General features: G+C 45.5%; 1 protein-coding gene across 1 annotated transcript; it reads right to left on the reverse strand.

Annotated features, from left to right (window-relative positions):
* Window positions 1–23,973: 23,973 nt before the first annotated feature.
* On the reverse strand, window positions 23,974–57,135 carry LOC116977410 (calcium-activated chloride channel regulator 1-like). Its single transcript, XM_033027838.1, has 16 exons — window positions 57,129–57,135; window positions 55,036–55,088; window positions 49,849–50,019; window positions 49,163–49,303; window positions 47,019–47,169; window positions 42,929–43,034; window positions 41,628–41,793; window positions 37,935–38,156; window positions 36,524–36,748; window positions 36,258–36,435; window positions 33,919–34,025; window positions 33,609–33,830; window positions 31,069–31,339; window positions 28,579–28,746; window positions 25,069–25,305; window positions 23,974–24,421 (listed from the first exon to the last, which is right to left on the reverse strand). Exons 1-16 carry the CDS (start codon window positions 57,133–57,135, stop codon window positions 24,048–24,050), a joined length of 2,799 nt encoding a protein of 932 aa, XP_032883729.1. The 3' UTR covers window positions 23,974–24,047.
* Between the last annotated feature and the right edge of the window lie 14,954 nt (window positions 57,136–72,089).

Here is a 72,089-nt window from a genome sequence, read left to right on the forward strand (position 1 = left end):
TATGTCAGCGAATAAATAAGAAAATCATGAGAGCAGTCCCAGGAGGAGGACAACCATTAGCAGTTAGGCCCTTCCAAAGAATACAGATAGATTTTACCGAGCTGCCCCGGGTACGAACATGGAAGTACCTGTTAGTGGTAGTGGACCATTTCACCAGATGGGTAGAGGCATTCCCCACGGCAACTGCCACCTCACGGGCGGTAGCCAAGATATTATTAGAACAAATTATACCCAGATATGGGATTGTGGAAACAATAGACTCAGATAGAGGGACCCATTTTGCCTCCAAAACACATGAAATGATATGTGAAGCACTGGGAATAGAATGGAAATTGCATACACCATGGCATCCCCAGAGCTCAGGAAAGGTGGAAAGAATGAATGGCACCTTAAAGACCCAAATCACCAAGTTGATAGAGGAAACGGGACTCCCCTGGACTAAGTGCCTCCCGATAGCCCTGTTGAGAATCCGAACGGCACCTCGAAAAGACATAGGGATATCACCATATGAAATGTTATTCGGGCTCCCATACTTAGGGAAGATAGAAGGAGTCCCAACAATACAAGGAAACGATGTGTTCCTGAGGAACTATTTACTGGCAGTGTCCCAATCTCTTGCAGAACTAAAAATTAAAGGATTGCTGGCCCAGAGCCCACCACTGGACTTTCCGATTCACTCAGTCAAGGCTGGAGACTGGGTATTAATAAAAACGTGGAAAGAAGAAAAGCTGCAACCTAAGTGGACTGGACCCTACCTGGTGTTACTAATCACGGAGACAGCAGTATGAACAAAAGAGAAAGGGTGGACACACGCAAGTCGAGTTAAGGGTCCTGTGGAGGCCCCACCAGACAATATCAGCCCGTGGACTGTGCGCAAAGGAGAAGAACCATTGACTTTAATATTTACCAAGAACCCGCAGGAAAAATGAAGATTTCGTGTTGGTGGGTCGTGTGTTGGGTGGTTACCCAACTTGTAAGTAATGTAACATGCATAAAAATCACAATACCACAGAATAGAAGGTCCACCACCATCCCATTTAATGTATGTAAAGGAAAATGGTGGTGCGGCTATAGAATGTATGTATGCACCCATCCCTGTAAAGATTGGCACGCGGCGTTTACTTCATCAAAATATGGGTGGCATCGGACCACCTATCAGTTTGAGATACACCGAGAGTATATCAAAACCCGAACGAGAAATTGCCAGGACGCGTATATGTGAGCATACAGAGTGTCCAAATACAGGAAAGTGGTAGGTATTGGATATGTGCAGATAAAACAGGGAAGGACACATGTCTGAAGTTTGAGATAGAAGTAAAGCAAGATGGGAAGATGGTAATATACGAGGATAGGGGAGAGGTGTTCAAGATAGATGACAGTCAGAATAGGGATCCCGGGGCAACACCAGCACCACCGGGGCAACACCAGCAACATCAGCAATGTCACCAGGGAAGATGAGTCTAAGGATCTGAAGATAATGATAGTAGCAGGAGAAACAGGATTAAGGCAGTTATATAAGAAAGGAATACCAACAGGGGGAAAAGGAGCCAACACCTGGCTTGCCTGGATGATGTACACAGCCAGAAGTATGCAACAAACCTATTGTTACGCCTGCGCTGGAGCTAGGCCTCAGCTGGTCCCAGTACCATTTCCCCTGAATTGGGATAGAACACCTAGGGCTATGACATGTATACTACAGCTATTCACGAATTCCCTCTTACCAAAGAATGTGATATGCCAGAGTTATCATTACCTATTTCCGGCCAGCAACAACAATACGAAGGGCCGAAGGGAAGACCCTCGACCTCCTCCATTTACCATTCCTTTTGGGGAGGAGGGGTTTGAGTGCTATACAAGAAATAACCCAGAGGGACAGGACATGGGGGAGGTGCTCAACTGCAATAAGACGTATAATATAACGGCTGAGGAACAGGGGCCACTGTTCAATAGCTCCTGGCTAAAAAAGCAGATAGTCAGTAGAGCCGATGTCTGGTGGTGGTGCGGGGAGAATACCCTGTGGCCCCGGTTACCAGGGTCATGGACGGGAACCTGTACCCTCATACAACTGATGATGCCCTTCACCATAGCAGTAGAACATGCTGTAGAACTCGATAAAGGAAGCCGACGACAAAAGAGAAAGGTGAGAGGATCATTCGACACACACATCTATATAGATGCGATAGGGGTGCCAAGAGGGGTACCGGATGAATTTAAAGTCAGAAATCAGATAGCTGCGGGCTTTGAGTCCATACTCTTCTGGTGGTCCACAATTAATAAAAATGTGGACTGGATCAACTACTTATACTACAATCAACAACGCGTTATAAATTACACTCGAGATGCAGTTGAAGGATTAGCGGAACAACTGACAGCTACCAGCCAAATGGCCTGGCAAAATCGCATGGCCTTGGACATGCTACTGGCTGAGAAGGGAGGGGTGTGTGTAATGTTTGGCGAACAATGTTGCACATTCATCCCCAACAACACTGCTCCGGATGGGTCAGTGTCAAGAGCCCTAGCAGGTCTCACCTCTCTGTCTATCGAATTGGCTGAGAACTCTGGAGTAGACACCTCCTGGACCGGGTTTCTAGATTCCTGGTTTGGGAAATGGAAACACATCTTTACATCAGCCCTAACATCAGTAATAGTCATGGCAGGGTTATTGTGTTTGTTCGGACGTTGTATCATTCCCTGCGTACGGGGATTGGCTCAGCTATTGATAGAAACAGCCCTGACGAAGAACAGTGCTGCCACCATAATGGCCTTCAGAACACAGTATGACCAACGAGAGGAGGATAGGGAGGTGAAGAATCTTCTGCTAGCATTAGAAAAGGAGGAGATAGTGTAAATCAAGGGTGCGTAGCAAAAGAGAAAAGGATGGATTGTGAGGAAAGAGTTAACAGACATGGTTGATTTAGACTAGGGATAGAAATAAAACTTAGAAAGAAATAAGGTGTCAGCAGAAGCCAGACTGCTAGTAGAATAGAAAGTAACGATATACAGAACAGAGAGAAATTCTAGATAAAAAGTAGCAATAGAAATACTTCAGCAGGAATTTTGAAAAAAGTAAGTGAAAGGGGAGAGGGACACGAAGTCACGCTCGACTACGCATGCTTGATGAGATTCCATGAATATGTACACACACCCACTATGACAAGATGCCTAATTTAAATGCACATGCGATGCATGATAGGGGAGGTGCCTTTGACGTTGGGTGGGCGTTCCACGACGTTCTCGTGGGAATCTGGGTTTTATGTTATGATTGGAAGAAGCTCAATGGGGAGAGATGAGAATGTGATAATAATGAATAGAAATGTATAAAGATAGAAGACATCCCGATCCTCGGGGTGCCTCGAGGAGACATCAGTGGAGAGGCACCTATTCTGCAGAATATGAAATTAATAAAAACACTTCTTTGTATGAATTTGTCTCAAGAGCATTTGTGATTTTTGAATCTCACACCGATGTTGGGGAAGTCCAGGACAAGGGGTCACAGCTTAAGGATAAGGGGGAAATCCTTTAAAACCGAGATGAGAAAAACTTTTTTCACACAGAGAGTGGTGAATCTCTGGAACTCTCTGCCACAGAGGGTAGTTGAGGCCAGTTCATTGGCTATATTTAAGAGGGAGTTAGATGTGGCCCTTGTGGCTAAAGGGATCAGAGGGTATGGAGAGAAGGCAGGTACGGGATACTGAGTTGGATGATCAGCCATGATCATATTGAATGGCGGTGCAGGCTCGAAGGGCCGAATGGCCTACTCCTGCACCTAATTTCTATGTTTCTAACGGTGTTTGCGGGGGGGGGGGGTGGTGAGAAGAGGGGAGGGAGGGGAGAGGAGGAGGAGGAAACTGGATAGATTTGGGAGGGAAAGGAGAGCGGGGTAGGGGGTGAGAGATGGGGAGAGAGATGTGGGGGAGGGGGGATGGGGAAGATGGGGAGGAGGGAGGGAGAGGGGGAAAGTGGGGAGGGAGAGTGGAGGGGAAGGGGGAGAGAAGTGGAAGAATGGGGAGGGAGGGAGGGGTAGGGGGAGTGATGTACCTGCCTTCTCTCCATACCCCCTGATCCCTTTAGCCAACGCAGCCGTACCCTACCCGTAGCCCCCACTGGGGGGGGGGGGGCGGCATCACACACACTAACCACCCCCACACACAGAGTTGGAAAAGTGTATAAAGACCGTTCCCTACCTGTAGCCCCCAGGGGAGACGTGGTCGTCGAAGTCGGGTCCCGGCCGTCTTAAAATAGCGTATCTTGAAGTCGTCGAAGTCGGGTCCCGGCCGTCTTAAAATAGCGTATCTTGAAGTCGTCGAAGTCGGGTCCATCTCGGCAACGCGGGGGGGGGGGGTGGCGGGGCGGCATCACACACACGAAGCATCCCCACACACAGAGCCTTAAAAGTGTAATGCCCCAACGCAGCCATTGCCTACCCGTAGCCCCCACGGGAGACGTGGTCCTCGAAGTAGAGCCGTTCCCGAAAGGCCGTTTTTAAATGGCGTCGCTTGAGGTTGTGATGCGGGCGCCAGCAGCCATTATGGTCGCTGGCCAGCAGGAGGCGACAAAATGAGTGAGTGGGGGGGGGGGGTGGGAGAAGGTTTTAATGAAAAAAATGGACATAAACATAACAAAACGTAATGAGGAGTGGATAGCTGGAAGGGAAAGTGAAATGTCTACCGAAATGGCTGCTTGTATGAGTGAGAAGCCAGTTTTTTTTTTGAAAAACTGGGGGGTGGGGGGGAGAAGGAATTGATTAAAAACGTGTACTTAAACACGACGAAATGTAATGAGGAGCGGATACTTTTGTGAGATTCAAAATCAATCACAAACTCTTCAGAGACAAAATCAAAGAAACAAGTTTTCCTTTATTACATTTCTGCGCAGAAAAGGGTGTCCCTCCTCTATCATCCTCTAGAGACACACAAAAATGGAGGTTGTATCTATCTTTTATACCTTTCTTCACTATGGTCACTACCTCATGTCTCCCCATCGAGCTTCGTCCAATCATAACATAAAGCCCACATTCCCACGAGAACGTCCAGAAACGTCTCGGAACATCTCCTGACGTCAAAGGCTTCTGCTGGAGTTTTTATCTGTTACTTCTTTATCTAGAAGTTCCCTCTGTCCTGTATATTGTTACTTTCTTCGACCAGCAGTCTGGCTTCTGCTGACACCTTATTTCTTTCTAAGTTATAATTTTCAGAGTTCTAGTATAAATCAACCATCCCTATTAACCCTTCTCTCACAATCCACCATTTTTCTTTTTGCTACGTCACTCTTGATTTATACTATATCTTCCTTTTCAAGTGCTAGCAGCAGATTCTTCGCCTCCCTATCCTCCTCTCGCTAGTCATACTGTGTTCTGAAGGCCATCATGACGGTGCTGTTCTTTGTCAGGGCTGTCTCTATCAATCGCTGAGCCAGACCCCGTGTGCAGGGAATGATACAACATCCGATAGGCACAAAGTCAATGGTTCCTTCCCTTCACGCACAGTCCATGGGCTGATATTGTTCGGTGTGGCCTCCACAGGACCCTTAAATCGGCTTGCGTGTGTCCACCCTTTTTCTTTTTGTTCGTACTGCTGTCTCGGTGATTAATAACACAAGGTAGGGTCCAGTCCACCCAGGTTACAGCTTTTCTTCCTTCCATGATTTTACAAGATCCCAGTTCTCTGCTTTCACAGAATGGAGTGGCAAGTCGAGATCGGGACTCTGTGCCAGCAGCCCCTTGGTTTTTAATTCTGTAATAGAACGAGATACTGCCAGTAAATAGTTCCTTAAGAAAACATCACTACCCTCTATGGTGGGTATTCCTTCTCTCTTTCCCCAAATATCTAACTCGTTCAACCTTTCTCTTATAATTATGCCTACCAAAATTATACACCATACTCCACAATTGACCTCACCAATACCTTGTATAATTTAACATTACAACCCAACTTCTATAAACAATGCTCTGATTTCAACTTCATTCCTCAATTCACAATCATTTACCATGTACGTCTAATTTGAATTGTCCTGCCAAGATGTATCACACTTATCAACATTAAATCCATCTGTCATGTTTCAACCCACTCTTCCAAATGACCTAAATCTCTCTGTACACTTTTAAAATCTACTTCATTATTCACAACACCACCTATCTTAGTATCATCTACATACTTCTTAATCTATCTTACCACACCAACATCCATATTATTGATTCACATGACAAACAACAGTGGACCCAGCACACATCCCCGAGGTACCCCTCTAGTCATTGACCTCCAACCTGACAAACATCCATCCACCATTACTCTCCCTCATTTCCCATACAGCCACTTTTTAATCCATCTTGCTATTCCTTACTAACCTCTTCTTAACCAACCTTATTTCCTTATTGAACCTTGTCAAATGCCTTACTGAAGTTCACCACTTTAACCTCATCAATTTCCCTAATAACCTCTTTTTTAAGGAAAAAAATCAAGATTAGTCAAATATCACAATCTCAAATCCATGCTAATTCTTCCTAATCCTACCCTATTTATCCAAATCCCTATAATATTGCCTTTAGTATCCTTTCCATTATTTCCCACCACTGATGTCAAACAACGTTCTTGTTAAAACTCTACTCTTCTTTGTCCTCTTGTTCACTTACCTCAGGGCTATTATCTATTCGTACCTGCAGGACAGCCCTCATGTAATTATTGAAATTGTACTAGGTATCTCAACCTTCTAAACGAACATCGGTCGGTGATTTAGAAAACTCATACATACACCTTGTCTTCAGGTTTAAAGGGTCCTTCCTCCTGGTCCATCTCCGACAGCTTTTACTTTACCTGTTCATAAATAGACTTGTATATCATTATTAACTGTTTCATATACTTTTTTTTTTTTTTTTTCGATCTGTAACTGTTCCAAACTCGGTCCCCTGCAGTGACTTCTCCATTGTGCCATCCACGGCTGGTTAGTTTGCATGCAACATTTCTTCAGTGCCATTGGAAGAGCATTACACAAATGTTCCATTTATTCTTTTCATCAAATGAAAACAATCCGTTGTCAAAGCTGATTTCTGTAGGTTTACCAAACCTCTTAATTACCTTATTCATCATAAACGACACTCTAGTGTTTATACCTAAATTGATTCAGACTTACCCTGGACATCTCTTCCAGATGCTGTTTCAGCTGCTTTGTCTGCATTTTAATTTAACTTCTTTGACATGTACTTTTTCCGTTTCACCATACAATTTCAACATATTTTCCGACCTAGTCTGAACTATATCCTGCCTTTCCCAAGGTCATCATCTGCTGTCTTATATTCTGAAGTATTTCTCTCTCTCTCTCTCTTTACTTGTGGAACAAACCAACAAATTGTCCACATCAGCAAATACTTTCTAAGGGTATAACCATATAACCATATAACCATTACAGCACGGAAACAGGCCATCTCGATCCTTCTAGTCCGTACCGCACACGTATTCTCCCCTAGTCCCATATACCTGCGCTGAGACCATAACCCTCCATTCCTTTCCCGTCCATATAACTATCCAATTTATTTTTAAATGATAAAATCGAACCTGCCTCCACCACCTTCACTGGAAGCTCATTCCACACAGCTACCACTCTCTGAGTAAAGAAGTTCCCCCTCAACTTTCAACTCTGCCTTTCCCATCTAATTTAAAAAAACCTACCTCATCCTAGCCTTTCTTGACATCCTTCCTTAAATCCCTTCCTCTCTCTTGGGGACCCCAGTCCTGTTAGGGCTTATCATCTCCAGATTAATTTCACTCCTGATAGGACTTTTCGAGGAAAAGTTCCCCAAGACATGTATTATTGGCATGTAATTCTCTGGCCCCGCTTGGTTCGGTCATAGGACTCACTTGTGTCAGTTCATCACTTATTTCAGTCTTTTCAACCAGGGGCTTTGTTCATTGACATTGACCGCAGAGACCAACTGTTTACTGATTCTGCTTGACTTTAAGAAGAATGGCTTCCACCACAATAGTTCATAATATAATGTTCATCAACTGGTTGCCTTCTATTTCTTGTTCATTTTCAACTCTCCACCTTTTCATTCCCCTATGTTCCTTGGGGTTCACCTTAAGTGGGTAACATTTGCTGGGGGGCCTGCATACCCTCGGTCATGACGTCATCCAACCAGAAGATGGCGCTGTGGCCGGTAGTCAGGCTGCAGTGACGGCATCCAACCAGAAGATGGCGCTGTAGCCGGTAGTCAGGCTGCAGTAACAGCAGCTGACCTAACGGTGGCGCTGTTGCTGGTATGTTTGTGAGCGGCGGCCATGATTGTAGTCTATTGCCGGTCATTGTAACAATTTACATAGTGGTTCCCACCACTTCACCAATGGCGCCTTCAAATCTTCCATGGCCAACAATCGTCCCACGTTCTTCTCCTCCAAAGCCCTAATCCATTTTTTTATTTTTTTTTTTATTTTTAATTTTAGCCCTCCCAGTTCATGGGTGCTCCAAGGGATAATCTGTCGTCTCTTACTTCTGTTTCTCTGTCTGTCTGTCTCTCTCTCTCTCTTTCTGTCTGTGTCTGTCTCTCTCTCTCTCTCTCTCTCTCTCTCTCTCTTTCTCGACGCTGAATAGATTCAGGACGACATGGCCCCTGCTTGGCCAGCCTTCACAAATGGGGCAGCAGCCCAACCCCACGTGTGCTTGTGGCACTCCCTTACAACACATCATTGAAGCATGCCTTCAACAAAGACTCAAAGGAGTACTTGTCACCCTTCATACAGCAGATCAAGAGGCAACTGCTTTGCTAAAGGACTTTGCATTCGCTAAATAAATAAAATCTCTCTCTCTCTGTCTGGCTGTCTCTGTGTCTCTGTGTCTGTCTCTCTCTCTCTCTCTCTGTCTGTGTTTCTCAACTTGTATGTCTACCATAAAACAACATAAAAGCTGGTCATGTTTCATCAATTAACTTATTTCCAGTTAACTTTACTGACAAGAAATCTAAAAGAACAAGAAACGATTTTTACAACTTCTCTTTTTCAGGTTACCAGGATACAAAGAGTTAATTTTTGCAGCTTGTTCGCAATCCCCCACGGCCCAAACACAGTGGGAATTCCCACCTCCGCCACGGGGCGTCTGTGTTCAATTTTACAACTTGCTCATTTCAACCATTTGTTCCAAACCGGTTTTCAAACAAATCACTTTGTTTCATTCTTACTTCAAATAGATTATTCAATTTATATTTTCTCCCTGCCTGCACTGTTGTCCCCGGCCTTTGCCGTCTTCTATCACATCCCCCTTTCGCGGCCTCTGCCGTCTTCTTATCTGCTACTTTCGGGTTAACTCCCTTATCATCCTGTCTCAGGAATTTTCCTGTCTCTCAGGAATTGATCTAACTGTTCTCGTCAGACCTAATGAATCTTCAAGGAGGCAAACTCCCTTCCCCCTCAGGGTCCTCTCCTAGGTACCTCCCTCGGGTCTAATTTCTACCGAACTTCTTGTCTTCCCCTTCTGCCCTTTGACTCCCCGTCTTGTTGGCCGGGTGATCTTCGTCCACCCCGGACCCTGTCTTCTCTTTCCCTTGGGTATTTTGGCCCCCTCCGGCTCTGCATTTTCCGTGGACATCTCCTGCCCATATGCAGCTCTGCATTTTCCGTGGACATCTCCTGCCCATATGCAGCTCTGCATTTTCCGTGGACATCTCCTGCCCATATGCAGCTCTGCATTTTCCGTGGACATCTCCTGCCCATATGCAGCTCTGCATTTTCCGTGGACATCTCCTGCCCATATGCAGCTCTGCATTTTCCCCAACTGACTATACCTTATCATTGTTGGCTTCTCCAAACCCTGGGTATTTCCTGCCCTCCAGGGTCCAGCATTTGCCCCAATTGGGCAGAATGCGGGGATTTGGCCCACATCCTTTTCCCCTCCCTTCTGGGTTTGCCTTGCAGCCCCCTGAATCCTTCAGGGTGTTAACCACAAGGTCTTTACAATCGCCCAGGAAGTACTTTATTAGTCATTGTTCCTACCTGGGTCTGTGCACAGAAATTTCTCGATTGACTTTTCGCGATTTCCAACCACTCCCACACTATCACTTGTTTCTCGTGTCTCTCTGTGTGGTCCTGGATACTACTGCTCAAACAGCTGGCGGCAAGCAAGGAGTCTGAGACTGCTGAACTCAGCAGGGTGCACCTTCCCTTCGTCCGTCTACTCCCGTCAGCTGGCTGGAGTAATTGATCCCGGACGAGCCCCCATCTGTGAGATTCAAAATCAATCACAAACTCTTCAGAGACAAAATGAAAGAAACAAGTTTTCCTTTATTACATTTCTGCGCAGAAAAAGGTGTCCCTCCTCTATCATCCTCTAGAGACACACAAAAATGGAGGTTGTATCTATCTTTTATACCTTTCTTCACTATGGTCACTACCTCATGTCTCCCCATCGAGCTTCGTCCAATCATAACATAAAGCCCACATTCCCACGAGAACGTCCAGAAACGTCTCGGAACATCTCCTGACGTCAAAGGCTTCTGCTGGAGTTTTTATCTGTTACTTCTTTATCTAGAAGTTCCCTCTGTCCTGTATATTGTTACTTTCTTCGACCAGCAGTCTGGCTTCTGCTGACACCTTATTTCTTTCTAAGTTATAATTTTCAGAGTTCTAGTATAAATCAACCATCCCTATTAACCCTACTCTCACACTTTGAAAAAAAAGTGAAATCTCTACCGAAATGGAAAAGATGTCGGCGATTCTGCTTTCCCCCTTATCCTTAAACTTTGACCCCTTGTTCGGGTCTTCCCCAACATCCGGAACAATCTTTCTGCATCTAGCCTGTACAACCACTTAAGAATTTTATACGTTTCTATAAGATACCCCCTTAATCTTCTAAAATCTAGCGAGTACATGGCGAGTCTATCCAGTTTTTCTTCATATGAAAGTTCTGACATCCCAGGAATCAGTCTGGTGAACCTTCTCTGTACTCCCTCTCTATGGCAAGAGATGTCTTTGAGCATTGGGCATGGTGACATCACACGATGGAACGTTCATCATTGGCTGGGGCTCCTGCATAGGCATATGTAAATGAATCCATTCCGATTGGACATATGTGAACATTGGGCATTGTGACATCACACGATGGAACGTTCAGCAGGGGCTGGGGCTGGTGAAGCTTCTGTGGGTGAGAAGCCAGTTTAGTTTTGAAATATTGGGGGGGGGGGGGGGTAAGGATTTGATTAAAAACGTGTACTTAAACACGACGAAATGTAATGAGGAGCGGATACTTAGAAAGAAAAGTGAAATCTCTACCGAAATGGAAAAGACGTCGGCGATTCTGCGTCCGGTTTCGGAGTTGCAGGGAATCAAAGGAAGAAATGCGACCGGAAGCCGTACATGTAAATGGATCCGTTCCGATTGGACGTCTGCGAGCGTCGGGCATCGTGATTGGACGTCTGCGAGCATCGGGCATTGTGACATCGCACGGCGGGAACGAATCGAAAGGCAGGAAGGGATCCGGACGCCAGCCGGACGGATGGGGCTAGAGTTTTATATAATATAGACTAGACCAAGTGCAGACCCGTTGGGTCTGTTTCCCCAACGGCGTTTGCGGGGGGGGGGGGGGGTGTGAGAAGAGGGGAGGGAGGGGAGAGGAGGAAGAGGAAACGGGATAGATTTGGGAGGGAAAAGAGAGCGGGGTAGGGGGTGAGAGATGGGGAGAGAGATGTGGGGGAAGGGGGATGGGGAAGATGGGGTGGAGAGAGGGAGAGGGGTTGGGGGAGAGAGGGGAAAGAGTGGGGAGGAAGAGCGGAGGGGAAGGGGGAGAGAAGTGGAAGAGTGGGGAGGGAGGGAGGGGTAGGGGGAGTGATGTACCTGCCTTCTCTCCATACCCCCTGATCCCTTTAGCCAACGCAGCCGTTCCCTCCCTACCCGTAGCCCCCACGGGAGACGTGGTCCTCGAAGTAGAGCCGTTCCCGAAAGGCCGTTTTTAAATGGCGTCGCTTGAGGTTGTGATGCGGGCGCCAGCAGCCGTTATGTTCGCTGGCCAGCAGGAGGCGACAAAATGAGTGAGTGTGGGGGGGAGGGGGGGGGGGGGGAGAAGGTTTTAATGAAAAAAAGGGACATAAACATAACGAAATGTAATGAGGAGTGGATAGCTGGAAGGGAAAGTGAAATGTCTACCGAAATGGCTGCTTGTATGGGTGAGAAGCCAGTTTTATTTTTGAAAAACTGGGGGGTGGGGGGGAGAAGGAATTGATTAAAAACGTGTACTTAAACACGACGAAATGTAATGAGGAGCGGATACTGTACGGGCATCGCGATTGCACGTCTGCGAGCATCGGGCATTGTGACATCGCTCGGCGGGAATGAATCGAAAGGCAGAAAGGGATCCGGACGCCAGCCGGACGGATGGGGCGAGAGTTTTATATATATTCTAAGTCCTGTAAACGGTAAATTAATTAATGTGTTTGGCGGTAGTGGGAGACCAAGGTTGAACAGGCTAGTGTAGTAACAAGGAACTGCAGATGCTGGTTTAAAAAAAGAAAACACACAAAGTGCTGGAAGAACTCAGCAGGCCAGGCAGCATCTCTGGAGAAAATGGATAGGTGATGTTTTGAGTCGGGAACCTTCTTGAGTCGAAAGAAGTAATTGGACTGATACTTGAATCTGTACAGCATGAAAGTCTTGAGGCAAGTTGTGGTACACTGGGTTAGTGTTGATAGCAAGCATGGACGTAGTAGGTCGAGGGATCTATTTCTGTGCTAAATTATTATATAATCCATGGTACTGTCCAATATATGTTTCATGTTAAACTTTGATTTATCGTAAGAAGGAACTACAAGTCTTGTCGTACTTAAATGGTCACTATAGGTGTTAAGTTACACTGGTCAAGAAAGGTTTAGCTGTCGATGACGTCATAAGGTCATAAGTTGTAGGGTCATAAGTAATAGGAGCAGAATTAGGCTATTTGGCACATCAAGTTTACTCCGAATTCAAGTGCAGTTTCCAACCACTTCAAGCAGGGTGCAAGGCCACCGAATTCAAGTGCAGTTTCATACCACTTCAAGCTGGGTCCATGGCCACCAAATTCAAGTGCAGTTTCATACCACTTTCAGCAGGGTGCAAGGCCACCAAATTCAGTGCAGTTTCATACCACTTCAAGCAGGGTCGAAGGCCACCAAATTCAAATGCAGCTTCATACCACTTTCAGCAGGGTGAAACCACCATAAACCCACACAAAACACCAAACTCACAGTTCAGTAGACATTCAGTGTGTTCAGTTGATTCACAGCTCAGACAGAGTCATGACCTCTTCCTCCCCCATCATGCAGAGACTGAGCCACACCCACACTTCCAGGTTTTATAACCCCTTCCCCTCCCACCGGAAAAGGTGTGGCTTTCAGGGCGTGATTGAGAGAGATTCTCAACATTTTTTAAACACTAATAACACTTTTATTTTTCATTGATGGGAAGAATTCTCTGCACCTGCTCAGCGGAGGGGGGACTGAGTAAGATGGCCAAAAATCACAGCCGTAAATGGTAGCGTTTTATCTAAAATCGATATACAGTGCAAACAGGAAGTAAGTGCATTTGCAGTAGTGCCTTTTAACTGCAAGCCAAAGCACCCAAGCCGCCATTTGCAGTAAGTAGTGCCTTTCAACTTCAAGCCAAAACACCCAAGCCACCATTTGCAGTAAGTAGTGCCTTTCAACTTGAATTGAATTGAATCCTTTATTTGTCATTCAGACCTTTCGGTCTGAACGAAATGTCGTTGCCTGCAGCCATACATGTAAAAATAAACAACAAAACACACAATAAACACAAATTAACATCCACCACAGTGAGTTCACCAAGCACCTCCTCACTGTGATGGAGGCAAAAGTCTTAGGATTGCTGTCTCTTCCCTCCTCTTCTCCCTCTGCGCTGAGGCGTTACCCCACCGGGTGATGGTAAGTCAGCCCCGCGGTTTTAACGCTCTCCGCGGCCCGGGGGTGGTCGAAGCTGCCGCCCTCCAGTCCAGCGGACGCAGCTGTTGCCACGGGAGCTCCGGAAAACAGGCATCAACCTGTGACCCGCGAGCTCCCGACGATGTCATCCACTGGACCGCGGCCAAGCCCCAGATTCAGGTCGCCGCCGCCAGAACGCCGCCTCAGCCGCCGGAGTACCGTCTCCGCCCCACACCGGGCCGCCCCCACGGGAGCGCCATTCCAGCCCCGCACCGGGCCACCCCTACGGGAGCGCCTTCCAGCCGGGAGCCGAGCCGCCCACACGGGAGCACCTTCCAGCCGGGAGCCGGGGCGCCCTCACAGGAGTGTCTCAGCCCCGCGCCATCCGCCCTCACCGGACCGCCGAGTCATGCCGCTGCCCGAACGCCGCCGCTGCTCGAAGACGGCCAGCCTCGCGTTGGTAAGTCCTGGCTGGTTCTACCTCCGGATCCTCGAGGTCGGTCGCAGGTTGGAGGTCGCCAGCTCCGCCATTAGGCCTCAGCTCAGACGGGGGAAGAGAAGGGGGATACGACAAGAAAGTCGCATTCCCCCGAAGGGAGAGACGGAAAGCCCTGTTCCCCCCCCCCCCCCACCACACATAACAAACCCCAAATAACCAAAAGTTTAACTGAACAAAAAAAACAACACAAAAAAGTACAAACATACAGACTGCAGGCGAGCCGCAACCGTTTCACAGCGCCGCCACTTCCGGAACTTCATGCCAGAATTTGCAGAAAATAGTGCCTTTCAACTTCAAGCCAAAGCACCCAAACCACCATTTGTAGTAAGTAGTGCCTTTCAACTTCAAGCCCAAGCACCCAAGCCACAATTTGCAGTAAGTAGTGCCTTTCAACTTCAAGCCAAAGCACCCAAGCCACCATTTGCAGTAAGTAGTGTGTTTCAACTTCAAGTCGAAGCACCCAAGCCACCATTTGCAGTAAGTAGTGCCTTTTAACTTCAAGCCAAAGCACCCAAGCCACCATTTGTAGTAAGTAGTGCCTTTCAACTTCAAGCCAAAGCACCCAAGCCACCATTTGCAATAAGTAGTGCCTTTCAACTTCATGCCACCATTTGCAGTAAATAGTGCCTTTCAACTTCAAGCCAAAGCACCCAAGCCACCATTTGCAGTAAGCAGTGCCTTTCAATCATGCCACCATTTTCAGTAATTAGTGCCTTTCAAGCTCAAGCCAAAGCACCCAAGCCACAATTTGCAGTAAGTAGTGCCTTTCAATTTCAAGCAAAGCACCCAAGCCACCATTTGCAGTAAGTAGTGCCTTTCAACCTCAAGCCAAAACACCCAAGCCACCATTTGCAGTAAGTAGTGCCTTTCAACTTCAAGCCTAAGCACCCAAGCCACCTTTTTAGTAAGTAGTGCCTATCAACCTCAAGCCAAAGCACCCGCCACCATTTGCAGTAAGTAGTGCCTTTCAATTTCAAGCAAAGCACCCAAGCCTCCATTTGCAGTAAGAAGTGCCTTTCAACCGCAAGCCAAAGCACCCAAGCTACCATTTGCTGTAAGTAGTGCCTTTCAACTTCAAGCCAAAGCACCTAATCCACCATTTGCAGTAAGTAGTGCCTTTCAACTTCATCCAAAGCACCCAAATGACCATTTGCAGGCAGTTACTTCAAACAAACCATATTTTCATTTTCAAACCACATTAGGGGTACTCACAGTAGTGTAGAAATTTGTTCAGTGTTATTCAGAGCTCAGAGAGACGTGAACCTTGGCTTCATCCATCTTGCAGAGACTGAGTGAGGCACTCCACTTCCTGGTTTTATAGTCCCTCCCCCTCCCTCCAGCAGGTGCAGCAGAGAGAATGGTGATTTTTTAAATCTTCAAGCCAAAGCTTCCAAGCCACCATTTGCAGTAAGTAGTGCCTTTCAACTTTAAACCAAAGCTCCCAAGCCACCTTTTGCAGTAAATAGTACATTTCAACTTCTAGCCAAATCACCCAAGCCATCATTTGCAGTAAGTAGTGCCTTTCAACTTCAAGTAAAGCACCCAAGCCAAGCACCCAAGCCTCCATTTGCAGTAAGTCGTGCCTTTCAACTTCACGCATAGCACCCAAGCCACCATTTGCCGTAAGTAGTGCCTTTCAACTTCAAGCCAAAGCATCCAAGCCACCATTTGCAGTAAGTAGTGCCTTTCAACTTCAAGCCAAAGCACCCAAGCCACCATTTGCTATGTAATGCCTTTAAACTTCAAGCCAAAGCACCCAAGTCACCATTTGCAGTAAGTAGTGCCTTTCAACTTCAAGCCAAAGCACCCAAGCCACCATTTGCAGTAAGTAGTGCCTTTCAACTTCAAGCCAAGGCACCCAAGCCACCATTTGCAATAAGTAGTACCTTTCAACTTCAAGCCAAAGCACCCAAGCAACCATTTGCTGTAAGTAGTGCCTTTCAACTTCAAGCCAAAGCACCCGTCACCATTTGCAGTAAGTAGTGCCTTTCAACTTCAAGCCAAAGCACCCAAGCCACCATTTGCAGGAAGTAGTGCCTTTCAACCTCATGCCACCATTTGCAGTAAATAGTGCCTTTCAACTTCAAGCCAAAGCACCCAAACAACCATTTGCAGGCAGTGCCTTTTTACTTCAAACAAACCATATTTTCATTTTCAAACCACATTAAGGGTACTCACAGTTGTGTAGACATTTGTTCAGTGTTATTCAGAGCTCAGAGAGACGTGACCCTTGGCTTAGTCCATCTTCCAGAGACTGAGTGAGGCACACCACTTCCTGGTTTTATAGTCCCTCCCCCTCCCTCCAGCAGGGGCAGCAGAGAGTATGGTGAATTTAAAAAAAACATTAATATCTCTCTGATTTGTCATCGTTGGGAAAAATCCTCCGCACCCGTAAGTTGGAGGGGGGCTCTGAGCGAGGTGGCCAAAAATGACGGCCATAGATGGCAGCGTTCTGTCGGAAATCGCAGCACAGTGGGCCAAAGCGGTCAAGATCAGAAATTTAGTAATATAGATATGGACGCACTGATCTGTTCCGTATTCATGCCTACTATATTCTGTTGTCCTGATGCAAAAGTAAGAATGTCATTGTCCTATCTGGGACACATGACAATAAACTCTCTTGAATCTGTAATCTTAAATTTCTCTCAGTTTGGTGAACTAGTATCTATAGTGGCAGATGTGCAGGAGTGGGCGCCGTCTGTGTATGGCAGCCTGCCCGCAGTCCGTCTCTTCACCTTTTTTTAATTTTAAGTCCTGTCAAAAAATGTTAGTTGGAGGTCTTTTATGTGATGGGTGGGGGAGGGGGAACTTTATTTCTTAGTCCCCTACCTGGTCGGAGAGGCAGCATCCCTCCGAGCTCCTTCTTCGCCCCGTCCTCGCAGCCTACCATCGAGAATGGAGCGGCGTTTCCTGTCGGGACCAACCGGGACTACAGCTTCGGCGGCGGCGCAGCACTGGGACTCCATCATGGAGCAGGTGATGCATTACCGGGTCGCCGAGCGGTAAGCGCCGGAGGGCTGTGGCCGCCGACTCCCAACATCGCGGAGCTGTGGCTGCGGGCGTCCGGCCGCGGGCGGCGCTGGATTTGGAGCACCGCGGAGCCTGGAATCGAGTTCGCCGGTGTCGGAGCTCCAACCGGCGCGGCCTGAGGACTACGAGTGCCCCGGTCTCTGGGGAGGACCAGCCGCTCCAGACTTTCCAAGCCGCTGAGGAATGTTTCACCCAACGCTGGAGTTCCATCTTCACGGCAAGAGGGCCCTGAAAATTATCGGACTGGCTGCAAGGCCACAGATGGGCCCCAACCTCGGGTGTTTCACAGAGGAAAAGTACTTAACTTTCTGGTGCCTTTCCCCACAGTGGAAATGTTTGATTCTGCTGTGGGGGGACGTTTGTATTGAACTCTATAATGTGTTGTGTCCACTTTTTTTTTTTTAACCTTTTTCTATGGTTTGTATGGAAACTTATTATTCATTTTTTTCGGTTCGGAAAAAGAGAGATCTACAATAATTATAGGCAGCATGGAGTAAATGAGGTGCTTGAGGAGTATAAAGAATGTAAAAAGAATCTTAAGAAAGAAATTAGAAAAGCTAAAAGAAGATATGAGGTTGCTTTAGCAAGTAAGGTGAAAGTAAATCCAAAGGGTTTCTACAGCTATATTAATAGCAAAAGGATAACGAGGGATAAAATTGGTCCATTAGAGAGTTAGAGTGGACAGCTATCTGCAGAGCCAAAAGAGATGGGGGAGATATTGAACAATTTCTTTTCTTCGGTATTCACCAAGGAGAAGGATATTGAATTATGTGAGGTAAGGGAAACAAGTAGAGTAGCTATGGAAACTATGAGATTCAAAGAAGAGGAAGTACTGACACCTTTGAAAAATATAAAAGTGGATAAGTCTCCAGGTCCGGACAGGATATTCCCTAGGATATTGAGGGAAGTTAGTGTAGAAATACAGGGGCTATGACAGAAATATTTCAAATGTCAATAGAAACGGGAATAGTGCCGGAGGATTGGCGTACTGCGCATGTTGTTCCATTGTTTAAAAAGGGGTCTAAGAGTAAACGTAGCAATTATAGACCTGTTAGTTTGACGTCAGTGGTGGGCAAATTAATGGAAAGGATACTTAGAGATAATATATATAAGCATCTGGATAAACAGGGTCTGATTAGGAACAGTCAACATGGATTTGTGCCTGGAAGGTCATGTTTGACTAATCTTCTTGAATTTTTTGAAGAGGTTACTCGGGAAATTGATGAGGGTAAAGCAGTGGATGTTGTATATATGGACTTCAGTAAGTCCTTTGACAAGGTTCCTCACGGAAGGTTGGTTAAGAAGGTTCAATTGTTGGGTATTAATGGTGGAGTAGCAAGATGGATTCAACAGTGGCTGAATGGGAGATGCCAGAGAGTAATGGTGGATGGTTGTTTTTCAGGTTGGAGGCCAGTGACTAGTGAGGTGCCACAGGGATCTGTGTTGGGTCCACTGTTGTTTGTCATGTACATCAATGATCTGGATGATGGTGTGGTAAATTGGATTAGTAAGTATGCAGATGATACTAAGATAGGTGGGGTTGTGGATAAGGAAGTAGATTTTCAAAGTCTACAGAGAGATTTATGCCGGTTGGAAGAGTGGGCTGAAAGATGGCAGATGGAGTTTAATGCTGATAAGTGTGAGGTGCTACATCTTGGCAGGACAAATCAAAATAGGACGTACATGGTAAATGGTAGGGAATTGAAGTATGCAGGTGAACAGAGGGATCTGGGAATAACTGTGCACAGTTCCCTGAAAGTGGAATCTCATGTAGATAGGGTGGTAAAGAAAGCTTTTGGTGTGCTGGCCTTTATAAATCAGAGCATTGAGTATAGAAGTTGGGATGTAATGTTAAAATTGTACAAGGCATTGGTGAGGCCAATTCTGGAGTATGGTGTACAATTTTGGTCGCCTAATTATAGGAAGGATGTCAACAAAATAGAGAGAGTACAGAGGAGATTTACTAGAATGTTGCCTGGGTTTCAGCAACTAAGTTACAGGGAAAGGTTGAACAAGTTAGGGCTTTATTCTTTGGAGCGCAGAAGGTTAAGGGGGACTTGATAGAGGTCTTTAAAATGATGAGAGGGATAGACAGAGTTGACGTAGATAAGCTTTTCCCACTGAGAGTAGGGAAGATTCAAACAAGGGGACATCACTTGAGAATTAAGGGACAGAAGTTTAGGGGTAACATGAGGGGGAACTTCTTTACTCAGAGAGTGGTGGCTGTGTGGGATGAGCTTCCAGTGAAGGTGGCGGAGGCAGGTTTGTTTTTATCATTTAAAAATAAATTGGATAGTTATATGGACGGGAAAGGAATGGAGGGTTATGGTCTGAGCGCAGGTATATGGGACTAAGGGAGAATACGTGTTCGGCACGGACTAGAAGGGTCGAGATGGCCTGTTTCCGTGCTGTAATTGTTATATGGTTATATGGCGCTCTGGTTGAAGGCGACGGAGGAAGGAACCTGGGGCTCGCCTGGATCAGGAGCAGCTCCAGTAGACTGAGCACGCACGCGGGCGGACCGGATAGTAAAAGGCTTGGATAGAGTGGATGTGGAGAGGATGTTTCCAGTAGTGGGAGACTCTGGGACCAGAGGGCATCGCTTCAGAATTAAAGGATGTTCCTTTAGGAAGATGAGGATGCATTTCTTTAGTCAGAGGGTGGTGAATCTGTGGAATTCTTTGCCACAGAAGGCTGTGGAAGCCATCAATGTATATTTTTAGGCAGAGGTAGATAAATTCTTGAGTAACTCAGCGGGACAGGTAGCATCTCTGGAGAGAAGGAATCAAGGTTCATAAAGCAGGAAAGGGTGCAGAAAGGATTGACAAAGATGCCACCAGGGCTGGAGGTAAAAGGAGAGGCTGGGACTATTTTATCTTGAGTGTAAGAGACTGAGGCTATGCAAAATAATGAGAGGCAAAGATAATGTGATTGGTCATAGTCTATTTCCCAGTGTAGAGGAAACTAGAACTAGAGGGTATGGGTTTAAGGTGAGAGGGGAAAGATTTCTAAGAGACTTGAGGGGTAATTTCTTCATGCAGATGGTAATGCATAATTGGAACAAATGGCCAGAGGGAGCTGCAGAGGTGGGCACTTCGATAGTGTTTAAAACACATTTAGGCAGGGCAGCGCGGTTGCGTAGTGGTAGAATTGTTTGCTCTACCCTGACTATGGGTGCTTGTCTGCACGGAGTTTGTACTTTCTCCCTGTAATCTGCGTGGGTGTTCCCCGGGAGCTCCGGTTTCCTCCTTACCTTCCAAATACGTACAGGTTTGTAGGTTAATTGGTTTGGTAAAGCTGTAAATTGTCCCTAGTGTGTGTTAATGTGTTAATGTGCGGGGATCACTAGTGGGGCACGTAAATCAGCGGGCCGAAGAGCCTGTTTCTGCGCTGTATCTCTAAACTAAACTAAAAGGCAGGTAGACAAAACTGCTGGGGAAACTCAACGGGTGAGACAGCATCTATGGAGAGAAGGAATAGGCGACGTTTCAGGTCGAGACCCTTCGTCGCCTATTCCTTCTCTCCAAAGATGCTGCTTGACCCGCTGAGTTTCTTCAGCATTTTTGTCTACCTTCGATTTTTCCAGCATCTGCAGTTCTTTCTTAAACTAAAAGGCAGGTATTTGGAAGGGAAATATTTAGAGGGATATTGGCCAAACGCAGGCAAATGCAACTAACTCAGTTATAAAACCTGGTCGGCATCAACGAGTTGGGCTGAAGTGTGAGCTGGGGATGGCGTCAGCAGCTGTTCGCAAGTGACCGCCATAACCAAAATCCGTTACAAGGGGGTCCATTAAATATAAGGTTTCCTGTATTTAACCTGTGTTTAGGTACCTGTTGTTATATTTATGCTTAACAAATATAAAACCTCCATGTACTTTGAGTTCAGGGAGATTCTTTGAGAGATTCTACGATAACAATACCAGCTTGTTGAGTTGTGCAAAGATCTATAGCCGCAATCTCCGCCTGGGACTTTTATAGTCATAAAAAAGGTTACCAGCAGTTCAGCCAAGATTTTAACAAATGATGCAGCGGGATTAAATAGAGTCATGGAGTCATGCAGCACAGAAACAGGTCCTTCAACCCAACTTGTCCTTACTGATGAAGATGTGTCATCTAAACTAGTCCCATTTGCCCACATTTGGTCCATATCTCTCTAAAACTTTCCTATCCATGTACCTGTCCAAGTGTCTGTTAAACGCTGTTATAGTCCCTGCGTCAACTACCTCCTCCGGCAGCTCGCTACATGTACCCACCACCCTCTGAGTGTAAAATGTGTATCAAAAGTTACCCATCTCACTTAAAACCTGTGCCCTGTTTCTTGATTTTCCTACCCGATAGATCAGCTTCATGATTTCATACACCTCTATAAGATCACCACATCATCCCTCTTTGCTCCAAGGAATAAAGTCCTAGCCTGCCCAGCCCTTCGCCATAGCTCAGGTGCTCAAGTCCTGGCGACATGCTTGTAAGTTTTCTCTGTGTTCTTTCCAGCTTAAATGATGAAGTTCCTGCTCCGATTCATATGTTTGTCCCTGACCTAACCCCACCCTACCACCAGCTGGATATTCTCTTAGCTCAAGGGCAGCCTTTTCTATTTGTGATGTGTACATGCCGAGATTTAATGTTCTTTCCAGTAATCCACTTGGCAATGATTAAGTAGCTGTGAACTCTGCATCCCACTGCCATTTGGAGCCCAGGAGATAATGTCCTTTTAACAATAGTCTGTTAGGGCGGCACAGAGGCTCAGATGTAGTTGCTGCCCTACAGCACCAGAAAACCAGGTTCGATCCTGACTACAGGTGCTGTCTGTACAGAGTTTGTATGTTCTCCCTGTGACCATGCGGGTTTTCTCCGGGTTCTCTGGTTTCCTTTCACACTCCAAAGGCGTACAGGTTTTCAGGTAAATTGGCTTTGGTAACATTGTAAAATTATCCCTAGTGTGTAGGATAGTGTTAGTGTACGGGGATCGCTGGTCGGCAGAGACTTAGTGGGCTGAAGGGCTCGTTCCCACGCTGTATCTCTAATGTCTAAAGTCTGTGTGAAAAGCATACTAACGGGAAATATTTTATTGCAATTATGCCCAATCTGTGATTCCATTTGTAGGCCACCCGATTAGCTATCAGTCCTCACACACACACACACACACTATTTTCTACACTAATAAGTCCATAAATGATAGGAACAGAATAAGACCATTCGTCCAATCAAGTCTATTCTGCGATTCAATCATGGCTGATCTATCTTTCCCTCCTAACCCCATTCTCCTGCTTTCTCCCCATAACCTCTGACACCCCTACTAATCAAGGACTAATAAGGACAAAATCTAATTCCTGGGTTTCATTGTCAAAGGTAAAATGTTGGACAAAGATTACTACAGTGAACTTGACAGAGGGGAAGTGGAGACATTTTGACTTGGAATGCTTTGTTACAGGAGATTATTCAAGGAAATAATATGTGTTGCCAGATTCTGCGTGAAAGATTTGGAAAAAAAGTAGAGGCTTGTTCTGGCAAAGAGCCTGTCGTACCTGACAGGCAGATAGTCCACCTTTCTTGTTAGAAACTTCATTGGCAACAGGAATGAGAAGTGTAGTTAGAAATTAACCAATTGTTAGTCTATCTTGCAATTGAGGCACAATTAGATGTGAATGAGTGGCGGGCATATTTGTTTCTTTAAAAACCATAGAATGATAATTACACAGTCATGTTCAGGTTTTGCAAATAAAAAGAGTGTAGCTACATCCCAAATATAAAGCCCAATCATAGTAAAAACCATTAGCTTTAAGAAGTTTGAAGAAGAGTCTCGATCCGAACATCACCTATCCATGTTCATCTTAGATATTGCCTGACCCACTGAGTTACTCCAACATTTTGTGTCCGTTTATGATCATTTCATACACAGTTTACCACATAGCATTGGTATACTGATAACAGGACTATATCAATACAGACATTCTGATGATGCGCATTTAACTCAGAATTATTCACAGAGTGCAGAATATAGTTCTCAAATCAGGGCCCCAAAACTGCAGGTAATGGCTTAAACCCGGTGTTACAAGGAAAATTCTAGGACACATAGTTTGTACCCAATTTAAGGAATCAGTTGTTGTAAAATGTCAGCCCAAAACACAAAAGAAAATTGGAGTCACATAGAAAACTTAGGGTTATTCTAACAAACCTTCAAAATACTTATTTAATACAAATTGGCTTGAAGGCTTTTGATGTTGTCGTCTCTGCTCAAACTAGTTGGAGTTTATTGAGAAAAACAATCATTTATTGAGAAACTAACTATTGAGAAATGTTGTAAAATAATAAAATGAACAATCGATTTTTGTTGCTTGTGATGAATACTTAAAATGAAGTCAAGGACGACCAATTCTAACTTATGGGGAGGTGGGGAGGAGAATGGGATTGAGAGTGCAAGATAGGTCAGCCATGACTGAATGGCGGAGTAGACTTGATGGGCTGAATGGTGTAATTCTGCTCCTGGAACTTATGAATTTACTGATGGCAAGTGTCTTAACTGGGTGAGACTCTCTTACGACCTCTAGTAGCCACAATGCACACGGTTATGGCAATGATCAGAGTTACGACAACAACAAGACAACAAACTACCAGAACAATTGCTGTAACATCAATCACCAGAGTTATTAGGTTGGGACGATGAGCCAGGGTGCACGGATGTGGTTCGACGAGGTGAATGAGCTGTTGTCGGTGGCTGCGACTGGTTTGGTGGGCTGGTCGGGCTAGGTTGAACTGGACTCGCCATTACCAAGGCAGCCGGTGCTATATTCGACAACGCTGAAGCTTGATTTGCCTTATCAAATGTAATGACACCAAAGTAGATTTCAGTCCCGTTTTTCAATTGAATATTCTCAGAGATTAAAAACGATTCCTTGGAGCTTGCAGTCTGAGGATTCAACCCAGTGGTGTTAATCTTGTGAGTCGATTGAAAATGATTTTTCAGCTGTGTGAAGTTCTTGCTCATCCTTATTTCATAATGGGATGCTAAACGAAGAAGAAGAGAAAAAAACATGAAAGCAAGTTAATTCACAAAAGAAAGACCACTCAAACTTTGTTATTGTAACATGCTAATAAAATATTCACTCAGATTTTGTTAGGGAAGAACCGGGTCACGATCATAAGTAATAGGAGCAGAATTAGGCCATTCGGCCCATCAAGTCTACCCCACCATTCAGTCATGGCTGATCTATCTCTCCCTCCTAACCCCATTCTCCTGCCTTCTCCACATAACCCCTGACACCTGTACTAATCAAGAATCTATCCATCTCTGCCTTAAATATATAGATTGGCATGACCTCCACAGTTTTCTGTGGCTAAAGAATTCGACAGATTCACCACCCTCTGTCAAAAGAAATTCCTCCTCATCTCCTTCCTTAAGGAATGTCCTTTGATTCTAAGACTATAACCTCTAGTCCTAGATTCTCCCACTAGTGGAAACATCCTCTCCACATCCAAGGTGCAGTATATCCCCACACTACAGAGGTACATGTGATAATAAACTAAACTCAAACGCAGGATTGTCACTGAACAGTATGCAAAAAAAAGAGTTCCAATGCACATAGGTACATCTGACAATAAAGCACCATTGAACGATTGAATAATTTATACATTAAATAATAATTTTTAATTACCATTTCCTTGATCCAGATCGTCTCCTGGCGCTGTCCAGTTCAGTTGTATGTTATCGTGGACTATTGTTGCTTTAAGATCCATGATTTTACTCGGGGGGAACACGTCAGGAATAGATCCTGTAGGAGGTACATTACTTACTAAACAGGTGCCACCTGATTTAACTCTCTGAAAACTTCCCAGTTTCTGAGTGTTGTCACCAATGGACGGTGGCCGAGATGGGTTTTGTTGAATTTGTCCTAAAAGAAAAAGAAAAGGCCACGTTTCGGAAAAAGGGTCAAGATATCTAAAATCTATTGTGAAATGACACCGCAGGCTGCAAGATGAAAGAACGAGTTATCGACGATTAGGAAGCAATGTGGAGTACATGCCCCAGTCGGCATCAATGGTGCCGAGGTGGAAATGGTTGAGAGCTTCAATGATCTGTCGTTGATCAACCACACTGATGTGGCAGTCAAGATGCCTCTACTTCCTGAGGAGACTGAGGACATTTGGCATGACTCCAATGACTCTCACAAATATCTACAGATGCACCGTAGAAAGCGTACTGTCGGGTTGCATCACAGCTTGGTTTTGAAACAGCTCTGTCCAAGACCATGAGAAATTGAAGAGAGTTGTAGATGTAGCCCAATCCATCTCACAAACACTGTTGACTCCATCTGGGTCTTGGAAAAGCAGCCAACGCAATCAAAGTCTTGTCCCACCCCGGTTATTCCTTAATCCCCCTGTTCCCATCTGGCAGAAGGTATCGAGTTTGAAAGCATGCACTACCAGACTCAGGAACAGCTTATTTCCTTCTCTTTACATAAACTAGGGTACAGTCTGATTCACCTCTACCTCATTGTGGGCATTGGACTTTGTCTGTGGAACTGATTCACTACAATGCTGAGAACTGTATTATGCATTCCATATCTTCCCCCTTTGCTCTATAGACTATACTTGATTGTATTTATAGCACGCAATGAAAAAGCTTGTCACTGTACCTTGGTACACGTGAAATATTGTTGATATTAAGAGGGGTGATCCAACGTCTTAATGGAAAGGGGAACAGTGGGAGGAGGAACCCACAAACATTTTACGTCAGAGGCAGGGCAGAAAGAGATAAATGTATGAATGACCAGCGCCAGAGGACTTGAGAATTCGGGAGAGACTCTTGCCTTATAGAGGCAGGGTTTTGGGGGGGAGGGGGGGGCTAAGAGTTAACAAGGATTTCTTCACAAGTGTGGTATTTATTTTATATTGTGATTTTCCGAGTGTTATCATGCAGTGAGGACACTGGGCAATGGACAAGTGGACAATAGGGTACTGGATGCAGAATAAAGGAACTGCAGATGCTGCTTTACATTAAAAAATGACACAAACTGCTGGAGTAACTCAGCAGGTCAGGCAGCATCCCTGGAGAACATGGATTGGCGACGTTTCGGGTCGGGACCCTTCTATGGATTGATTGTAGGGAAGAGGATGAAGGCAGGAAGAGAGAAGGAGCAGGACAAAGCGCGAACACAGGCAAGGGGGGATGGGTTGATAGGGGTTCATAGAAACATAGAAAATAGGTGCAGGTGTGGGCCACTTAGTACTTCGAGCCAGCACCACCATTCAATATGATCATGGCTGATCATCCAATATCAGCACCCTGTTCTGGCTTTTTTCCCATATCCCTTTGCCCATAGAGCTAAATAACTCTTTCTTGAAAACATCCAGTGAATTGGCCTCCGCTGCCTTCTGTGGCAGAGAATTCCACAGATTGACAACTCTCTGGGTGAAAAGGTTTTTTCTAATCTCAGTTCTAAATGGCCTACCCCTTATTCTTATACTGTGACCCCTGGTTCTGGACCCCAACAGAGGGAACATTTTTCCTGCATCTACCCTGTCCAAGAATTTTATATGTTTCTATGAGATCCACTCTCATCATTCTAAATTCCATCAAATATAATCCCATTCGACCCATTCTTTCATCATATGTCAGTCCCGCCATCCCAGGATTTAACCTGGTGAACCTACGCTGCACTCCCTCAATACCAGTAATGTCCTTCCTTAAATTAGGAGACCAAAATTGCACACAATACTCCAGATGAGGTCTCACCAGGGCCCTGTACAACTGCAGTAGGACCTCTTTGCTCCTAAACTCAAATCTTCTCGCAATGAAGGCCAACATGCCATTAGCTTTCTTCACTGCCTGCTGTACCTTCATGCTTGCTTTCAGTGACTGATGGACAAGCACACCCAGGTCTCGTTGCACCTCCACTTCTCCTAATCTGACACCATTCAGATAATAATCTGCCTTCCTGTTCTTGCCGCCAAAGTGGATAACCTCACATTTATCCACATTATACTGCATCTGCCATGCTTCTGCCCACTTACCCAACCTATCCAAGTCACCCTGCAGCCTCATAGCATCCTCCTTGCAGCTCACACTGCCACCCTGCTTTGTGTCATCCGCAAACTTAGAGATGTTACATTTAATTCCCTCGCCTTAATCGTTAATATATATTGTAAACAACTGGGGGCTCAGCACCGAGCCTTGTGGCACCCCACTGGGCACTGACTGGACAAAGGACAAAGATGAAAAAAACTGAACGTGTGAGACCAGAGGAAGGAATGTAGGTGGAAGCAGGATACTGGATGAGATGAGATGGGAATATGAAGGATGGGAGATTGTCCTTGAGACCAAGGCATTTAGAGTCATTGAGTCTTACAGTGTGAAAACAGGACCCTCGGCCCAACCTGCTCACACTGGCCAACATGTCCCACTACACTAGTCCCACCTACCTGCGATTGGCCCATATCCCTTTAAACCGGTCTTATCCATGCACCTGTCTAAATGTTGCTATAAAGTTGCGATAGTACCTGGCTGCTTGTTCCGTACACCCTGGCAGCTTGTTCCATACACCCACCACCCTTGTGTAAAAATGTTGCCCCTCAGATTCACATCAAATCCTTCCCCCCTCAGCTTAAACCTATGTCGTCTGGTTCTTGAAGTTTGTCAAGTCTAGGGATAGCAAGGTAATGGGCCTGTCCCACTTAGGCAATTTTTTAGGCAACTTCAGGCAACTAGGCTGTCGCCACAAGGTCCCCGGTGGTCGCCGTGGTGTCGCCTGTATGGTCGTGAGCAGTCTCCTCAGTAGCCCAAAGAGTCGTAGCGTCTTTCTGGTCGCCGCTGGATTTTCAACATGTTGAAAAATGTTCGGCAACAGTGGCGAACGTGGGTTTGACGCCCATGAGCGTAGCTTGACGTAGGTGCTGTCGTAGGTTGTCACCAGGTTAAGGCAGGTTGTCACCGGTGCTGACTTCGGTTAATTCTATTGTCGTGTTCGTCGGCAGTCGCCTAAAAATTCACGTAAGTGGAACAGGCCCATTAGTCCAGTCGCCGGCTTTTCGGCGACCTGCTACGAATATGACAATCGCCAGCAGTTGCCTAAGTGGGACAGGCCCATAAGAGTCCCAATGGCACTTGGGTTAAGGTGGTGATACTGTCAACATCAATGTGTAGCATTTATCCATCAATACATTACCATTCTGCACATATCCAGGGATGTACAGGGCACGACCATGCCTTCTGGCCGATAATCTTGTCACTCCATCTTTTCCTTGAACATTTATTTTGAAGCTGTACCGTCCATTTCCACCAAATTTAACAAAGTATCTAGAATAAATGCCATCGTTTTCAACCGCGTCAGGATCTGAAGACAACAAAGCAAATAAAGGGTATATAATGGCGTGCACAGGAAATTACGATATGTTAATTTTGTTTAGAACATCCTTTAATACATTGCTACAGTAGCAATTTTACAAAATTTTGAGATTTTAAAAATCAAGTCTTTAATTTATCCCATCAGATAAAGTATAAAAATAAGTTTAATTTGACACCTAATTCGCTTTTATATCTTCAGTATTAAAAAAGTTATGGCCATTTTCATACTCGGAAATTGGCATCTTGTTCCATATTGCTTTTTCATTGACTTCAAAAGCTGTGATCGAGAACATTTAAAAGCCCATAACTTTCTTAAAATTTAAGAGAACTGAAAGAAATTTTCAGTTATTATAGATTGAAGCATTCTGAAACAAATATGAAACAATCTTACTTAGATGACTTGAAATTAAAGCATATAGTTAGTTAGTTACCTAATTGTAGCTAATTACAAAATTCAATTACTAGATCTATCCATCTATCCATTTCTTAAGAATAGATTAACATTTTTAAATAGCCTAAGTGTCCAAATAACATTCACACAAGAATTCAGAATATAACATAATTTTTAAATCTCATTGTCATGGGTTTATAGGCCAAATGGAAGGAATTTAATGTTTAATACCTGTAAATTAATGGCCATTTAAATCAGCTTGCGAGTGGGATTTTCTGGAACGGGACCATTTGGAACGTTGAGGTTGCGGTGATTTAGTCCCCATATTGGCAGCAAATACACTGCCGGTTTGTTCGGTGACTAAATCACCGTTTCGCAACTTAAAATGTGAATTAAATACATCTTAAGAAACACTTTTATACAACAAAAAAAAACGACTTTCTTTTACCTGTCCCCTACATAAAATCCGGCCCCATTGTCGACATTGACGGCTTCAGAAGCTGATTTTAAAATCATTCCAGCGATTAACTTGTCGGGCGAATTTAAACAAAAACCACACAGAACGGCCGTCGGAACGATTCTTTAGCAACATCTTGCACTCCAACAAAATATAATTCAGGACCAGGTCGGAAAAAAAACGCGTTTTAACCCCGCCCCCCCCCCCCCCCCCTCAAACGCGCCAAAATCGCGCTTACGGCCAGTGGCAGAATTGCAGTGCCGCTGCAGGTAAGTATTGTAACATATCTAGCTATAGCACTCAAACCTCTGATTATCTGACCATTATCACATTGCTGCAATCAAATGGGACTATAGAGCAATCTCCACAAATGCTGCTTCCCAAAGAATTTTCATTTCATAAGTGATAGTAGATAAGACCACCAGGGGCGCCGGGGAGATGGCAGCCCTGCCGGCAGACTGTTCGGTTTTTTTGTTATTTTTTAGTGCATTAAAAGTTTGTTTAATGTTCTTCGGTATGTTTTATGTGGGGGGAGGGGGGAGGGGATTGGGGGAAACTTGTCTTCAGGTTTCGGATCACTTTCTCCGGGCTCTGCGACCTACCATCGCTGGAGGCCTCTTCGGACTGTCGTGGACTTAACATCGGAGCGGATCACTTGCCTGGGATCGCTCCCACTGCGACCACCATGGACTTACAATCAAGGGCTCGCAGTCTCGGGAGAGGCTAGTCGGGAGCTCCAATGCAGCGGAAGGCTCAACCAGCCCCGACGCGAGGTTCGATTGCGCGGCGCGGGGGAGCTGACATCCCCCAGATGCAGGAGCTGATCGACTCGACGTGGAGGGCCTGAAAGCCGCCAGCTACGGGAGTCAAGATCGTCACGTCAACGGAGGACTCGAGGCCCCCGACCGAGGAAGAACAAAAGGAAGGACGAACTTTTTTTCGCCTTCCATCACAATGAGGAATGTGTAGGAGTCACTGTGGTGGATGTTCATGTTAAAATGTGTTTTTGACTGATCTGTTGCTTTTAATTGTATGACTGACCTGGCCAATGAAATTCCTCGTATGTTGCAAAACACACTTGGTGAATAAAGTGTGATTCTGATACTGATAGGAGCAGAACCTGCCCATCTGTGGAAGAGTCTAGTTCCTACACCGGCCTTATCAGTCATCTCTGAGGCCTCAAAACCAGAAAGGAAGGAAGTCATCCATAATCCTGACGGAAGCTGAAGCTCTTTTGTGGGAAAATGCCGCGCACAAAATGGTTGCCTCATTTCCTGTATTGAACCATGTCTACACTTCAATTATACCTCAAGGTCTAGACCCTATTCCTTTTCACCAGAGGTGCTGAGTTACTCCAGCTTTTTGTCTCATACTTCAACGCCTGTTATGCTCTGTAGCTCTCGGAAAGGAACAGGCATGATTCGTTATAGTCACTTCGTTCTCGTTCTTTCACGTGCGTTTACCTGCGCCATTGTCCAGAAGGTCAACGATGATAGACTTGCCATCTGCCCGCTCCACTGTGGCTGACACTTTAGCGTCAATGACTGGCAGAAAGCCGTGACTGACCTCTGCGAAAATGACCAGGGGGCTCGGCCACGTTGATGTACCCTGATTGATGTGAGCATTGACAGTGACAGGTGGAACACCAGCATCCGCTGCGCGGGACATCACAGTGATGATCAGAACCTGGTTTGCAGCATCCACATTCTTTATCGAGTATCTCCATGATCCTGTCTGATAGAAAATCACGCCACTTTAATATGCAATACAGAGGGCGAAGCAAAATCAACAAAATCAACAAAAAGAGAAAACATGAAATCCAATAAGAAACATGGGTATTAAATCATGAGACGAATAGTCAAGTCACATTTATTTATATAGCACATTTAAAAAACAACTCTCGTTGGCCAAAGTGCTTTACATTTGTTATAAGAATAGCACAACTAAACAGACTACATACATATATACATGTAGCCCTCACTCAGAGGACGTCAGCAAAGGCTTGGGAGTATAGATAAATTAAATTAAAATTAAATTTAAATTTAAATTTAAATTTCTTTATTTATATAGCACATTTTTAGTCAACTTGCATTGACCCCAAAGTGCTTCACATAATTACATCCACACACACAGGCAAAGGTGGGTGAAGTGTCTTGCCCAAGGACACACACAGGCAAAGGTGGGTGAAGTGTCTTGCCCAAGGACACAACGACAGTATGCACTCCAAGCGGGATTCGAACCAGCTACCTTCCGGTTGCCAGCTGAACATTTAGCCCATTGTGCCATCTGTCATCCCATAGATAAGTCTTTAGTCTTGACTTAAAAGAGTCGATGGAGGGGGCAGTTCTGGGAAGGGGGATGCTGTTCCACAGCCTAGGGGCTGCAACCGCAAAGGCGCGGTCGCCCCTGAGCTTATGCCTAGACCGTGGGATATTCAGCAACCCCAAGTTGGCCGATCTGAGGGGCCTGGAGGTGGAGTGGTGGGTGAGAAGACTTTTTATGTAGGTGGGGGCAAGCCCATTGAGGGCTTTGTAGACATAGAGGAGTATCTTGAAGTTTATACGGAACCGCACAGGGAGCCAGTGGAGAGAGGCCAGGATTGGGGTGATGTGGTCCCTTTTTCGGGTGCCCGTCAGGATTCTCGCTGCGGCATTTTGGACCAGTTGCAGGCGGGACAGGGAAGATTGGCTGATGCCAGTGTAAAGGGAGTTGCAGTAATCTAGGCGGGAGGAGATGAATGTGTGGATGATCTTTTCCAGGTCATCAAACTGGAGGAATTGTTTTATTTTAGCTATCGTCCGAAGATGAAAGAAGCTAGCTTTTACCACGGCATTGATTTGTTTGTTAAACTTCAGTGCTGAGTCAAATATCACGCCAAGGTTTTTGACGTGAATAGATCAGGTAGACATGATAATTGCTCGTTTCTAAGCTTCCCCCCAGTCTAGTTTCAGTAAAAACACCGAATCAAGCACTTGAAACTACATTTTATTTTACCAAAAGCGCGTCACAGATCACACTCTGTACCTATCCCACCGCGGGTTCGATCCTCACGTCTGCCTGTTCAAGCCCTCTAGGCCTCGCTCAGACAGAGGCACTCCAGAAGGTTACGCGGTCCTGAGCGCTCTTCCAGAAGATCGACGCTGGGCCTCGTGATCACAGACTTTTATGTGTCCCGGGACCTTGTGGGGCCGAACCACATAGGGGTGGTCTCTTAATCACCCAATTACAGATATCGATTAACCCCATACATAACAGGCATTTCCCTAACCCAATGATACAACAGTTTAATACATTGTATTCACAACGGACTTCGAGATGAAGTCAACTTGGAAACATTTACCCTGATTAACAAAAAACCCAGACAAGGCTCAACACCTCATCTAATCAACACTTGGCAAAGTCAAACTCTGCAACATTATTTACAACTATTTACAAGGTGTATGTCTGGTTTGCAGCCAGCCAATCCATTCTATGCTTTTTGCACCAGATTGGCAGGGTTTGTAGGGCTTCCCAATCTTTGCATGCAAATTGTATCTAAGCTTCAGACACACTGGCACCTCTCCGCAGCCTGTCCCAGCTCTGCAGAGAGTAATTCCAATTTGACCAAATCTCCCAGCAACCCTGAAACTTAACCCCATTTTGAAGCCCTAGCTGGTCCAATTTAGCCAGGATTAACAGACGCACAGAGTCTCTTGCCCAGAGTAGGGGAATCGAGGATCTGAGGACATACAATAGGTTTAGGGTGAAGGGGGAAAGAATTAATAGGAATCTGAGGCGTACCTTTTTCACACAAAGGGTGGTGGATGTATGGAACAAGGTTCCAGAGGAGGTAGTTGAGGCAGCGACAATCCCAATGTTTAAGAGACAGTTAGACAGGTACATGGATAGGACATGTTTGGAGGGATATGGACCAAACGCAGGCAGGTGGGACAAGTGTAGCTAGGACATGTTGGGCAGAGGGGCCTGTTTTCACACTGTATGACTCTATGACACCATGACATACCTCTGCAGTGCCAGGAATAGCAAGTCGTCCTGTACGCAAAGTGTCGTCTATGTCAAAGCTTGTATCATCGTAGATCTTTCCCCGAGGATCACGAACTAAGATGGATGGTGTACCTCTCTGCCACGTCATTACAAAGAACGTGTCGTTCCCAACGGTTTTATCAATGAAAACTGTACCGTGTAACCAACTATTACTGCTGATGAGCTTTCCAGAACTTTCAAGCTGTAACCAAAGAGAAGAAATGTTTTTAATCCGGTGAGGAAGTTATTTCCAGCAAACATGGTCTGGAATGTTGCTCAATGAATCAAACCTGGATTGACTGCTGGTTAATGTCACCATTCCCTGATACTAATCCGGTGAATGCATCAACTAGTCCATTTTGATCCACGTTATCTGTGGCCGAAAACTGTAAGCCATCTGATAATTGAAGAACAAAAAATTGTAGTGTTAACATAGAGGTCATTAACAATTTCATCGATCCATTTCGGTACATGTGACAATAAAACACTCTTGACTCTTGAAAGGGAAAATGTTTAATCAAGATATCAATCACGTTATCTATACATAACTAAAACTGACCTTCTTATCTTCCGGTTTGTGCAAAAACGGTACGCGATAGCGCTACGATTTTCCTCCAGCTTACTCAATGTTCTCCTATGCTGTGATAGCACCAAGTTTTGTTTCAATCGGTGGAAGCTGGTAAGAGTTATTGAGGTTTTAAAAAAATTTAAACCGCGCGTGCGCAGATCGATTGCCTCTCCTGCCATTCAGCGGCGCGTGGATTTGTCCCTTCTACTGTCACTCCACGGGAGGCTCTGGATGGCCGGTGGAGGTCTCCAACCGGACACAATTTTCGGAGGGAGGGACCGGAAATGGCCCGACCCAACCCAACCCAACCAGGCCCAGCCAAGAGTCGGAGATGGCGTCAATGTCACCAAATGGAAAGCGGAGATTCTGATCCCGGCGGAGAACAACCCTGTGAGTCCCCATCGCACCCCTAACCCCTTCCCCTCTGGTCCTCCTCGCTGGCTCCTGCCCCCCTCCCCCATGCTACCGCACTCTCCCCCATGGCTCTACCTCCATCTTTTCTCCGAGCTCTCTCCCACCCCTTTCCCCACACCCCTGCCCCCACACCCCTCCCTCCCCACAACCCCCCCCACACCCCTCCCTCCCACACACCCCTCCCTCCCACCCCCACAACCCACCCGCCCACACTCCCCTCTCCCCCACAACCCCTCCGCCCACACATACTCACCCCTGCCCTCCCACAACCCCTCTGCCCACACATACCCCCTCACACCCCCTCCCCCCACAAACTCTCTCCTCCACACCCACCCCCGCCCATACACACCCCTCCCCCAAACCACCCCCTCCCACATCCTCACACACCCCACCCACACACACCCACTCCCCCCCCCCACATCTCTCCTCCCCCCTCACAAACCCCTCCCGCCCACATACACACTCCCCCCCCCCACCGTGGTGACTGGGACCCAACAGGTCCCACTTAGTCCGGTTCAATAATAAAGCAGATTAAAGCTGACGAGGGAATGAACTGAATGCAACAAAGATGCCTGCAAGAAATTGTCGAGTATCGTGGGCACAGCCCAGAACATCACCCAAACCAATCTCCCTTCATGGACTCCGTTTACATCCCACGCTACCTCGGTAAGGCCACCAGCGCAGTCAAGGACGAGTCCGCACCCTAGCCACTCACTCTTCACCTCTGTTCCATTGGCCAAAAGGCACAGAAGTGTGAGAACGCTCATCTCCAGATTCAGGGACAGTTTTTTCCCAGCTGTTATCAGGCAACTGAACCATCCTACCACAAGTAGAGAGCAGTCCTCAACTACTATCTACCTTGTGGGTGACCCTCGGACTATGTTTGATTGGAGTTTATTGGACTTTATCTTGCACTAAACGTTATTTACGTTATTCCCTTTATCATGCATCTGTGGATGGCTCGATTGTAATCATGTATAGTCTTCCCACTGACTGGTTAGCACGCAATAAAAGCTTTTCAATGTACCTCGTTAAACATGACAATAAACTAAACTCAAACTCAAATGTTTGAGCATGATTGGCATCTTGGTCGGTATGGGCAAGTCGGGCCAAAGGGTCTGTTTCGGTGGTGTATGACTCTATGAGTCTAAATAGTGGACACATTGATGGGATAATCTTGTGTGCTAGAAACTTGTGGGCTGAAGTGTTCTTCAGGTTCATTTCCAAACAACGTTGGCCCCGTCCAGATGAAAGCAACCTGTACGATTCTCACCCCATCCACAATCCCGTACCTCAGTTCCCTCCATCATCAGCACAAACAGTTGCACGGTGGCGCAGTGGTGGAGTTGCTGCCTCACAACGCCAGAGACCGGTTTCAATCCTAACTACAGGTGCTGTCTACGGATTTTGTACGTTCTCCACGTTACCTGCGTGGGTTTTCCCCAGGTGCTCCAGTTTCTTCAAACATTGTACAGGTTTATAAATTAATCAGCTTGGTATAATAGCAAATTGTCCCGAGTGTGTGCAGGACAGTGTAAGTATGCGGGGATCGCTGACCAGCACAGACTCGATGGGCCAAAGGGCCTGTTTCCGCACTGAAAAATACACTAAACCAGACCAAACTAAACTTTGAAACCTATTTCTTGCCTGTCATAATTGATAGTTCTCCCAGATCTTTGTCTGCCTTTGGTCCCAATGCGATGGTGTGGACAATAGCTCCACTTTGTTTCACTTCTCTGAAGCAAGTGTTTATAGAACTGTCCTCCCCATCGGTCAGCACAACTATTTCATCGCCGTTTGTAGCTCTGCCATCTCTGCGAAGGACCTGGAAAACAATCATCGCTCCGTCAACGCTGGAAAACGATTGCAACGATTACCATGGAAAGTGAAATTAAAAGTCCTCTCGGACTTACCTGGAAAGCAGATTGAACCCCTTTACAAATATTTTTTCCACCATATGCGCTTTTAGGCAGGAACTTTATCAGTTCCTTCCGAACCGCTTCACTGTCGACTATTTTCAGATGTGTTTTAATAGTTGCCTTGCTATTAAAAGTTACGATGCCAACCTGGGACCCTTCCTCAATGATCTGCAGCAGGAATATCGACGCTGCTTGTTGGAGCCTAGCAATACGATTTTCCTGTTTTCGGAAAGAAAGCAAGTCAGATTCAAAATTCAGACTTCTTCAGAAACAGCTAACTCCATGCTTCAACAATATGTTTAGTTTAGTTTTTAGTTTCGTTTAGAGATACAGCGCGGAAACAGGGGCTTTGGTCCACCCAGTCTGCGCCGACCAGCGATCCCCGCACATTAACACGATCCTACACACACTAGGGACAATTTTTACATTTATACCAAGCCAATTAACCTACAAACCTGTACGTCTTTGGACTGTGGGAGGATACCGAAGTTCTCGGAGAAAACCCACGCGATCACGGGGATAACGTACGAACTCCATACAGACAGCACCCGTAGTTGTGATCGAACCCGGTTCTCTGGCATTGTAAGGCAGCATCTCTACCTCTGCACCTCTATGCCTTATGACCTTAAGATCATCAGACATACGAGCAGAAATTCGGCCTGCCATGTCTGCTCTGCCATTCGATCATGGCAGATCTATTTTTCCCTCTCAACCCCATTCTCCTGCCAACTCCCCATAACATTTGATGCCCTTACCTGGCAATCATCGCTTTGAAAACACCCAATGACTTGGCTTCCACCATCATCTGTGGCAATGAATTCCACAGATTCAGCACCCTAAAGAAATTCCTCTTCATTACAGAAGCCAATTAACCTACAAATCTACATGTCTTTGGAATGTGGGAGGAAACTGGAGATCCTCTGGGCCTGTACTCGCTGGAGTTTAGAGGGACGAGGGGGGACCTCATCGAAACCAAATAGTGAAAGGCCTGCATAGAATGGATGTGGTGAGGATGTCTCCACTAGTGGGAGAGTCTAGGACTAGAGGTCACAGCCGCAGAATAAAAGGACATTTCTTTAGAAAGATTATGTGGAGGTATTTCTTTAGTCAGAGGGTGGTGAATCGGTGGAATTCATTGCCACAGAAGTCTGTGCAAGCCGTCAATGGATATTTTTAAGGTGGAGATTGACAGATTCTTGATTAGTACGGGTATCAGGGGATATGGGGAGAAGGCAGGAGAAATGGGATTGACTGGGAAAGATAGATCAGTCACGATTGAATAGTGAAGTAGACATGATGGGCCGAATGCCCTAATTCTGCTGCTAGAACATATGAACTTATGAAGGGGTATACTAATAGATATCCTTAACTTAAACCAACACTACTATTCCGTACTGGGACATACGTTGTTCATGCTACCAGAGTCATCGAGAACTAAGCACAGCACTCGGTCCGTGACATGTAGTAGAGTTATGTTCGGCACGAGGGATGGAATGTTAGCCGGAGGGTTATTCTTGAAATCATCTGACTTGCTGATCACGTCCCAAGTGCTCCTGTAATTGCACATTTTGTTCTGCATGTTGGGCGCTTCAGCATTGTGAGTCTTGTTATCACAGAATTCAACCACCTGAAAGACGAATGCAAGACTCGGTGTGAGAAGTGTCGCAGAATCTATCCAGCGAGAGAACACGCGCTTTCTTGGCATTTGCGGATTTGTTTCCTACGTTCCACTTTCTAAATGTGTAGAAAGGAACTGCGGATGCTGGCTTATACCGGAGATAGACAGCAAGTGCTGGAGTAACCCAGCCGGTCAGGCAGCATCTCTGGAGAAAAAGGTTGGGTGACGTTCTGGGTCGGGACCCTTCTCCAGACTCTGTAGAAGAGTCAGGTCCAGACCTGGAACATCACCCATCCTTTTTCTCCAGAGATGCTGCCTTACCCGCTGAGTCTATATCCTACTTCTAAATATCAGCTCAATGGAATCATTTTCCCTGAGCCAGCAGCTTTTAAGTACAACAAGGCTCTCCTGGTAATTTGGATCTCCCCGTCTCTGTGACAGTCGCTAGCTTTGCAAAGCCTTTGCAAGCCTTTCTACCAAGGTGTAATCTGTGGAATTGAACCAGTGACTCCACTCCCGAGGAAGCAATGGGCAAGAACATGCTGCACTGTCAAGTACTATACATTTTTATTTATATTTGATGTCCATTGGGATCTTGTAGTCCAGCTCCATATCTCCCTGAAAGTGACCACACAAGCAGATAAGAGTGGTACAGAAGGCATATTGTATGCTTGCCTTCATCAGTCGGGACATTGAACAGAGTCAGGGAGTCATGTTACAACTTTATAGGAATTTGGGCATGCTGCATTTGGAGTATTGTGTGCAGTTCTGGTCGCCTCATTACAGGGAGAGTGAGGAAGCTTTGGAGAGGATGCAGATGAGGTTGCCCAGAATGTTGCCTGGATTAGAGGGTATTAACCATAAGGAAAGATTGGACAAACTTGGATTGTTTCCTCTGGAGTTGGAGGTTGGGGGGAGACCTGATAAAAATTACAAGAGGCATGGATAGCATAGACAGTCAGAACCTTTTTCTCAGAATGGAAATGCCAAGATCTAGTGTGCGTAGCTTTAAGATGAGGTGGGCAAAATTTATAGGAGATGTTCTTGGTTACTTGGTCCTCCAAAATATTCCAACTGGAATTTAAACTGGAGGTGGTGAAGGGAGGGATTAAGCCAGAAAGGGTTATTGGGAAGAAAGTGCTACTTTAAATTTAGTTGCATCTGGTTGGGTAACTATAGTTTGGTGGAGATTATTCCATGCTTTAATTGTGCGTGGGAAGAACGAATTGCTGTACACATCTGTCTTCGTAGCTGGGATCACAAATTGGATCGAATGCCCTCGTCTGCTCCTAATTGGTTTGGGGTTGGTGTAGGTCTTGTGATCTAATTCTAGCTGACCATTTAACATTATGTAAAAACAGGTAAAACGGTGAGCTTCACGTCTCTTGGAGAGGGTTCCACCCCAGAGAATTCAGAAGTTTGGTGACATCGCTTCTCTCTCATAGGTGTTAGTAACAAATCGAGCGGCCTGTCTTTGGACACGGATGTGCGTGGCAAGCACTTTAATACAGATATTGGTGGGTGCCTGGAACGTACTGCCAGGGGTAGTGATGGAGGCATTTAAGAGGTTTTTAGATAGGCACATGGATATTCAGGGAATGGGGGGGATATGGATCATGTGCAGGCAAATTAGATAGATTTCATTTGGGATTATGTCAGCAGAGATCTAGGCCAAAGGACCTGTTCCTGTGTTGTTTGTACTATTCTATGTTGTACGTATTTACACCAACAGATACTCCAACGTTATATTAAGAATGAAATCAATTAGCTTTTAACGTGATTAAAGAAAGACATGCAAATGATATCAGAAGCATTGCCAGCTTCCTCGATGTGCCCTGTTGTGCTACTATAATATCTACATTTGTGGAAATGTAAATATTATGTAAGGTAAATCATACTGTTCTATTAGATAGAGTGAAATCTGACATGGGTTTTTAATGGGATACCTAAAATGAATAAGGATTTTGGTTTTGAAAGAGTTTATGAATGTTTCTTTGCTATTATATAGGATGTTATAGGAAAGATATTGTCAAGCTGGAAAGGATACAGAGAAGATTTACGAGGATTTAGCGAGAACTAGAGGGTCTGAGCTGTAGGGAGAGGTTGAGTAGGCTGGGACTCTATTCCCTGGAGCGCAGGGGGATAAGGGGTGATCTTGTTGAGGTGCATAAAATCATGAGAGGAATAGATTGGGTAGATGCACAGAGTCTCTTGCCCAGAGTAGGTGAATCGGGGACCAGAGGACATAGGTTTAAGGTGAAAGGGAAAAGATATAATAGGAATCTGAGGGGTAACCTTTTCACAGAAAGGGTGGTGGATGTATGGAACAAGCTGCCAGTGGAAGTAGATGAGGCTGGGACTATCCCAACATTTAAGAAACAGTTAGACAGGTACATGAATAAGACAGGTTTGGCCAAGCACAGGTAAGGTGGGACTAGTGTAGCTGGGACATTGTTTACCGGTGTGGACAAGTTGGGCCAAAGGACCTGTTTTCACACTGTATCACTCTACGACTCTATGACTCTGTTACAGAAATTGTTAAAGTAAAATATTTAGTGGTTTAATTTAGAGATACGGAGCGGAAACCGAGTCCGTGCCCCATACACTAACACTATACTACACACTATGGACAATTTACAATTTTTACCGAAACCAATTAGCCTACAGACCTGTGCATCTTTGGAGTGTGAGAGGAAACCAGTGAGAACACGGAGAAACCCCACGCAGGTCACGGGGAGAGCGTACAAACTCCATATAATATGAGTATAGGAGCAGGGAGATTCTACTGCAGTTGTTCAGGATCTTGGTGAGACCACACCTGGAGTATTGCGTACAGTTTTGGTCTCCAAATCTGAGGAAATACATTCTTGCCATAGAGGGAGTACAGAGAAGGTTCACCAGACTGATTCCTGGGATGTGAGGACTTTCATATGAAGAAAGACTGGATAGACTCGGCTTGCACTCGCTAGAATTTAGAAGATTGAGGGGGGATCTTATAGAAACTTACAAAATTCTTAAGGGGTTGGTCAGGCTAGATGCAGGAAGATTGTTCCCGATGTTGGGGAAGTCCAGGACAAGGGGTCACAGTTTAAGGATAAAGGGGAAATCCTTTAGGACCGAGATGAGAAAAATATTTTTCACACAGAGTGGTGAAACTCCTGAACTCCCTGCCACAGAATGTAGTTGATGCCAGTTCATTGGCTACATTTAAGAGGGAGTTAGATGTGGCCCTTGTGGCTAAAGGGATCAGGGGGTATGGAGAGAAGGCAGGTACAGGATACTGAGTTGGATGATTAGTCATGATCATATTAAATGGCGGTGCAGGCTCGAAGGGCCGAATAGCCCACTCCTGCACCTATTTTTTATGTTTCTATGTTTCTTTACAGACAGCACCCGTAGTCAGGATCGAACCCGGGTCTCTGGCGTTGTAAGGCAGCAACTCTACCACCGTGCCACCCCAAACTTGGCTGTTCAACTTACATCTTTCAATCCTTGGAGATACATTATTGAAGCCGCTGTCGTTTGCGTTTTGTCCGGAAAAAACATACAATCTCTGTTTGGGAGTCCTGTGTTGCTATCAATCCCGCAGGAAAGACAGGATCCTCCACTGCATTCAGCATGCTTTCCCTTTATCTCTTTTGAACACCTAAAAGTGAAGACAAACCCCAACATTTTTATTATTATTTGCCTGCAGAGCTCTTTCTGCAACATTCAAAAGAAAAGAACACAAGACTTATTCAAGTTGCATCCTCCATGTTGAAGGTTCTCTTTAAAACATTGTCACTTCTTGTCTCTCCCACTGCACATTTTATTTCAGTTTAGTTTATTGTCACATGTACCGAGATACAGTGAAAAGCCTTTTTGGTTCGTGCTATCCAGTCAGCAAAAAGATTATACATGATTGGAATCGAGCCGTCCACAATGTACAGATACATGATAGAGGGGATAACATTTAGTGCAAGATAAAGTCCAGTAAAGTCTGATTGAAGATAGTCCAAGGATTTCCAATGAGGTAAATGGGAGGTCTCTAGTTGGCGAGAGGACGGAGCAATAGCCTCATAACAGCTAGGAAGAAATTGTCCCGAATCTTGAGGTATGCATTTTAGGTTAGTTTAATTTAAGTTATTATAGTCACGTACACCAAGGTAACACGAAAAGCATTTTGTTGCATGTTATCCAGTCTGCATGTATAGTAAACATGATTACAACCGAGCTGTCCATAGTGTACAGATACAGGATAAAGGGAATAAAGTTTCACGCGAAATAAAGTCCGATTAAAGAAAGTGCAAAGGGTCTCCAATGAGGTAGATAGTAGTTCAGCACTGCTCTCTGGTTGTGGTAGGATGATTCAGTTGCCTGATAACAGGTGGGAAGAAACAGTCCCTGAATCTGGAGGTGTGCGCTTTCACACTTCTGTACCTCTTGCCTGATTGGAGAGAGGATCTTGCTGCAGAAATACACCTCCCCACCAAAATATATAATTAAATACTCGAGCAACAGAAGACTAGGTACGGGTGTAAGTGCGCTAACTACATCCATAGAAACATAGAAAATAGGTGCAGGAGTAGGCCATTCGGCCCTTCGAGCCAGCACCGCCAATCAATGTGGCCATGGCTGATAATCCAAAATCAGTACCCCGTTCCTGCATTCTCCCCGTATCCCTTGATTCCTTTAACTCTAAGAGCTAAATCTAAATCTCTCCAAGCCTGGAAACAACAAAAACAAATCTTATTTTATTGTCTACCTACTAACCATGTGATTTAGATTGAAAGGCGACTCACCCTGTGGCCAGGATTTCCTCGTTAAATAAATAAAACGGCACCAAATCGTTGTATTCATCAAACACGCCCCACTGTAGATGAGCCCATTCATGGACAAATACCCGATCTGTAGAAGCCAAATAGGGTTGACTCAACCAAATATAAAACAAAAAGAGAGTCATAGCCTCAGAATTAAAGGACGTTCCTTTAGGGCGATGAGGAAGAATTTCTTTAGTTAGAGGGCGGTGAATCTGTGGAATTCATTGCTGCAGAAGACTGGAGGCCAAGTCATTGGGTATTGGGTATAGTCACATGTGTCAGGGGCTATGGGGGAGCAGGCAGGAGAATGGGGTTAAGAGGGAAAGATAGATCTGTCACGATTGAATGGTGGAGTAGACTTGATGGGCCGAATGGCCTAATTCTGCTCCTATCACATGAACTCATGAAAAGCATTGCTTCCACTGTTGGAAATGCTTTAACTCAACAAGTAAACTTAATGAGCTTCATTGGTTCCGAACGTTAGATAGACACAAAATGCTGGAGTAACTCAGCGAGACAGGCAGCAACTCTGGAGAGAAGGAATGGGTGACGTTACGCGTCGAGATCCTTCTTCAGACTGAGAGTCAGATGAGGGAGACTGGAGATATGGAAGGGTACACAGAGAATGTACGGTGTGAAAATGACATATCAAAGTTAACAATGCTCAAGGAAATGTGGAGTGGTTCTTTGTTGGCCGAGAGGAAGATGACAATGAGGCATACAAGCAGTAAAATTAATCGACAGTGAAACAGGTCAGGGAACTAGGGTGGGGGAGGAACGTTATTCAATTATACAATGTGATGTTAGAACAGACGACCAAACGTTTGGCCAAAGGCACAGACTTTAGACTTTAGAGTTACAAGGCAGAAACTGGCCCTTCGGCCCAGCGGTTACCCTATACAATAGCAGTATTGGACAAACCAGGGACAATTTACTATTTTTACCAAAGCCAATCAACCTAAAAAACCTGTACGTCTGCAGTGTGGGACAAAAGCGGAGCAGCCAGAGAAAACCCACGTACAAGCGTGGGAGAACGTACAGGCTCCGTACAGACGGCACTCGTTATCAAGAGCAAACCCAGGGTCTCTGGCGCTGTAAGGCAGCAACTCGACCACTGTGAAACCCCCTTACAGCTTTGTAAGGAGCATCTTAAAAACTATATGAGAGGGGAAGAGGCACACCTTGCACACATTCAGCCGACCAGTTCATTAAAGTGCAACATCGCTCTCATTATCAACCTCATTGGTGATCCTCGGAATATCTTTGATCGGACTTTACTGGCTTTATCCTGCAGCAAACGTTATTCCCTTACCATGTATCTGTACACTGTGAATGGCTCGATTGCAATCATGTATTGTCTTTCTTTTCGTTTTTTTAATACATTTTTATTAGAGGCATCTGCATATCATAATCCAAACCAGGTCAGACTTTGTTTAACGGTTACATATTAAATATCCAGGTTTCCGGGGACCCAGTTACCAAAGTAGCTGGGATCCTCCTTTATCGGTTACCTATTAACATTCCCTCTAATTATTTATTTATATTTATAGATAGGAAAAAGAAAGAAAGAAAGAAAGAAAGAAAGAAATTAGAAAAATAGGATAAACTATCAATAATACAGCTTTGGAGATAGGTCTGTCGGTCAGAGAACATAACTATTCATCTACTCCAGGGTTCAGGCTTCAGTCCGGCCTCCGTGCCGGTTCAATCTACCCCTTCAAATAATCTATAAATGGAGACCATATTCTAATAAATAATTCTGGTTTGTCAATTAAGACATATCTAATTTTTTCCAAATGTATGGTCTCCGACATCTCCATAATCCACATCTTGATTATGGGGGTTTTTGGGTTTTTCCAAAATTTTAATATCAATTTTTCCCCAATACTGTAATCAAGGAAATTTCTTTGGTTTATTGTGAATTTTAGGTATTGTTCTGATATGCCCAATATTATTAATTTAGGGTCGGAGTCCATTTGGATATTGACGACTACAGAGATTATTTTTTAAATATCCATTCAGTAATTTGTAATTTTTATACAGTTTACAAAAGTATGGGTTAAATTAGCCATGTGGTATTGACATTTATCACAGATAGGAGAGATATTAGGAAATGTTTTATTTAATTTTGTTTTAGAATAATGCAGTCTATGTAGTACTTTAAATTGTATTAAAGAATGTCTGGTATTTAATGAACATTGGTGTATATGTTGTAGGCTTTCGTCCCAAATATCTTTCGTTATAGGTTGAGCTAATTCCTTTTCCCATGCTAGTCTGTATAATTCCGTCGACGGATTCTCACTGTCTAAAAATGTATTATAAATGTAAGATATTAATTTGACTGTGTTAGGGTGTTTATTCAAACATTCATCTAGAATCTCTGGTTCTCTGGTTCTGTATTCTCGTGTATGTGTTTTAACATAATCTTTAAATTGTAAATATCTAAAAAACTATTTGAATGTAATCCGTAATTCTGTTGTAACTCCTGAAACGAGAGAAAAATGCCATTTCTATAAAGATGTCCCATCTTTTTAATTCCATGATTTTTCCATTGTGCAAACCCTTTATCCAACACTGAGGGTTTAAATGGGGGATTATTTGCAATGTATTGTCTTTCTGCTGACTGGTTAGCACACAACAAAAAGCTTTACACTGGACCTGACATTAAACTAAACTGAAACTGAACAGAAGCATCAGGGCTTGAGTGCTCTTTGCAAGCATTGCATCCAAATGCAACTTTACCAAGTGACACTAACATATTGGTTAAACATTGTTGTAGAGTTGTAGAATTATAGAGTGATACAGCGTGGAAACAGGCCCTTCGGCCCAACCTGACCACAATGGCCAACATGTCCCAGCCATACTAGTTCCAACTGCCCGTGCTTGGCCCATGTTCCTCCAAACCTGCCCTTTCAATTTACCTGTCTAACTTTCTTAAATGTTGGGGTAGTCCCTGTCTCAACTACCTCCTCTGGCAGCATGTTCCATACCCCCATCACCCTTTCTGTGTAAAGGTTACCCCTCAGATTCCTATTAAATCTTGTCCTCTGCACCTTAAACCCGTCCTCTGGTCCTCGATTCACCTACACTGAGCAAGAGACTCTGTGCATCTACCCGATTTATTCATCTCATGATTTTATACACCTCTATAAGATAACCCCTCTTCCTCCTGTGCTCCAAGGAATAGTGAACCAGCCAATTCAACCTCTCCCTGTAGCTACCCCTGGCAACATCCTTGTGAATTTTCTCTGTACCCTTTCCAGCCTGGCAACATTCTGTACCCTTGACAACGTGATGGCACATCTTTAAGGGAAAGGTAATCATGATCGGCTTTTACCCTAATCGTGATCATCTAGCACACAATGCCACTCTACACAATATATGGACCATTAAAAGACCTAAGATCATAAGGCATAGGCGCAGAATTAGGTCATTCAGCCCATCAAGTTTGTTCCACCATTAGATCTTGCCTTATCTATTTATCCCTCCCAATCCCATTCTCTGTTCAGTTTAGTTTATTGTCACGCGTACTGAGGTACAGTGAAAAGCTTTTTGTTGCGTGCTAACCAGTCAGCGGAAAGACAACACATGATTCCAAACAATCCATTTACAGTGTACAGATACATGATAAGATAATAACGTTTTGTGCAAGGAAAAGCCAGCATAGTCCAGTCATGGATAGTCCGAGGGACATCAATGTGGTAGATAGTAGTTAAAGTAAGAAATGTTGCTGTAGGAATACAGATTTAAGAGCGTGGAGCAATTGTAATATGAGTTTGTAGATCTGCTTCTGTGGTTCGCACGCAAAACCAGCGTGGATTTTCTCCAGGAGCTCCGGTTTCCGCCCACACTCCAAAGACACACAGGTTTGTAGGTTAATTGGCTTCGGTAAAATTGGTAAATTGTCCCATTGTCACTATTGCAGCAGGATAGTTTTAGTGTGCGGGGATCACTGGTCGGCGTGGAGTTGGTGGGCCGAAGGGCCTATTTCCGCTCCCCATATCTAAACTGAACTAAACAAGAAATTCTAACCAGTTGCACATTTGAAAATGTGTTCTTACAAAGTTGTTACCTCGTGAGCCATAAACATCGATCACACCGTCGTTCAGCATGAAGTTCGGGGTGAAGTGAATGTACCGGCCCCGTTCACCACACCTGCCGTACTGGAGAGTGTATGGGTCATCACCAAACTTCACATGTGAATCAGCAATGATCACGTCAGCCTAGGAAGATAAAGACAGGGGAGTTAAAAACAAAAAAACACTGCAAAACATAAGTAGTTAAACCACAGATAGAGAGCGGCACAGTGGCGCAGCGGTAGAGTTGCTGCCTAGTGCTTACAGCGGCATGGACCCAGGTTTTATTCCGACTACAGGCGCTGTCTGCACGGAATTTGTACGTTCTCCCCGTGACCTCATGGGTTTTCTCCGAGATTTTCGTTTTCCTCCCACACTCCAAAGACGTACAGTGTGTGGAGAATAGTGTTAATGTTCAGGGATCGCTGGTTGGCTCGGCCTCGGTGGGCTGAAGGGCCTGTTTCACACCGAGGGACAGTGAAAAGCTTTTGGTGTGGAAAGACAACACATGATTATAATCAAGCTATTCACAGTGTACAGATACATGATAAGGGGGTAACGTTTAGTGCAAGATAAAGCCAGTAATTGGCAGATGGGTGGACCAAGGCCAGAGATGGGAGGAAGACAAACAGTTGTGTGATGGAGAGTAAAGGCACGAGACATGAAGCCAGAGGAAGTGATAAAGATGGAAGGGGATGGAGGAAGAGGAAGGAGTAACAAATAGTGAGAGAAATGGATGAGGCACAAGGTAGGGAGTTGGGGAAAAATGAAAGGGATGGCTGTTGGTTAGTTACTTAAAATTAGAGAATTCTATATTCATGCTGATGGATTGTTAACTACTAAAGCAGAACATGAGGTGCTGTTCCTCCAGTTTGATTGTGGCCTTACTCTGGCAATGGAGGAGGCCCAGGACAGAAAGGTCAGTATAGAATGGGAAGGGGAGTTGAAAGGGTTAGCAATCTAGAGATCTAACAGACCTTGGCGGACTGAGTACAAGTGTTTGGCGAGGACTATTCTTTTAAGCCAAGATATGTTGGTAGGTATTGAGTTTGAATTTAGTTTATTGTCACGTGTACTGAGGTACAGTGAAAACGTTTTGTTGTCAATGGAAAGACTACATTTTGAACAGTAGCTGGCAGATATTTTGATCAAAGATTGAACGGGTTCGCTAACAATTATTTCAGATGGTTGGGCTATTCTGAGAACAAAAAGAAGCTGCTTTCTCATTCACTAATGTTCTTTAGTAAACTTAATGTGTCACACTTAGCTTGTCTGACGGATCTGCTTCCTAAACGCATCAGGGCTGTTGACTCTACAATGGCCGAACAAACTATTCTGCTCAGGGGCAATTTGACAACGGCTTGGCCTGTGACTACAGCCCATGAAGGAAAGGTTTAAGTGGGACATAGGCCAAACGTGGGCAAATGGAACTAGTTTAGATGGGGCATCTTGATTGGCATGGATGAGTTGGGCTGAAGGGCCTGTATTGGTGCTGTGTGACTCTAAATTTGAAAAGAAACAAAAGGAATAAACCAGACAGCAGCATATCTGATGTTTCTGAAATATGGGTAATGGAATCATTTGGCTGGATGATTAATTCAGGGATCTAGGTATATTCCTTCCTCTGGCGTCACAATTCACACCTCCACTATCCTGATCACATTTTGCACTTTTTTATCATTTTATCGCCGGCTTTTGTCCAACCATCTGCCAATAAAGAAAAATGTGATTTAAAATAATCTTGGACAGGTACATGAATAGGAAAGGTTAAGAGGGAGAAAGACACAAAATGCTGGAGTATTTCAGCGGGTCAGCAAGCATCTCTGGAGTAAAGGAATAGGTGACGTTTCAGATCGAGACCCTTCATCAGATTGGTTAAGGAGGGATATGGGCCAAACACGGGAGAATGGGGCATCTTGGTCTGCATGGACAAGTTGGACTTAAGGGCCTGTTTCTCTGTTGTAAAGTTCTAAGACTGTGACTCCAGATATTAACTAGTAAACTATAATAAAGCAAAACGCATGCTTCAGACTTTGCATTTGAGATACTGATGCTTAAGAATAAGTAACAGTGTGGATGAGGGAACATTCATGAAAATAACAAATAGTGAAACCACCATTGATAATGGTTTAGATTTTACCTTCTCGTAGGATTGCGTGGTTGGTCTTTGATATTCTTGTTTTGGTGGCCATGTGATGGGTATTAGAATTTTCACATCTCGAAAATAAGCTCGTTGTTTGGTGGCATCGTACAGGAAGGATGAGGCAGACGTCACCATGTCCTGGTGTAAACACAATTTTTAAAAAATCGGAAAACCATCTCACTTTTTAATGTTATCAGCCATAATTTTAATTGAATAGAATCCTCTGCTCAAGAGATGGAATACCTGACTCCTTCATACAAGAAATAAAACATGGAAGGCTCTTTGTTTTTTTCAAAACTTGCAACAACAATAGGGCAGCACGGTGGCGCAGCTGTAAAGTTGCTGTCTCTAAACGACGGGGACCGGGTTCGATCCCGACTATATGAAGTCTGTACGTTTTCCCTGTGACTGCATGGGTTTTCTCCGGGTGCTGCGGTTTTCTCCCAAATTGCAAAAGAGACGTGTGGGTTTACGGGTTAATTGGTTTCTATAAATAGCCCTCAGTGTGTAGGATGTGAAAGTGGGATAACAAGGAACTAGTGTGAACGGGTAATCGATGGTCATTGTGGACTCGGTGGGCTGAAGGGCCTGATTCCACCCTGTATCTCTTATCTCTAGACTATACTCTAAACATTTATACAAACAATCAAAAAACATTGAAAGGTCAATTAAGAAATTCCTACCTTGATTTTTGTAATGAGGTTTTCATCTTCTGGAAGCCCAGGGTTAATAGCAATGACAACATTATCATAACCATTATTCACTAGCTTCAAGTCAGAACATCTTACAACACCACCAAAGGTAAGGTACTCCAGAGACAGAAGAAATACTGTGATGAATTTCATAATTAGATTCTGCACCCTTCTGCGACCAAATGATCAGATTTCTGAAATGAATCTAATTTATACTGAACCATATCAACATATTTCAAGCCAGCTATGAATTTTATTACTGAACATACAATAAGGAAATCACCTTTAGCAGTAAAAACATTTGAAATGTTGATGTGTCACTTATTTTTACAGGTGCAATCGTGATTCAGTGATAAAATCCAGTATGAGATGTGGAGAGCAGGGCATTTAGTTTCGTGTAGAGACACAGCATGGAAAGAGGCCGTTCTGCCCACCGAGTCCATGCCGACCATTGCCTGGTCACACCAGTTATCCCACTAAACACTAGGGGCAGTTTACAGAGGCCAATTAACTGACATACCTGCTCGTCTTTGGGATGTGGGAGGAAACATGAGCACCCAGAAGAAACCAGGGAAAACGTGCAAACTCCACACAGACAACACCTGAGGTCAGGATCGAACCTGGCTCCCTAGTGCTGTGTGGCAGAAGCTCTACTGTGCCAACATCACCAGTAGATCTTTTGTATTGTGAACAAGCAGAAGATTTAACGTAGAAATAACCGGTCAATAAAAAGATTGATCAAACATATTTAGCATCGATTCTTCCATATCAATTCATTTTTCTACTCAGTACAGCAACGAGTTAAAAAGTCATAGCCCTTCATAGCTATAAATTCATAGCCATAGACAGGCACAGGGATTCATAGTCACAGGCTCATACAGCATAGACACAGACCCTTCGGCCCAACATATCCATACTGACCAAGATAAACCAGTCCCATTACCCACGTTTGACTCATATCCATCTAACACAGGCATGTTTGGTTAATTGGCCTCTATAAATTGCTCCTGCAGAGTGTGTGCAGAGAGTGGATGAGAAAGTGGGATAACATAGAACGAGTGTGAACGGGTGATTATTGGTCGGCATGGACTCGCTGCGCCAACGGGCCTGTTTCTATGTTGTATCTATAAACTAAACATAATCATAGGGCCATATAGCATGAAAACAAGCCCCACGGTCCAACTCGTCCATGTCAACCAAGATGCCCCATCTAAGCTAGTCCCATTTGCTTGCGTTTGGCCCATGTCCCTCTAAACCTTTCCTATTCATGTACCTGTCCAAATGTCTTTTTAGCTACAGCATGGAAACAGGCCCTTTGGCCTACTGCAACCATCAATCACAATTTTTTTAACAACCAAGTCAGAGATAGATAGATTATTGATTAGAAACATAGAAATTAGGTGCAGGAGTAGGCCATTCGGCCCTTCGAGCCTGCACCGCCATTCAATATGATCATGGCTGATCATCCAACTCAGTATCCCATACCTGCCTTCTCTCCATACCCCCTGATCCCCTTAGCCACAAGGGCCACATCTAACTCCTTCTTAAATATAACCAATGAACTGGCCTCGACTACCCTCTGTGGCAGAGAGTTCCAGAGATTCACCACTCTCTGTGTGAAAAAAGTTCTTCTCATCTCGGTTTTAAAGGATTTCCCCCTTATCCTTTAGCTGTGACCCCTTGTCCTGGACTTCCCCAACATCGGGAGCAAACTTCCTGCATCTAGCCTGTCCAACCCATTAAGAATTTTGTAAGTTTCTATAAGATCCCCTCTCAATCTCCTAAATTCTAGAGAGTATAAACCAAGTCTATCCAGTCTTTCTTCATTTAGCACAGTGGTAGAGAAGAATGAGGTTAGGAGAGAAAAATAGATCAGCCATTGTTGAATGGCAGAGTAGATGTGATGGGCCGAATGACCTAATTCTGCTTCGATCTATGACCTTATAACTCTAATCCATTTTATTGAACCCACATCCCCACCTGTGATAACTGTCATATTCTGCGGTCAGAAATAGGCTTAGCCCAAAGGAAAGCAGTATAGTGCACTTTTCTGGGATTTCTAACACCTGGGTTTCCAAGAGGATTTTCATTTGAACGTGCACGTCCAGTGGATGATCTCCCATTGAGTACAATGCAGCAACATGAACAATTCCACTCTGACTGATGCAGGTAGCACAGTGGTAGAGTTGTGCCTTAGAGCGCCAGAGCCCCGGGTTTGATCCTGACTACGGGTGCTGTCTGTACGGAGTTTGCACGTTCTCCCCGTCACCTGCATGGGTTTTCTCAGGTGCTCCGGTTTCTTCCCACACTCCAAAGACGTACAGGCTTGTAGGTTAATTGGCTTTGGTAAAGTTGTAAATTGTCCCTAGCGTGTAGGATAGTGTTAGTGCGCGGGGATCACTGGTCGGCGCAGACTCAGTGGGTCGAAGGGCCTGTTTCTGCATTGTATCTCTAAACTAACTAATATTTGTTGATGCAATGAGTGTTGTTTAGTTTAGAGATACAACGCGGAAACAGGCCCTTTGGCCCTCCGAGTCCGCACTAACCAGAGATGCACTAGCACTATCTTTGTCACCAGGGACAATTTACCATCTTTACCAAAGACAATTAACCTACAAACCTGTACGTCCTTGGAGTATGTGAGGACACCAGAGCATCCAGGGAAAACCCATTTAGTCATGGAGAGAACGTACAAATTCCGTACAGACAGCACCTGTAGTCAGAATTGAACCTGGGTCTCTGGCACTGTAAGGCAGCAACTCTACCACTGCGCCACCGTGTCACCTAGGATGAAAGATTATATTAATACCGTGAGGTCGGGGGGAGTTTCCCCCACCACGGGTACCATGTAATCCCGTGCTACGTGCTCCATGATCGGATAGTCGGTGACTAAACCGTCTCCCCCACCTGGTTTGCCAGGTGAGGAAGGGGCTGTGGACCACCAGCAGGACCAAAAACAAGACCTGTCAAAGGGCGGATGAGCTCCTAGCGAGCCAACGGCCATCCACACTTCAGTAGAAGTTGCGATCACTGTCGTACAATAGCATCGTAAGGCACTGATGATGATGATGTATGGATGCAAGATTATATAAATATCGAAAACAAGGGGGCATAGGCTCAAGGTGAGAGAGTAGAGATTTACAATAAGTAGGATCTCAGGTGTAACCTTTTTTTGGATCAAGATTCCAAAAGAAGCAATAGAGTGTGTACAATGACAGCTTTCAAAAGACATTTGGACAGATACATGAATATAAGAGGTTGAGAGGAGTATGGGTCAAATGGGACGAGCCCAGAATGTCAACGTGGTCGGTATGGACAAGTTTGGCCAAGGGGCCTGATTCCATGCTGTCCAGCTCTATGTTTCACAACAATATTATAGTTAAGTAAACAAAGAATACATAATGTGGAACAAATGTTGGATTGTTTCTGGCAGAACGGCTCTCCCCTTGATCATATGTTTGTTTATAACAAATTTCAAATCTCTGCTCTGTGTACACGCCTTAAATAATGAAGGAGGTATCTTTGGTGCATTATACAACAGTCTAATCGTAGTTTCAATGATTCATATCAGTGTCTCTCTGCTGCGCCATGTAGTGTGACCAAAGGCCTTATGAACTTTGCCCAAATTACCCCTCCTAACGAGGAAAAGGACACAAATTCTTAGACTGATGCTTCATTGATTTCCAGAAGTGTGTCCTCTTCGTTACGTACCCGATGCAGTTAAGAGGAAAATGTTGCTTGATTCTACTTTTGTATCGAGTATCAAAATCCAAAGAGTAGATTTTGGCATTGTCTAAGAATTTGTGTCCTTTTCCTCATTAGGAGGAGTAATTTGGGCAAGGTTCATAAGGCATTTGTTTACACTACATGACGCAGCAGAGAGGCACTGATATGAATCATTAAAACTGCTCTCCTCTATACATGCCCTCCCTTGTGGTGACTCCCTTACACCTCCCCCTTCCTTCAACCCCTTCCTACTCTCCTTGTCGACACCCGTCCCTCTCCTTCCGAACCCCTCTCTCTCTATCCCTCCTCACCTACCCTCCAGCTCCTCCCCTCATCACCCCACTCCCCCCCATAAAACTACCTCCTCCCCACATCCATCCCTCCCCGTTGAGCTGCGATGGTCCCGTGAATCTCGGGCGCGATTACATGCGTACGCACAGCCGTCTGGAGCGCGTGACGTCAATTGAAGATGGACACAAAGCTGGAGTAACTCAGCGGGACCGGCAGCATCTCTGGAGCGAAGCAATGGGTGACGTTTCGTGTCGAGACTCTTCTTCAGTCTGAAAAGAAGGGTCTTGACCCGAAACGTCACCCATTGCTTCTCTCCAGAGATGCTGCCGGTCCCGCTGAGTTACTCCAACATTTTGTGTATCTTCAATTTTCTTGGCCCCGCTCTGGGAGTAGAAGTGGGGGCGGATCAGGACCGCAACGGCCGTGAGCCCCAGGCCGAGTTCAGCGATCGTTAGCCTGCTTCTGCTGCTGTTGGAGGTGAGACGTTGCGTCGCTCCTGGGTCTTGGACCTGTCCCACTTTGGCCGTCAGTTCCGCGACAGGCCATTGGCGCGCGAAGATTTTGTTCACTACAAAAATTTCAGAGCCCCGCGCAATGTCGCGCACAACTACATACCCCTCCGCGCTTCTAAGTGGGATCGGCCCCGCGCGGCCATACGATGCCCGTGCGCCTCAACGCGACCACGAGGTCGCGTAATTTACATGCCAAGGACACGTAAGTGGGACAGGCACTTTAGGTTGTGGTAGGATGATTCAGTTGCCTGATAACAGCTGGGAAGAAACTGTCCCTGAATCTGGAGGTGTGCGTTTTCACACTACTGTACCTTTTGCCTGATGGGAGAGGGGAGAAGAAGGAGTGGTCAGGGTGCGACTCGTCCTTGATTATGCTGCTGACCTTGCCGAGGCGGCGTCAGGTATAAATGGAGTCAATGGAAGGGAGGTTGGTTTGTGTGATGGCCCGGGCTGCGTCCACAATTTACTGCAATTTCTTAAGGCCCTGGATGGAGCTGTTCCCAAACCAAGCTGTGATGCATACTGCTCCCCTACACCAGCAATACCTCTTCAAATCCTTCCTCACCACCCCGCTTCCATATACCCCAACATTCCTGGCGAATCCTGTTGGCTCCCACTGCCTTCCCCACATCGCCCCATTCAGTGTCACCACACAGAGGACAATACTGACACTCCCCAACCATAAGCCATGGATGAATGGCACTGTAACTGGTCTGCTGAAGGCCCGGGATGCAGCTTTCCACTCAGGTGATGCAGAGGCCTACAGAACAGCAAGGTCCAGTCTGAGGAAGGGCATCAGGGAAGCAAAGCACCGCTACACGAAGCGTATCGAGGAGCATTTTAACAGCTCAGACTCTCGACGCGTGTGGCAGGGCATCAGAACCATCACCGGCTACAACAGCTCCACACACGCACAAAGCTCATCCCTCCCTGACGACCTGAACTGTTTCTTTGCCAGGTTTGATTGCACCGACAGCAGTGACAACACACGGGCACAGCAGGGACCCTCACCACCTGGTGCTGACTCTGAGCCCCCACGACGTGAGACGGACCCTGCAGCACATCAACCCCAACAAGGCCACCGGACCTGACGGAGTACCAGGGCGGGTTCTGAAGCACTGCGCAGGGGAGCTGACTGCGGTGCTCACGGACCTGTTTAACACATCCCTGCTGCAGGCCTCCGTCCCCACATGCCTCAAGACAGCCACAATCATCCCTGTGCCAAAACAATCAGCCATCAGGTCCCTCAATGACTATCGGCCAGTGGCGCTGACACCGGTGGTGATGAAGTGCTTCGAACGTCTGGTATTGGGACACTTGAAGAACAGCATCCCCCCCTCCTTAGACCACCACCAATTTGCCTATAGGGCAAACAGGTCGACGGAGGACGCAGTGTCACTGGCCCTCCACTCCACCCTGACACACCTTGACCAGCGGGACAGTTATGTGCGGATGCTATTCATAGATTATAGCTCCGCCTTTAACACCATCCACCCCCATAAACTAGTCACTAAGCTGGACCACCTGGGCCTCAACACACACCTGAGCAGCTGGGTCCTGGACTTTCTCACCGGCCGACCACAGACTGTGCGCATGGGGAGGCAGGTCTCCTCCAGCATCACCTTGAACATCGGTGCACCACAGGGCTGTGTGTTGAGCCCCTTCCTCTTCTCCCTCTACACTCTCGACTGCAAACCCACCCACGAGGCCAACACCATATTTAAGTTTGCAGATGACACCATCGTGGTAGGCAGGATCACGAGTAACAACGAGGCCGCCTACAGGACAGAGGTAGAGAACCTGGTGAGCTGGAGCCGTGAGAACAACCTGATCCTCAACGCAAAAAAAACAAAGGAGATGATCCTGGACTTCAGGAGGAGACCGAAGACCTTCGTCCATCAGCCCATCACCATTAACGGCGAGACAGTGGAGGCTGTGCAGAACATCAGGTACCTCGGGGTCAACATCAGCCACGACCTGACCTGGACCGTCAACACCACGGCGACGGCCAAGAAAGGACTTCAAAGGCTTCACTTCCTGAGGTGCTTGAAGAGGGCACGTCTCCCACAACAGCTGCTGGTGAGCTTCTACAGGTCAGCCATTGAGTCAGTTCTTACATACTGCATCACAGTATGGTACTCTGGCTGTACCGCAGAGAACAGGAAAGCTCTCCAACGCGTCATCAAGACTGCTGAGAGGATCACTGGCACCCAGCTCCCCAGTCTGGAGGACATCTACCGGACCCGCTGCATCCGGAGGGTCAAGGGCATCCTTAGAGACAGCGCACACCCTGGACACTGTCTCTTCACCCTTCTGCCCTCAGGAAGACGATACAGGATACTGAGCGCCCGCACGACAAGACTGAAAAACAGCTTCTACCATAGAGCTGTGACACTACTGAACTCTATCCCCCTCCCACATTGATCCCCCCCCTCTCTCTCACACACCCGCCAATACTCCTGTATGTTTATGGTTATAGTTAAATTTTTTAATAGTTCTTTTTTTTTTTTTTTTTTAATTGTATTTTTATACTTATATTCCTGTGCAGCTGGAGGACTGCTCCAACAGAATTTCGTTGTCTTAAATGTACAATGACAATAAAGATTATTATTATTATTTATTCCAAAGTCCAGTTTCCTCCCTCCATCTCCACCTACCCACTTTCCAACTGCTGATCTTTACCTATTTACCTCCACCTTCACTGGTCACTCATACCCTCCAGATCCTTCACCTGTACCTCACCTTCCATCCCTTCCCCAACCACTCCCTCCCCCTCCCTGCCCAATCCCACCTGCTCTCCCTCCCCATTCCCACCCCTCCCACAAACCCCTCCCCATTACCTTCCCACCCATCCATCCATCCCTCCCTCCCATTCCACCCCCCTCTTCCATTCCCTTCCTCCCGATTCCCACTCCACCCTTCCATTCCCCTCCCTCCCTCTCCTCCCCTCTCTCCCATTCCCACCCCTCTTCCTCTGCACCCTCCCATCTCCATCCGTCCCATTCCACCCCTCTCTCCCATTCCTCTCCTCCCATTCCACCCCCACCCACCTCTCTCATTCCATCCCTCCCCTCCTTGGGTCAGTCGCTGCCTTGAGGCAGACAGACAAGCCCGGCCCCTCTACACAGCCCCGCCCGGGCTCAGCTCCGCCCCGTGTCGCGGGCTCTCTCTCCATCAGCCGCGGCGCCAGGCAACAGGCGGCCGCTGGCAAACACCCGTCTCCCGGGACGCGGCTCCGAGCCCGCCAGGCAAGGGCAGAGGCACGGGGGGGGGGGGGAAGGTAGGGTGCCGGGGGAGAGAGAGAGGGTGTAGGGGAGAGAGGGAGGGAGGGTGCAGAGGGAGGGAGGGTGCAGTGGGGGGGAGAGGAGGGTGCAGAGGGAGGTTGCAGCTTGGTATGTGGAATTCAGGAGGTGCAGGTTGGAGGAGGGGATGGGAGAAAGGAATGAGGAGGGAGGGGGTGAGGTGGAGGGGTTGAGGGGGGGGGGGGGGGGGGGGGGGGGAGGAGAGGTTGAGGGGGGGGTGAAGTAAAAGGGAGACTGGTGCAAGAGGGAGGAGGGTGAAGGGAAAGGTGATTGGGGAGCTACTGGAGAGGAGGAATGGAGCGACGGGGAAGTGGGAGGGAGGATGAAGGGATGACAAGGGTGGGGTAATGTAGAGGGGAGGGAGGGTTGAAGGGAAGGGGGGTTGAAGGGGTGGAGGGAGGGAGATGTGATGCAAGAGGGAGTGAAAGAGAGGGGATGTGGGAGGAGGGAATAAGGAGAAGAGGTTGTTGAATGGGGAAACGGAGGGAAGGAGTTGGGAAGAAGGGGATGAATAGGTTGAAGTCTCAGAGACCTGATACAACAATGAGCTGACCTGCATAGCAGTGTATCTGGTCACAATCCATTTCCAAGTACAAGTGTAATTTTCTGCATTTTATTTTTGCTGAACAAACTCCGCCTAATTTAAAACTAACCAAAATCCTAAACGTCGACCGTCTATTTCCCTCCACTGGTGGTGCCTATCCCGCTGAATTCCTCCAGCTCATTGCTCGTTGCTGTGGCCTATATCCCTGTGCATGTTGAGGTTATAGCCACATCCTTAGAGTGGGCCGAGAGACCAACATCAAACCAAGAATTAAATCAGTGTGTGTTGGGCTCAGCAGGTCAGTGTGTGGAAGGAGAAAGTTCAATATTTATCCTGATGACCTTTCATCAGATGCGAACGATAAAAGGTCCAGAGCTGCTACCTCACAGCGCCAGAGAGCTGGGTTTGATGTGCGGAGTTTGCTGTCTGTGTGGAGTTTGCACGTTCTCCTTGCGACCGCGTGGGTTTCCTCCCACGTCTCAAAGACGTGAGGTTTTGGAGGTTAATCTGCCTCTGGAAAGAAATTACCTTTGAGTGCAGGGAGTGGACAAGAAAGTGGGATACCGAAGATTCAGTATGAACGGGTGACATGATCGGCATGAACATGATGGGCCAAAGGGCCTCTTTGCATGCTGTATCTCAAAAGTAAACTCAATTAAGAAGGGATAAAAAGGATTTGAAATGGTGTGACAAAACAAAGAAGAGCACAAAATAGACACCGCAGATCAGTCAGCATCTGGAAGGAAATGGGCAGGTCAAAGCCTTCCTCTAGATGGAAGGAGTAGAGGGAATGTCGTCAGTGTAAATGGGTGGGGGTGCTTAAATTCTATTTAAGAATAAGGAGTAAGCCATTTAGAACCATTTAGAGTGGTGAGTCTGTGGAATTCTCTGCCTCAGAGGGCGGTGAAGGCAAGTTCTCTGGATGCTTTCAAGAAAGTGCTAGGTAGGGCTCTTAAAAATAGCGGAGTCAGGGGATATGGGGAGAAGGCAGGAACAGGGCACTGATTGGGGATGATCAGCCATGATCACATTGAATGGCGTTGCTGGCTCGAAGGGCCAAATGGCGTACTCGTGCACCAATTGTCTATTGTCTATTGTTAATCAGTGTAGTAATTGCTTGCTAGATTCCCTGAAAGATGAACTATGTCACTTCATGAAATTTGTAGAGGGAACTAAAATGGTGAGTGAGATTACCTTGGGTGGAAGGGTCAAAAGTTTAATTTCTGGGACAGAAATACTGATAGATTTGGAAAGTTGACAGTGGCAGCGAGAAAGTTTCACCTAACTTGGAGGAAAAAATAAACTGCTGGAAGAACATCAGATCGCTTCGCCAAACACCTCCGCTCGGTTCGCAATAACCAACCTGATCTCCCGGTGGCTCAGCACTTCAACTCCTCCTCCCATTCCGAATCTGACCTTTCTGTCCTCGGCCTCCTCCATGGCCAGAGTGAGGACCACTGTAAATTGGAGGAGCAGGTCAAATTTTGTTTGGGCATTGTGCACCCAGCGGTGTGAACATTGATTTTTCTAATTTCAGGTAGTCCTTACTGTCTCCTCCTCTTCTCAGCTCTCCCTCAGCCCACTGGCTCCACCCCTTCCTTTCTTCTCCCTCCACACCCTCACATCTGTCTGAAGAAGGGTTTTGGCTCGAAACGTTGCCTATTTCCTTCGCTCCATAGATGCTGCCTCGCCTGCTGGGTTTCTCCAGCATTTTTGTCTACTTTCGATTTTCCAGCATCTGCAGTTCCTTCTTAAACATCAGGCCCTAATCCATGATTTCAACCAAATTCTTCAACTTCAACGCATTTATTTTAAAATAAAACAGAAAGTGCTGGAGTCACTCAATGGGGCAGGCAGCATTCCTAGAGAACATGGACCAAGCCATGTTCCCCACAGATGCTGCCTGACTTGCTGTTACTACAGCACTTGTTTTTACTGTTTAAAACATCCACTAATTTGCCTGATCCACTGAGTTTATGTTAGTTTAGAGATGCAGCGTAGAAACAGACCCTTCAGCTCACAGTCCACGCCGACCAGCAACCCCCCCCCAACCCCACACACACACGCAAACACTATCTTACACACTAACACTGCCCAACACCCACCAGGGAAAATTTACATTTATACCAAGCCAATTAACGTACAAACTTGTACGTGCTTGGAGTGTGGGAGGAAACCAAAGATCTTGGAGAAAACCCACGCAGGTCACGCGGAGAAAGTACAAACTCCGTACAGACAGATGAGGGCATTCGATTCAATTTGAGATACCAGCTACCAAAACAGATGTGTACAGCAATTCATTCTTCCCCAGCACAATTAAAGCATGGAATAGTCTTCACCCTACCATAGTTGTTCAACCAGACGCAACTAAATTTAAGGTAGCTCTTCTTCTCCAAGAATCCTTTTTTGCTTAATTCCACCCTCCACCACCTCCACTTTAAATTCCATTTGGAATATTTTGGAGGACCAAGAACCAAGAACCCCATGTCAGGACCGCACCCAGGTCTTGTAAGTCAATAGTTTCCCCCCCCCAGCGTTAATGTGTGGTGCGATGCGGACTCGGTGGGCCGTAGTCCTGTTTCCATGCTGTATCTCTAAAAAATAAATTAAACAAAACTAAAAACCATAGATTTAAAAAAAATGAAATTTATGTTCTCTTTTGAATTTTCTGTAGAATGAAGTCAAGATCATCTTTACCGGCAGTCAAAATTTATCTGAGTGAAGCTACTCCCGTTTATGTTTATATTCAAAAACCTAAATTGCTGCCCTCTATTGTGGAAGTAAGTGAACGTTTTGTCAATTCCTTAAATAATTGTTGGAAATAATTCTTGGCTAAAGTACCAAAGGGGATGATGCAACTTTTGAATTCCCGGCATTTTGTGATTATTTGAAACGTAATGTATATGAGTAGTCAGTTGAACAGTAAGTGCAAAAAATCTTAAGTTTGCAGACAGCTGTTCAAACAAGGTCAACTAAAAAGTCCTGTAAACGGTAAATGAATTAAAGTGTTTGGCGGTAGTGGGAGACCAAGGTTGAACAGGCTAGTGTAGAAACAAGGAACTGCAGATGCTGGTTTACAAAAAGAAAACACACAAAGTGCTGGAAGAACTCAGCGGGTCAGGCAGCATCTCTGGAGAACATGGATAGGTGATGTTTTGAGTCGGGGCCCTTCTTGAGTTGAAAGAAGTAATTGGACTGATACTTGAATCTGTACAGCATGAAAGTCTTGAGGCAAGTAGTGGTACACTGGGTTAGTGTTGATAGCAAGCATGGACGTAGTAGGTCGAGGGATCTATTTCCGTGCTAAATTATTATATAATCCATGGTACTGTCCAATATATGTTTCATGTTAAACTTTGATTTATCGTAAGAAGGAACTACAAGTCTTGTCGTACTTAAATGGTCACTATAGGTGTTAAGTTACACTGGTCAAGAAAGGTTTAGCTGTCGATGACCTCATAAGGTCATAAGTTGTAGGGTCATAAGTAATAGGAGCAGAATTAGGCCATTTGGCACATCAAGTTTACTCCGCCATTCAATCATGGCTGATCTATCTCTCTCCCCTAACCCCATTCTCCTGCCTCCCCCCACCCCCATAACCTCCCACACCTGTACTAATCAAGAATATATCTATCTCTGCCTCAAAAATATGCATTGACTTGAACTCAACAACCTTCTGTGGCGAAGAATTCTTTGTTTTCACTCATGTGGAATATAAGCACTGGCCCAATTGTCTTGTCACTGCTGTAAATCCCTCTCTTTGATCAAATTGCTGCTTTTTTTAAATCTCTTTTCTTTCTGTTCCAGGTAATAATGTTATAGTTAGGATCCACAGGAATAACCATAAATATGTAAAGCAAAATAGTAAGATTAAACGAGAACTTACCAGTTTGAAGTTTGATCTGTATTTTATGAGGAGTTACGATGAGGGATTACGTGAAGAGCCCGCTCAGCACGCATGCGCGGCATACTTCAAAGCAGCGGTGGAATCACAGATAGACACAGTTATTGAAATAAACATAGTAAAGAAAAGGAGACATCAGTTATCAGTTTGACCCATATTATTGAGGGTGGGAGCGGTGGGCACGTAATCCCTCATCGTAACTCCTCATAAAATACAGATCAAACTTCAAACTGGTACGTTCTCGTTTAATCTTACTATTTTACTTCGGAGTCACATGAGTGACTACGTGAAGATTTTAAAGCTCTGTGATTTCAAACCGTGTAACAGTTATTAGTTCACTCACTGCCGAAGTCCTTGAGGGAGGAAGTGTGTTATTGTAATCAACCAATGAATCTGTTTGTAGAAAAACATAACAGTATTTTTTAACAATAACAACAAAGAAATTCAATTGCTCCCCTGGGCTTAAATTAAATATTTGCAGTCTGTAAAAAAAATTCTGCAAATAAAGCAGGTTTTGCCAACGGCTTATTATAAAAAGTTCTGAATGTTCTTTCCCCCGACCATCCTGCTGTAGCCAGGATGTGGTCTATAGGCACGTCCATTCTTTTGGCCGTCGACGTGGATGCTGCCCTGGTGGAGTGAGATTTGTACATGTTAGTGTTTATCCCAGCAGCTTTTAGCACCTGCTTGAGCCATCTCGAAATGGTTTGGCTCGTCACCCGACCATAAGGTTTTTTATGACTGACCCATAAGGCTTTTTCACTCCCTCGAATATTTTTGGTTGTGTCTATGTAGGACAGTAGGTGGGTCATGGCACATAACCGTGGTTCTGGCGGGTAAGCCCGGAATTCCACGACTGGATTAGGTGTTCCTGGTCTGCTCTGTTTGATCAGTCCCTGGATAATGAAAGAGATCTGGTCTGGAGCTGTGATCATGTTGTCCAGTCGCAATAGGTGTAGTGACTGGACCCTCTGTGCAGATTCAAGTGCCATCAACATGAGTGTTTTGAGCGTAGATTGTTCCAGGTTGAAGGATCTGGCTGGTGGCCATCCCCTGAGGTATGTCAGGACCACACTGACATCCCATATATGGGTGTACCTTGGTCTAGGGGGGTTAGAGTTGTAAATACCCTTCATTAGTTTGACCACCAGCGGGTGGGACCCCATGGCCTGTTGTCCTGGAGCTTGTTTTAAATAGACAGGCAGGGCACTTCTAGCTGTGTTGATGGCACTGTAGCTGAGTCCTTCATCGTGGTGAAGGTTCGCCAGGAATTCCAGTACGTTGGTAACTGTAGCGGTTGAGTAGGTGGTCCCTGTATCCAAGCAGTACTTCTCCCACTTTTTGATGCTGGACAAGTACTGTTTTCTTGTGGATGTTCGGAGGGATATCGTGGAGTAATGGGAACCATGGCTGTGTAGGCCAGTCGGGTACTATCAAAATACCTGAAGCAGAGTCCATTTGTATTTTGCGTAGCACACGGCTAATGAGGCAGAAGGGAGGAAATGCATAGAAGAAGAAATTTCCCCAATCCAGCGCGAACGCATCTACCGCTGCTGCCTCAGGGTCTGGTTCCCAAGCAACATACATAGGTACCTAGTGATTTAACCTTGATGCAAATAAGTCGATATCTGGCGTGCCATATTGCTTAATAATCTTTGCAAACACTTTGGGATTTAACATCCATTCGGTGTTGTCATTAAATTTGCGTGACCTGGTGTCTGCCACTGTATTTAGCTTACCTGGCAGATAAGTTGCTGATAGCCAAATATGTCTTTCGACACACCATTGCCAAATTGTGTTGACCAATTTGTTGCATGATATCGATTTATGCCGCCCATATGGTTAATGTAGGCCACCACCGTAGTATTGTCTATTTGTAACCATACATGCAAGTGATGCATATTGGATGCATATGCTTTTAAACCATAAAAGGCACCCAACATCTCTAGATAGTTAATGCCCAGTGTAAGTAGTAATGATGACTCTAGGTTAGTACATCTACCACCTGTGGTGGATATGGAGTTAGTCGCTCCCCAGCCTTGAGCACTGGCATCTGTTTGGATAACTAAAGTAGGGTTAATGATGATGATAGGGCTGAAACTATGCCAAACGTTTTCTGCCCACCACTGTAGTTCTGATATTGCTTCAATGGGTAATTTCATGATACGATCATAATGACCTGCATGTCGTTTTAGTGCCTGTACCTTTGCTCTTTGTAAGTTTTGATAGTTCAAAGGTCCAAATTGTGTAGCCGGTAATGCTGCTACCATTTCCCCAATTACTCTTGCTACTTGTCGAATAGTTGGTCGCTCGTTGACCATTAAATTGTTGCATGATTGTGCCAATTCAGTTGTTTTGTCTTTTGGCAAAGTTACAGACATGTGGGCTGAGTTAATTGTGAAGCCCAAGTATTCCATGGTTGTGGATGGCTTCAAAAGATTTATCTGGATGTAAGACAAATCCCAAGGTTTCGAACAACTGTTTGGTAGCTGACACAACTGATATGCCAATTCCATGGTCTTGCCTACTTTTAAGATATCATCAAGAGATGCCATGACCATATGTTTTTGTCTTCTTAATATTGCCAGGGCTGGTTTTAGTATCTTGGTGAATAATCTTGGGGCTGATGTTAACACATTGGGTAATGCTTTAAACTGCCATTGCTGCCCCATCCAGGTAAATTTCAGGTATCTGCGATGATCCTTGTGAATGGGTACTGAATAGTAAGCATCTTTGAGGTCAATGCTTGCCATGAAGTATCCTTTGGAAATCAGTTGTTTGGCAGTAACAAACGTTTCCATTTTGAAATGTACATACTTAACAAACATATTTAGTGAAGTTACGTCAATGATGATGCGACACCCACCATCTTTTTTAGTTTTAGTGAATATATTTGACACAAATTCCAAGGGTTCATGTTTTGTTTTTTCCCATGATACCCTTAGTGATTAGTCTCACCAGTTCAGCTTGTCCCTCTCGTTTCTCTTTAACTGAGAGGGAAAAGACCCTCTAGGGTGAATGTTGAACTGGTGGCAATTTTTCTAATATAAATTGTATTTTGTATCCACTAATGCTATTGAGTATATACTTGTCACTCGTGATAGACTCCCATGCTTCCTTAAACAGGTGTAATCTCCCCCCTGTTAGTATTGCGCCCCTACTCTCTATATGCTGGTAGGAACCAGACCCACCTACCTCCATGGTTATGGGTGTTTCTTCTGTCTCTTCCCAGACCAGCGAGTCTTGCGCGTTGTCTGACGTGGCGGTGATGTTTGGGGGTGGCGCATTTTCCATGAGGTCCGCTCTCGGCCTTGGTCTAAAAAAGACTTCAGGTGGTGATATGCGGACCACGAGCTTTCACCAGTCCCATAGGGTAGACGTCAACTGGTGGACGCGATGGGGTGCTGCCGCTTGGGTATTGTTGTTTTGGGTTTGTTCGTCCCGGGGCCTGCCCTCATGAGACCGAAAGTTTTTTGTTTTTTTAGAGGCCTCTTCCATATCCTTTACTTTTTTTCGTGAGGTCTTTGCCAAAGAGCAGTGTGTCTGGCTCAGTGGCTGGGGTTTTGCACAACTCCGCGAATTTTGGATTTAGGGCAGGTCCTATAATTTCTTTATGGAGGTTATTTAATAATAATAATAATAATAATAAATTTTATTTATGGGCGCCTTTCAAGAGTCTCAAGGACACCTTACAAAAATTGAGCATGTAGAGGAAAAACATGTAAGGGGAATTAAATAAATAGTAGAGACATGACTAGTACACAAGTAGTGTACAAGTACACACTAGTACACATTTATCTCGAACTGCGTGTTGCACAACAGCGCGAGAGTTGGTTTGTGGTCATCTCCGTATTGTCCACAGAACGAGCAAATGATGTGATGGCTGACGTCAGGAGCCTGAGGAACCGCTGCAGTTTCAGCTCCTAGTTCCGAATATTTGTCCCGACGTGCCCCCAGATTTGGCTGTTGACAGCCGGCACTTTGAGAGACTCACAATTTTCTGGAGCTGTGTACAATTCTGAGGCCTCATTAACCACCTGCTCCTGTAGGGGCCTGTTGGAGAGGTGGTTAATGCTGGCCGCTAGTTTAGGCTCTAATGGCCTTCCTGCACGTGGGGTTGCCACGTAGCGGTCCACCACACCCAGCAGCTCTTCCTGGTCCTGCACCCCTTGCATACTCCCGACTTCTTCAGCCAGCGTCCCCTCTTCCTGACCAGCCCAGTCCTGGTCGCCAAAGCTGCCCTCGGGTGAGGAGGAAATGATGGCCAGTGCACAAGGCACTGTGGAGGGAGTGCCTGAACTCCCCCTGCGAGACTGCCCCTCACGCAGCGAGTCTCGCTGGAGCACCTGCTCCAGGAGCCGCTCCATGCGGCTCAGGTGGCTGTCTCTCCCCCGAACGGGTGGTGAGACGTCCCCATCCGACGAGTCGGAAACCACCGGCCGGATGCTCTTCCTGGTGGCTATACAACCAGCCCGCTGCTCAGGCGCTAGCGGGACTGGGCTCGGCCCGGTGTCGGGGATGGCGGAGCGCCGGGTAAGCAGTCCTACCGCCTGCTGCCTCCCCACAGATGGAACGCTCCTCCGTCGGAGTCGAGCGGGGGACAGATTTCTTCGAGAGCCTTTTCTTCATGTCTGAAAAACAAATCAAAAGGCTCTCCTTGCAAAAGAAAAACCGACCTCAGAGTAACTTACCTGACGGTCCATCTTTTAAACTGCAGCGGGAGCGCCTGACTCCCGCTGCGGCCGCTGTTGCACTGCTGAACGCAATGCCGCGCATGCGTGCTGAGCGGGCTCTTCACGTAGTCACTCACGTGACTCCGAAGTAAAATGTATTATTCTTTCACTGAAATATTCTGGTAGCATCGTGAATACATTTAAAAGGCAGAGATAGATTCTTGATTAATACGGGTGTCAGAGTTTTTTTATTTGTACGGGTGACAGGGGTAATGGGGAGAAGGCAGGAGATTGGGTTTAGAGGGAGAGATAGATCAGCCATGAATGAATGGTAGAGTAGAATCGATGGGCCGAATGTCCTAATTCTACTCCTATCACTTATGTTCTTATGATTTGCACTCTGTATCTTCTCCCTTCACCTTACTCCATCTATTGTTTTTGTGTTTGACTTGATGGTATATCTGAGCTGTTTGGATAGCATGCAAAACAAAGCTTTTCACTGCACCTCGGTACACATGACAATATGAAACCTAAACCTAAAGTGTAAGTAGTAATGATGACTCTAGGTTAGTCCATCTACCACCTGTGCTGGATATGGAGTTAGTCGCTCCCCAGCCTTGAGCACTGGCATCTGTTTGGATAACTAAAGTAGGGTTAATGATGATGATAGGGCTGAAACTATGCCAAACGTTTTCTGCCCACCACTGTAGTTCTGATATTGCTTCAGTGGGTAATTTCATGATACGATCATAATGACCTGCATGTCGTTTTATTGCCTGTACCTTTGCTCTTTGTAAGTTTTGATAGTGCAAAGGTCCAAATTGTGTAGCCGGAAATGCTGCTACCATTTCCCCAATTACTCTTGCTACTTGTCGAATAGTTGGTCGCTCGTTGACCATTAAATTGTTGCATGATTGTGCCAATTCAGTTGTTTTGTCTTTTGGCAAAGTTACAGACATGTGGGCTGAGTTAATTGTGAAGCCCAAGTAGTCCATGGTTGTGGATGGCTTCAACAGATTTATCTGGATGTAAGACAAATCCCAAGGTTTCGAACAACCGTTTGGTAGCTGACACAGCTGATATGCCAATTCCATGGTCTTGCCTACTATTAAGATATCATCAAGATATGCCATGACCATATGCTTTTGTCTTGTTAATATTGCCAGGGCTGGTTTTAGTATCTTGGTGAATAACCTTGGGGCTGATGTTAAACATTGGGTAATGCTTTAAACTGCCATTGCTGCCCCATCCAGGTAAATTTCAGGTATCTGCGATGATCCTTGTGAATGGGTACTGAATAGTAAGCATCTTTGAGGTCAATGCTTGCCATGAAGTATCCTTTGGAAATCAGTTGTTTGGCAGTAACAAACGTTTCCATTTTGAAATGTACTTACTTAACAAACATATTTAGTGAAGTTAAGTCAATGATGATGCGACACCCACCATCTTTTTTAGTTTTAGTGAATATATTTGACACAAATTCCAAGGGTTAATGTTTTGTTTTTTCCCATGATACCCTTAGTGATTAGTCTCACCAGTTCAGCTTGTCCCTCTCGTTTCTCTTTAACTGAGAGGGAAAAGATCCTCTGGGGTGAATGTTGAGCTGGTGGCAATTTTTCTAGTATAAATTGTATTTTGTATCCACTAATGCTATTGAGTATATACTTGTCACTCGTGATAGACTCCCATGCTTCCTTAAACAGGTGTAATCTCCCACCCCTGTTAGTATTGCGCCCCTACTTTCTATATGCTGGTAGGAACCAGAACCACCTACAGTGGCTTGCAAAAGTATTCATACCCCTTGAAATTTTCCACATTTTGTCACGTTACAACCACAAACTTAAATGTATTTTATTGGGATTTTAGTGGTGTATAATTGTGAAGTGGAAGGAAAATGATACATGGTTTTCTAATTTTTTTACAAATAAAAAACTGAAAAGTGTGGCGTGCAAAAGTATTCAGCCCCCCTGAGTCAATACTTTGTAGAACCACCATTCGCTGCAATTACAGCTGCACGTCTTTTGGGGTATGTCTCTACCAGCTTTGCACATCTAGAGACTGACATTTTTGCCCATTTTTCTTTGCAAAATAGCTCAAGCTCAGTCAGATTGGATGGAGAGCGTATGTGAACAGCAATTTTCAAGTCTTGCCAGAGATTCTCAATTGGATTTAAGTCTGGACTTTGACTGGGCCATTGTAACACATGAATATGCTTTGATCTAAACCATTCCATTGTAGCTCTGGCTGTATGTTTAGGGTCGTTGTCCTGCTGGAAGGTGAACCTCCGCCCCAGTCTCAAGTCTTTTGCAGACTCTTAACAGGTTTTCTTCCAAGATTGCCCTGTATTTGGCTCCATCCATCTTCCCATCAACTCTGACCAGCTTCCCTGTCCCTGCTGAAGAAAAGCATCCCCACAGCATGATGCTGCCACCACCATGTTTCACAGTGGGGATGGTGTGTTCAGGGTGATGTGCAGTTAGTTTTCCGCCACACATAGCGTTTTGCATTTAGGCCAAAAACTTCAATTTTGGTCTCATCTGACCAGAGCACCTTCCTCCACATGTTTGCTGTGTCCCCCACATGGCTTGTGGCAAACTGCAAACGGGACTTCTTATGGCTTTTTTTCAACAATGGCTTTCTTCTTGCCACTCTTCCATAAAGGCCCGATTTGTGGAGTGCACGACTAATAGTTGTCCTGTGGACAGATTCTCCCACCTGAGCTGTGGATCTCTGCAGCTCCTCCAGAGTTACCATGGGCCTCTTGGCTGCTTCTCTGATCAATGCTCTCATTGCCCGGCCTGTCAGTTTAGGTGGACGGCCATGTCTTGGTAGGTTTGCAGTTGTGCCATACTCTTTCCATTTTCGGATGATGGATTGAACAGTGCTCCGTGAGATGTTCAAAGCTTGGGATATTTTATTATAACCTAACCCTGCTTTAAACTTCTCCACAACTTTATCCCTGACCTGTCTGGCGTGTTCCTTGGGCTTCATGATGCTGTTTGTTCACTAATGTTCTCTAACAAACCTCTGAGGCCTTCACAGAACAGCTGTATTTATACTGAGATTAGATTACACACAAGTGGACTCTACTTAATCATTAGGTGACTTCTGAAGGCAATTGATTGCACTGGATTTAATTTAGGGGTATCAGAGTAAAGGGGGCTGAATACTTTTGCATGCCACACTTTTCAGTTTTATATTTGTAAAAAAATTTGAAAACCATGTATCATTTTCCTTCCACTTCACAATTATGCGCCACTTTGTGTTGGTCTATCACATAAAATCCCAATAAAATACATTTATGTTTGTGGTTGTAACGTGACAAAATGTGGAAAGGTTCAAGGGGTATGAATACTTTTGCAAGCCACTGTACCTCCATGGTTATGGGTGTTTCTTCTGTCTCTTCCCAGACCAGCGAGTCTTGCGCGTTGTCTGACGTGGCGGTGATGTTTGGGGGTGGCGCATTTTCCATGGGGTCCGCTCTGGGCCTTGGTCTAAAAAATACTTCAGGTGGTGATTTGCGGACCAGCCGCGATGGCCAGTGCACAAGGCACTGTGGAGGGAGTGCCTGAACTCCCCCTGCGAGACTGCCCCTCACGCAGCGAGTCTCGCTGGAGCACCTGCTCCAGGAGCCGCTCCATGCGGCTCAGGCGGCTGTCTCTCCCCCGAACGGGTGGTGAGACGTCCCTGTCCGACGAGTCGGAAACCACCGGCCGGATGCTCTTCCTGGTGGCTATACAACCAGCCCGCTGCTCAGGCGCTAGCGGGACTGGGCTCGGCCCGGTGTCGGGGATGGCGGAGCGCTGGGTAAGCAGTCCTACCGCCTGCTGCCCCCCACAGATGGAACGCTCCTCCGTCGGAGTCGAGCGGGGGACAGATTTCTTCGAGAGCCTTTTCTTCATGTCTGAAAAACAAATCAGAAGGCTCTCCTTGCAAAAGAAAAACCGACCTCAGAGTAACTTACCTGACGGTCAATCTTTTAAACTGCAGCGGGAGCGCCTGACTCCCGCTGCGGCCGCTGTTGCACTGCTGAACGCAATGCCGCGCATGCGTGCTGAGCGGGCTCTTCACGTAGTCACTCACTTGACTCCGAAGTAAAATGTATTATTCTTTCACTGAAATATTCTGGTAGCATCGTGAATACATTTAAAAAGCAGAGATAGATAGATTCTTGATTAATACAGGTGTCAGAGTTTTTTTATTTGTACGGGTGACAGGGGTTATGGGGAGAAGGCAGGAGATTGGGTTTAGGAGGGAGAGATAGATCAGCCATGAATGAATAGTAGAGTAGAATCGATGGGCCGAATGTCCTAATTCTACTCCTATCACTTATGTTTTTATGATTTGCACTCAGTATCTTCTCCCTTCACCTTACTCCATCTATTGTTTTTGTGTTTGACTTGATGGTATATCTGAGCTGTTTGGATAGCATGCAAAACAAAGCTTTTCACTGCACCTCGGTACACATGACAATAAGAAACCTAAACCTAAAATCTGTACTGTAAATACATCTTGTCTGAAATTTCACAATTATATTTATGTTCGACATTATGCATGTAATGTTTGTCTCTTATGATGCAGAGACCAGATCGACCTCTTGAAACCACCTCCGACAAGATAGAAAATGAGCAAATGAATCAGTCTGGGCACCAGGTTGACAGAGTCATGAAAGCTGTGGTCTGGAGCTGTGATCATGTTGTCCAGTCGCAATAGGTGTAGTGACTGGACCCTCTGTGCAGATTCAAGTGCCATCAACATGAGTGTTTTGAGCGTAGATTGTTCCAGGTTGAAGGATCTGGCTGGTGGCCATCCCCTGAGGTATGTCAGGACCACACTGACATCCCATATATGGGTGTACCTTGGTCTAGGGGGGTTAGAGTTGTAAATACCCTTCATTAGTTTGACCACCAGCGGGTGGGACCCCATGGCCTGTTGTCCTGGAGCTTGTTTTAAATAGACAGGCAGGGCACTTCTAGCTGTGTTGATGGCACTGTAGCTGAGTCCTTCATCGTGGTGAAGGTTCGCCAGGAATTCCAGTACGTTGGTAACTGTAGCGGTTGAGTAGGTGGTCCCTGTATCCAAGCAGTACTTCTCCCACTTTTGATGCTGGACAAGTACTGTTTTCTTGTGGATGTTCGGAGGGATATCGTGGAGTAATGGGAACCATGGCTGTGTAGGCCAGTCGGGTACTATCAAAATACCTGAAGCAGAGTCCATTTGTATTTTGCGTAGCACACGGCTAATGAGGCAGAAGGGAGGAAATGCATAGAAGAAGAAATT

This window comes from Amblyraja radiata, chromosome 10 (assembly GCF_010909765.2).
Source record: "Amblyraja radiata isolate CabotCenter1 chromosome 10, sAmbRad1.1.pri, whole genome shotgun sequence".
NCBI lineage: Eukaryota > Metazoa > Chordata > Chondrichthyes > Rajiformes > Rajidae > Amblyraja > Amblyraja radiata.

Excerpts from the sequence above, each read along its gene's own strand:
- LOC116977410 (XM_033027838.1), bottom strand. Across the intron at positions 43,035-47,018 it reads CGATGTTTATGGCTCACGAG|ATCGGGTATTTGTCCATGAA; the intron begins GTAACAACTTTG and ends TGGCTTCTACAG. Across the intron at positions 24,422-25,068 it reads CGATCTGGATCAAGGAAATG|CATCCCATTATGAAATAAGG; the intron begins GTAATTAAAAAT and ends TTCTTCGTTTAG.